The 60,948-nt window shown below is 37.8% G+C and overlaps 1 protein-coding gene and 1 non-coding gene across 2 annotated transcripts; one reads left to right on the forward strand and one right to left on the reverse strand.

Moving 5' to 3' along the window:
• Positions 1-15,585: 15,585 nt before the first annotated feature.
• trnag-ccc (transfer RNA glycine (anticodon CCC)) lies at positions 15,586-15,656 on the reverse strand. Its single transcript has one exon. It is a non-coding gene; the product is annotated as a tRNA-Gly (tRNA).
• Positions 15,657-16,493: 837 nt separating this feature from the next.
• acsl3b (acyl-CoA synthetase long chain family member 3b) lies at positions 16,494-49,887 on the forward strand. Its single transcript, XM_067452667.1, has 17 exons — positions 16,494-16,685; positions 31,090-31,304; positions 32,079-32,229; positions 33,017-33,217; positions 35,829-36,006; positions 37,122-37,231; positions 37,323-37,461; positions 39,375-39,525; positions 40,486-40,609; positions 40,814-40,885; positions 43,011-43,150; positions 43,267-43,439; positions 44,644-44,718; positions 44,810-45,001; positions 46,009-46,123; positions 46,237-46,394; positions 47,171-49,887. The coding sequence occupies exons 3-17, from the start codon at positions 32,080-32,082 to the stop codon at positions 47,326-47,328; spliced, it is 2,136 nt and encodes a 711-aa protein (XP_067308768.1). The 5' UTR covers positions 16,494-16,685; positions 31,090-31,304; position 32,079; the 3' UTR covers positions 47,329-49,887.
• The last annotated feature ends 11,061 nt before the right edge of the window (positions 49,888-60,948 follow it).

Genomic DNA, 60,948 nt, shown 5'->3' on the forward strand with positions numbered 1-60,948 from the left:
CACAAAACCAGACATAAGGGTATTTTTTGAAATTAAGATTTATAGATTGAGATGTATTATCTGAAAGCATCTGGAAGAATAAATAAGCTTTCAATTGATTTTGTAGTATGTTAGGATAAGATAATATTTGGCAGAGATACAAGCGCCTTTAAAGATGTCCAAAGGAAGTCCTTAGCAACGCATATTACTACTACTAATAATAATACAAGTAATACATTTTTGGTATATATACAGTAGGAATTTTCCAAAATATCTTCATGGAACATGATCTGTACTTAATAGCCTAATGCTTGTTGGCATAAAAAAAAAAGAAAAATCAATAATTTTGACCCACACAATGTATTTTTGACTATTGCCACAAATATACAGATGCAACTTATGACTGGTTTTGTGGTCCAGGTGATGCTGATTTGCTGCTCTATACACATTTCTTATTAGTATAAATGATAAAAGCAACTTTTCTGCTTAATTTAGCAATGTAAGAGTCTTCCTTCTGTCTCTTTTGACTAATTTAAAGCTTACTTGCTAAATAAAACCGATCATTTATACCTGACTTAACTGACTAAAGTCCATTGAGAGCATTCCGTTTAAAATAATTGCAAATGGGGAAAGTGGCGAAGTAAAATTCTTGCTGGTTTCAAGAAAATTGCTTACATTTTCATTTAAAATAAACAAGAATGGAAAAAGTAACCAATCAACTCTCATCTGAAAACAGTCATCACCTAAATAAGAGACATCAATACTTGACATACAAAACACAACAATGGTGACAATCGACAAATTCAGGCAAATAAGTAAAAATAAAATAAAAAGATAAACAAAAAACACAAAGTGCTAAAAGTGAACCAAAAATAAGTTCAGCAGCACAGATAAAACCAACAAGAATGAAGAAACTCCACAGCATATTCATGATGCACTGCATGCTGGGTACCTTCATTGTACAAATACACTGTAAAAATACAGTATGACATTGTTTTAGTCGGTTTTTTAAAAGTTGTATACAGTTTTTGTTTTAAAACATGATATGTAGATGACAGATTTTTTCATTTTTGGGTGACCTATCCCTTTAAAGATGTGCACCGAAAATGTGTACTGTGTTGTAGAGGTGAACTGTTCTCTGCTACGGAGATCTGTATGCATGCATGTATACGCATTGGAATGACAAAATTAAGACAGCCATGTTAAGGTAAGCTTTAGTGTTTGTGTTTGTGTATCTGTATGTGTCTCAGACTGAGTGGAGATAATTAGCGACCTGTGTGTGATTTCAGCACCTCTGCTGTCGGACAGCTCCAGCGCTCTCCACACGGGAGACACCCGTCACACCTCCTGACTGCCACCCTGACCCTGCCCTCACATGGCCGATGAGATCGCTCAGATTGCCCTGCCTGCGTTCGTTTAATCAGAATAGTCTTGAGGCCAAGCCACATATTCCATTCATTAGGTACTGTATTGAATTGAAAGAAAACAGAGTATAGGCATACTTAAAAGAAATGGTAATACCGGTATGCATTGGTTTATTTCAGCATACACGAAACCAGTTTTTTAACAATTTTCGTTAACAATACATCGCCACCTTGCGGTATAAAAAAGTAATAACAAGTATGTTACCGCTTCTCAGATGGCAATGTGGGGTGTGTGTGGGCATGTTTTTGTGTAATATCAGGACACAAATGTGTATAATGACATGGGTATGACATAGGTATTACAGGAGAGGGTGAAATATGAGGACATTACCCATGTCTCCACTTTTTAAAATGCTTATAAATCATACAGGATGAGTTTTTTTGAGAAAGAAAAAATGTGACGGATAGGTTAAGGGGCAGGGCCAGTGTAAGGGGATAGAAAATACGGTTTCTACGGTATGAAAACCATTACACCTAAATAATGTCCCCACATTTCACGTGTGTGTGTGTGTGTGTGATTTCATGTTTTTCAAATCTGGTGAGGACTTGCAAAGAGAATGAGACCATTTAAAATGCAGAAAGTTCTGTGTAATGGATAGCCGGTTTAGGGTTAGTGTACATGGAGAGAATATACAGTTTGTACAGTATAAAAATAATTTTGGAGAGTCTACGGAGAGTCCCCACAAAGATAGTGAACCAGTGTTTATGGCCCGGTAAACCCTACATTATGGGTCGTTGTGTGGACATTTTGTTTTGGTTCCCCTTTATGAAAATAGCTTATAAATTATACTAAGTGATGTATTTTGAAAATGTGAAAATGCAGAACGTTTTCTGTGATGGGTAGGTTTAGGTTAGTGTAAGTAGATATAATGTACAGGTCCTTCTCAAAAAAATAGCATATTGTGATAAAATTCATTATTTTCCATAATGTAATGATAAAAATTAAACTTTCATATATTTTAGATTCATTGCACACCAACTGAAATATTTCAGGTCTTTTATTTTTTTAATACTGATGATTTTGGCATACAGCTCATGAAAACCCAAAATCTCAAAAAATTTGCATATTTCATCCGACCAATAAAAGAAAAGTGTTTTTAATACAAAAAAAGTAAACCTTCAAATAATTATGTTCAGTTATGCACTCAAGATTTGGTCGGGAATCCTTTTGCAGAAATGACTGCTTCAATGCGGCGAGGCATGGAGGCGATCAGCCTGTGGCCCTGCTGAGGTGTTCTGGAGGCCCAGGATGCTTCGATAGCGGCCTTAAGCTCATCCAGAGTGTTGGGTCTTGAGTGTCTCAACTTTCTCTTCACAATATCCCACAGATTCTCTATGGGGTTCAGGTCAGGAGAGTTGGCAGGCCAATTGAGCACAGTAATACCGTGGTCAGTAAACCATTTACCAGTGGTTTTGGCACTGTGAGCAGGTGCCAGGTCGTGCTGAAAAACCAAATCTTCCTCTCCATAAAGCTTTTCAGCAGATGGAAGCATGAAGTGCTCCAAAATCTCCTGATAGCTAGCTGCATTGACCCTACCCTTGATAAAACACAGTGGACCAACACCAGCAGCTGACATGGCACCCCAGACCATCACTGACTGTTGGTGCTTGACACTGGACTTCAGGCATTTTGGCATTTCATTCTCCCCAGTCTTCCTCCAGACTCTGGCACCTTGATTTGCGAATGACATGCAAAATTTGAGAAACAGTCCAGTGCTGCTTCTCTTTAGCCCAAAAGTGTCTTGACCTGGGGAATGCGGCACCTGTAGCCCATTTCCTGCACACGCCTGTGCACGGTGGCTCTGGATGTTTCTACTCCAGACTCAGTCCACTGCTTCCACAGGTCCCCCAAGGTCTGGAATCGGTCCTTCTCCACAATCTTCCTCAGGGTCCGGTCACCTCTTCTCGTTATGTAGCGTTTTTTGCCACACTTTTTCCTTCCCACAGACTTCCCACTGAGGCGCCTTGATACAGCACTTTGGGAACAGCCTATTCGTTCAGAAATGTCTTTCTGTGTCTTACCCTCTCGCCTGAGGGTGTCAATGATGGCCTTCTGGACAGCAGTCAGGTCGGCAGTCTTACCCATGATTGCCGTTTTGAGTTTTTAAAAGCCTCAGGAATCTTTTGCAGGTGTTTAGAGTTCATTAGTTGATTCTGATGATTAGGTTAATAGCTCGTTTAGAGAACCTTTTCATGATATGCTAATTTTTTGAGACACGGATTTTGGGTTTTCATGAGCTGTATGCCAAAATCATCAGTATCAAAACAATAAAAGACCTGAAATATTTCAGTTGGTGTGCAATGAATCTCAAATATATGAAAGTTTAATTTTTATCATTACATTATGGAAAATAATGAACTTGATCACAATATGCTAATTTTTTTGAGAAGGACCTGTATGGTTTATACAGTAAAATCATTATGTCTGTGGAAAGTTCCCATAAAACATGAAAACAAACAATGTGTGTTGGCCAATAAAGACTCTTTCTTAAGCTAATTCTTTGCTTAATTACCAAATGACGAAAAACAAAAAAAAAAAAGACTTATCCGTCTAAATACATTTGTCTTTTCCAGACCAAACCATTTCAGGCAAAATTCCCCTCAGTAAGCACAAATGCATCCGTTTTGTGTCTTAATGTCTGGATCTTATTATATTCTCAATCTCTGTGTCCTGTGTTTTACCCCTAAAGTGCTCCTTCACAAGGGTAGAGAAAGGCGTTCTTTGGGACAATTGGTTTTATAGAGAGCCTCAGGTTGAGATGATCTCACTGCAAACATCTCACACACCTCCAATGCTTGGCTTAGACATCTAGAACATATCGCAGTTAATTGTAAACATACTGAAGCTGCTGTGCCATACAACTACATACGCCAGAAGTTAACATATTCAGCTTCAACTGATACAGAACAAAATACGCATAGCCAGTTCTTGTTGTTTAACCAGTAATCATCAAATTTGACATGCAAAAACAGAAGTTGTTCTCTGCAGTCAACCAGTTTTACACACACACACACACACACACACACACACACACACACACACACACACACACACACACACACACACACACACACGCACATGCACGCGCACACTCGCGCACACACACACACACACACCATTAAGAAGTGCTTGCTCTGAGGTCCTCACAAGGTCAATGGGAGGGGGCCGTTCCTGTCAACATCACAAGTTGTTGTGTGCTTTTCAAGTGTCTAATGGATTATATTGATTTAAGCTCAAATTTTGCATGGGGGATATACAGCACTTTGACGTGAAATCCGTTTTCAGTAATGATGCATGCAAGTAATTTCCCCGTCAGCCATTAGCATGTACATGATAGTGAAAATATACTAAATTATAAAATAAAAAATAAGTTGTCTTTGTACAGAACACCTCAAAATGTACAGAAAATGTTTAAGAAAACAGCCACATAGCGGAAGCTTTTCTTCCAAGTAGATCAGTACTATAGACACAATCCGCATGGAGCAACCTGGGGTTAAGTGTCTTGCTCAAGGGTACAGTGCTGATGGGCCGTGACCAGCGAATATCCCGCTACAAGTCCTGAAAGTTGGCCTAATGGTGTATCCCAAGACACGTAACATTACAAAGTGGCGATTCACATAAATTGGCATGATGTAAATCATGTGAAATTGTACCATTTAAAAAAAAAAAAAAAGTAGGCATGAAGGTCCTGCCTTAAACCTAACCATCACTGAGGCATAAGCAGATCATACAAAAATTATACAAATATGATCCTGGAACACAAAACCAGTCACAAGTCGCATCAGTATATTTGTGGCAATAGCCAAAAAGCATTGTATTTTGATTTTTGGGTCAAAATTATCATTTTTTATTTTATGCCAAATCTCATTAGGATATTAAGTAAAGATCATGTTCCATGAAGATATTTTGTACATTGTGGGCAATTTTCTCAACATTATTTTGCACACTCAGATTTGCAGATTTTCAAATAGTTGTATCTTGGCCCAAATCCTTTTTATTTATTCAGCTTTCAGATGATGTATTATTATTTTATATATATATATATATAGCACATCATCTGAAAGCTCGTCTGATTGATTTTGTGTGTGTGCGTGCGTGCATTTTGTGGTCCAGGGTCACAAATGACATCATTCCAATTCACACAAATTAGCCTTTAACACTGAGTTAAAGTACAAAAAAAAAAGCTGTCACTGGGATACCCCAAAGTACAAAAGCTAAAAAGATCATTATATGTACATTTAGGTACTATTATGTACCATTTAAGATGTACCTTTTTGCTTTTGTACCTCCAGTGACAACTTTGTACCTTTTTTTTATCTGAGAGAACTTGCCAAAGTGTAAAATAGTTACGAATTGCCATGATATTGTGTCGTGAATCCTGATAATCCATGTTTTTATTGCATGGCAAACTAAACTGATGTCATCTAATTAATGTTTCAATTATGTAAAGCAGGACATGATGCATATTTAGGAAAAATTACAGCTCATTTAGATATATACAGCTGAGCTGAGTGCAATAAAACCATTTTAAAGGCCAATAACCTAGCTGGACTGCGGTGTGACCCTCACCATCATTTTACATCATTTATTTTTCAATGTAATACTTTTCATGTACAGTATTTCTTTTTCAGTATTTAAATTATTTATCATCATTAGATTTTAAAACTCTTGCATAAAGATAGATATCTGGGTATGATTTTTATGTTGCGGGTCAAATTGTCCCTAATTTGATTCAATACAGTTCATGGAAGAAAAAATAAATAAATAAATAAATAAATAAATAAATAAATAAATCACACTATGAAAATAATATATATGAATCAAGTGAAAAAAGTAAACCTTTAAAGGGGTGATGAACTAAGAAATTAACTTTCCCTTGAGCTTTTAATATATAAAAGGTCATGGTAATATAAGATTATCCTGTAAGTTTCAGAGCTGAAAACTTCCTTATTAGTCAAAGAAAAGCATTTATAGACACCAGGCACAGAAAACGCTCTCAAATCAATGACGTATTAGAAGGGGAAAACGCCTGCTTCTGTAGCCCCGCCCACCGACTCGTGGAGCTACAAGAGCAATGAACATGCAGAAGATAAGAAGATAGCAAGATAATAGTTTGTAAATAAGACACAGATCGACACTGGATTTGCAGACATATTGAGATTTTAAATAATAAAACAACGCTGTACCTTCTATATTGGATCCGACAGGAATGGTGCAACACACTTATGTGAGTAGAACATGTTTTTTATTTATTTATATGTGATTGTATTGCATTGTTACAGATTGATTATGTGTTTGTGTCTAGCAGATCATACCCAAGCAAGCTGTCACAGGCTGGAGAATCCCTTATTTGTTGGTTCATTGCAATTTGGGATAAGAACAGATCAGATCGGACATGTAATGTTATGGCTCAGGGGGCTCGCAAAACCTAACATCCCAGGGCTATTTCCAGATGGCTACCAAAACAAGCACGTCCGCAGGCCGGTGAGTTTTTAATAGTGAAATAACACATTTCTTGATCTGTTGTTCAACAAGTCTTGACTTGATATTTGAAGCATCTGCGCTTATATCCACCAATCGAGAGAGCCAAGTAATAAAAAAATAAAATCAATCGCAGGTGGATGAGAGATAAGTCATTGTGTTGGTTTGATATATACATTTTGAGAGGATTTCCCTGGTTAAATAAAGGTTAAATAAAATAAAAAAAAAGAGAGCCCTGTCAGAGAATAATTCCAGTTGCCGCTTTCAAAACCTCCCATGAACTGACAAAAGTTAAAGCTCATCAAATATGCAAATCTTCTCCAATCCTAGCCGTGGGCGTTTACTTCGAAGTCTTCAGTCTGGCACGCCCATCAAAACCCAGCATTCAGGAGAGAGCCTCAAAAACAGTGTCGAAAAATAGCCTATTTAATAACCTATTATTAGTTATGATGTTTTTGAATGTAAAAACCATGTGATATATATAAAACTCGTGCATTTGGATTGTGATTTATTCACGCCACAGTGGAGGGGAGAGTTTTGTGATCGGAAACGTGCTGCTCACGTTGTCCGTAACATGATAGTATGCTGTAAAAAAACGTCATGCTTGGTATGATAATAAATGCTGCTATAAATAATGGACCAATTCAATTGTTTACGTGCTTTTATTTTAATTTGTTTGAGCAGTGATGAAATATATTGCTTTTGTAAATACTTGCCAACATTTTAAAGAAATACAAGTCTAGAAATGCATCCAAATAACAGCAAAGCGCAACCGTATGGTGCTCTGCATTGGTCAAAAGGATATAAACAGTGAATTTTGAAGTGATATATTCTTGAAAACTCAGAGATGTGGATTCGGACAGATATTACATCACCACACGACCTTGGTGTGTGTCACAGGTCATTCAGCCGGAGATTTTTACGCAGGTGGTGGGAAACACACAGCGATAAAATAACTGACTAGCCCCTGTAAATGATGGCAATACCTTCCGACCCCACGAGAAACAATTAGCGTCCGCATAGGGCTTCAGCCAACTCCTTCACTACTAACGGAGCGAGCTGGAAAATCAAACTTTTCTGAATTCACCCTGTTGGGGAGGAGGGCCACCAACAAACCCCAGCAAAGATTGTTCTTGCTCCGGCTTTAACTTCGGGATATTCGGCAGCGATACCACAACGGAGAGAATTGTTTTGTTTGCATCATTCTCCGCCGCCATTACTGAACTACAACTCAAACTAGCGCACGACATCAACGTCATCATCCTCAGCTCCCTCTGTTTTTGATGATTGGACCAGTAAAAATTTGTTCAGAGAAAACCTAAGAATACACAGCAGTCCCAGACGGAATATTGAAGGAAAATGAAAATTGAGCGGAAGTATATAGGAGGGCGGAGCCAAGGCTAAGTTCATGACAACTTTACTTGAAACACTTCTCACAATTTTTTTTAAAGGGTTACGTCAGCGATTAACATATGGCTTTGTATCAGTAAAAAACGCTTGGTTATGCCTCCGCATCTTGTACAAAAGCTAACAATCAACAATCCAGGCTTCAAAAGACATTGTCCCATGTCGACCGAGGGAGTTTAATCAAACAAAGTGTGTGTGGACTTTCAGACAAGATCATCTACATACTCCAGCACAAGCCATATCTGTTTTGGGATCATGTCGGTTGACCACAGTGGCCGCTCTCTCCTGAACTGCCCTCTTTTTGTGTTAATAGCCTGCCTGCCGCGGCCCTGAAAGAGCCGCCGGAACAAAGCAGGTATTTGTTTCAAGGGAGTGTTGTTTTAGGAAGAGACTTAGCGGTCTCGAGTTAAAGTCGCCCCCTTTCGAGGTCATGCAAAATCCTCCTCTCCTCCACTCGGCCCGGCCATGAATACAGCCACTTCAGTGCCCTCGGAACAAAAGGGCAGGAAGAATGCAGGCGACTAGGAGAGCGGAGAGCCCAATGGGAGGGATGGACAGCATGCTGGCTCAGACTGGGAGGAGGGAGTCTGTTTCAGCCAGTCTGCCAGGCTTAGAGTTAAAGATTACCTTTGAAATTTGCACCCCTCCTCTCTCTCTTACACTCCTTCTCTCTCGACATCGCTCAGACCTGCGGGCAGGCATGGAGAGCAGTTAGATGAGTCCTGGAGAAGATCCTCTTTGATGACAGAGAAGGATCTTTTTGTTCTCTAATCCTTCTCTGGTCTTAAACATTTTAAGCCCAACTGGACCTCAAAGAGAGGCTGTGCAGAAGCTCAGGTCTCAATAGAGGCATTCTTCCCCACCCGCGCTCGTCCCGAACGAAGAGGAATCTGCCCTTGCACGTTTCAAACCGCTTGTTCGGTTACAAAGTTCAGCGCCCCTCGCAAACTGGACGTCAATATGCTTGACTTTCACTGCAGGTTAACCTCGAACAATAAGAAACAAGTTTAAAGACAAGGCAGGTGAATAGTGTCACATTTTTAACTAATAGATATCAGCATACTTTCTCTGTTGATTAAACACTCTACAGTAAGACAACTGTTTTGTTTTTTCAAGTTTTTCCTATGTATGTTAAAATATGCACATGTACGGAGCCCGTAAACGGACAAAAATATGAGATGGAGGACAAGTTATTTGTCAATGCTCTTGCGTTCTCTCACAAAAAGACCAAACAGTTTTGTGAGGGAACGCAAAGTTTTTCGGGCAAGCAAATTTTTAGCAAATAAACGGAAAGTTTCTCAGGCAAACACACAGATTTTTCAGAGCGAAAGCAAAGTTTCTTGAGGGGATGCAAGGGTTTTGCGAGCAAACAATTTTTTTGCAAATGAGCGCAAGGGTTTTGCAAATGAATGCAAAGTTTCTCAGGGAAATGCAAAGTATCTTGGGGGAACACAAGGGTTTTGCGAGCGAATGCAAAGTTTCTCGGAGAAATGCAAAGTTACTTGAGGGAATGCAAGGGTTTTGCAAGCAAACGCAAAGTTTTTCAGGCAAATGCAAAGGTTTAGCAAATAATTACATTTTCTCAGGCAAACACAAAGGTTTTGCAAGCGAAATAAAAGTTTCCTGGGGGAACGCAAGGGTTTTTGCGAGTGAACGCAAAGTTTCTTGGGGGAACTCAAGTGTTTTGCGAGCAAACACAATGTTTTTTTGTAAATGAACGCAAACTTTCTCAGAGACATGCAAAGTATCAGAGGGTTTTGCGAGCGAATGCAAGGTTGAGCGAACGCAAAGTTTCTTAAAGGAACGCAAATATTTTGCGAGCGAACGCAAATTTTCTTGGAAGAACAAAAAGGTTTTGCGTGTGAACAAGGGGTTTGCGAGAGAACGCAAAGTTTCTCTGGAAAACAAACTTTTTGCGAGCAAATACAAAGTTTCTCAGGGGTACACAAAGGTTTTGCAAGCGAACACAACGTTTCTCTGGCCAACGCAAAGGTTTTGTGATAAAGCCAGGTACAAAACTCTTGCTTAATTTGGCTGACAGAGTTAAATGTTTTAAACTGGATTTTTTATCTCTTTTTACCACATCAATAAGAAAATACTGTCAATAACTGTCAACATTTTTATTTTAGGGAGACTTTTTTTTTTTTTTAAATCAAGCAAATTATAAATAGAAAGAAAAATTAACTTGGAGAAAATGGCCTTTAAAAGATATGCATTGTAATGGACATCTTAAATGTTTATTCCGGCTTAATGTTTATTCTTTCTAATAGCCTGAAAGAAGGCATGTTATGGAAGGTCAAAATAGCCCAAAATCACAAATTTGAGCAGTACATGAATGAAAGGTAAAAAAAAGTTTTGCAGTAGTTTCTTTTCTTAATGAGTGAGTAGAGTAACAAAACTATGCTTAGGAATACTCTATAATACGGTTTACCTCATCATAAATGTATAACTCCACTAATTTGTCAAGCAGTTACTGTTTTGGCTATGATTTTAAGGACTGGTGGACAATAAAATATCACATAGACATAGACTGTAGCAGAGGCCTGAATCATGTAATTAACATCCTAGCAACACCTTTGCAACCACACAACATTCTAGAAACAAGTTTTACACATAGCCTCTCAAATGTTCTTCAAAAATGTATAAATCTAGCCATTTGCATAATCTGATCAACACTAATAAATTCAATTCTCATTAGGATAAGTGTGATTGATGTTGTGGACAAGCTTACATGCTATGTGAAGTGAATTCATGTTATGGCTGATTTTCCTTTACTATCAATTTAAAAAATAAATCAACTATAGTTTTGTGAATAAATTAATATCCACAAAATAATTTTATAACACAAGGTTTTTAAGATCATGAGAGCATATATTCAGCCAAGTGTGTCCAACATTTTTGATTGGTATAGTGCACATATCCAACTTATATAAAAACACAAACACCTTTGCATATTGCAAAAAGGATGCCAAATTATGGACCCACAATGGTGAATGTGATTTCACCAAGTACAACATATTCCTGGATCACCATCTTTGTTGATCCTGGAACAAACCAAAAAGATTTGAGAGACAAGTTTACAGTTTGTCAAGTTTAGTCTTACAACCAGGGTTAGCTGCTTCTCTACATCAAGGATAAGTTATGGGAAGAGTTAGGTTTAGGGATCTGGATAGGACTACATTTTCCGACAAGAACATTGTGCCAGGATCAACAAACTTTTTGTTTGGCAAAATCATGGTGACCGTACAGGAATATGCACATGACTGTGATACAAATTGATAGACACACACCAAAACCAATACAGCTTCAGGCTGCTGATTGAAGAACATAAGGTTTGTTCCCATGCATCATTCAGCCAGTAATCGGCACATTTGACACACACATGACATGACAAGATGAAAAGAAAAGATGAAAGAGTAAAAAAAAAAAAAAAAAAAGATTTAATCTGCCCTCTAGCATCACACACACTAACCGTCTCACACTGATGACCTCAAAGACACCGGTAAGAAAAATGATGCATAATGCATGTTGTACATAACAGCTTTTTCAGTGTTCTTTGATGAATAGAAAGTTATAAAGAAAAACTTACATTTATTTCAGTTTAATATAAATCTTTTGTAATAATATGACTGCTAATTTTTATCAATTTAATGCATACTTGCTAAATAGAAATATTAATTTCTTACTGAGCCCAAAGTTTTGAATGGTAATATTTAAATTGTAAAATTATTACATGTAATACAACTATAAAAGTAATAATTTTAAACATCCTAGTGGGCCACACTGATAATCATATTGAGTTGACAATCATACAGAGCCACGGGAAAACAATAAATGGTATGTGCAAAGCGGAAAGGTTCACTTACATGTGTTCAGGCTTGAGTGTGTGTAATCAGACACCACTGAACATACGGTGAGAGCACTCAAGGTTAAGTGGCCATGAGAGGTGAAGTGGCTCAGAATACACACACAAACTCGTACACACAGGGAGTACTCCTATGGACCGCAATTGTTCTTAAAGTAAACAAATTACTACACACCATACCTACCCCCACTGTTCTTTCTCTTTTTTTATACAATTCATATTTCTACCATATGCATTAATAGAGTTGTGAAATGAAATGCCTGGATGATCAAACATGTCACAAATGCTCCGAGTTTGCCCTCTGATATTTTGATTGTTTTAATTGAAATTGCATAATAAAACTAGACTAGTGCTTATAAGGCTATAAATATCCTTTCTTTAGTATGGAAAAGCCACATCATATTCTTCTGCTCCTCTTATGCATAAAGCAAATACTTTTTCTGATTGCATGTAGATTCTGATTAAAATAATTAGGCTTTTAATGCAATAGGGCTACACTTGCTTTAGTATTCATTTTAATATAAATATAGTTTAATTTAATAATTAAAAAAAACAGTTTGAAGAACACAGACAAACCAAACACCAAATGTATAGGCTTAGTGTTTCACTTCATGTAATTCATTCATTTATTTGAAAGATTTCTTCCTTGCTTATCTGTAATGAAAACACATATCACTTTCCATGTGGCACTCTGAGGACAAATGCGTCATTATATATCTCGTCGTCAAAACAGCTCGGAGTGTTTATATCATATTATTATCAATTCTGTGCAACAACACTTTGTCAATAGGCTACTAGAACCAACACTATTCAATGGAGTCCAGTCCAGTGAGTCGGATGTTGATTAATTCAGTCACTGATTTACAGATTCACGGAGCTCATTTTCCTCAGAAATGGTAACTAGGTCATTCATAAGCCTTTCTGAAAGCTTAATTAAAATTACTCGCTCATAAAGGTTATGAATTTGAAATAAAAATGAATCCGATACACTATCGCGGGGTAGGCTGTTTTTGCGCGGAACTCACGATAAAGACGTTTCTTGTCGTTATTTTACCATAAGTGTTTTTTGTTTTTTTTAAATCTCATCATAATCAAATGAAATGAAATGCTTGCCTTTATTCTTGGCTTGTCCCCAGAAGTGGCTTCATCTTTGAAGTAAATAGAATGTGTTATGCAAACTAAATTAAATATATTCACAATTATTTTACAACATGCAGTAAGCTAAATGTCAACCAACACACCTGAAATCAGTGAATCATGCGCGCCAACAGGTGCATTTCCAAACCATGGCCAGAAAGTGAGCGACCTCTATGGGCTCAAATCAATCCATACATCCCACAGCAGGAAGGCCTATGGCCCAAAAGACTCGGGCGCCACCTATAGGATCTGATAAAGGAGACAACGCTTCACTACTGTTACTTTACATTCAATGGCTTCAGCGAGGCATAATTTGACTTTTTGGGGACATTTTTGGCTCTTTGTTTTGAATATGGGGGTGGGCTATCAAGGGTCAAGATTTTTTTATATGACTTTTGTGATTTTTTTTAATCTAGTTCGTATCCAAAACTTTCACATTTCACAGTCAGTCAATCCATTGGAAAATCACAAAAGTGTGGGGAACTTTCTGATGAAGTAAGCACTGTTCTGCTTGCAGATTCCTTGTAATTTTGTCCTATGAGGTATGTTTCAGACTTTATAATGATATCTGATGGAGAGAGGACAGAGGCATTAATTGCTTTTTGTAAACTAGACCTGAATTGGCACAACCTGGGGCCTATTGCACAAAACTAGGATAAGGAATTAAGACGGGATATCTTGGTGATCATTGCTCAATTTATCCGCTAATATACAGTTATCTTTCGTTATCGCTACCGTTCTTGGTGTGAGTGTGCCTTCAGAGTATGTTTACACGACAGCGTTGTACTACATTTTGCATACAGATGACAATATCACCAAGATATCCCACCTTAATTCCTTATCCTAGTTTTGTGCAATAGGCCCCTGTTATATAAATGGGAGCCAAAAGATGCCCAAGAATTTTAATATGTGAATACAATTTTAAAAAATTACAACAAATAAATCGTATGACGTAAAAATGAAAAATATTATGAAGGTGTGCTGTGGTAAAATAACATCCACATGGATGTCAGGACCCAAGGTTTCCCAGCAGAACATTGCCCAATGCATCACACTGCCACTGCCGACTTGCCTTCTTCCCAAAGTGCATCCTGGTGCCATGTGTTCCCCATATAAGCAACGTACACGCACCTGGCCATCCATGTGATGTAAAAGGAAACATGATTCATCAGATCAGGCCACTTTCTTCCATTGCTCTGTGGTCAAGTTCTTATGCTCACGTGACCACCGTTGGCGCTTTCGGTAGTGGACAGGGGTCAGCATGAGCACCCTGACTGGTCTATGCAACAAACTGATGCTCTGTGTATTCTGACACCTTTCTATCAGAAGCAGCATTAACTTCTTGAGCAATTTGAGCTAGCTCTTCTGATTTATCGGACCACACGGGCCAGCCTTTGCTCCCCATGTGCATCAATGAACCTTGGCCACCCATTACCATGTTGCCGGTTCACCACTGATCCTTCCTTGGGCCACTTTTGATAGATAATGACCACTGCAAACCGGGAACACCCCACAAGAGCTGCAGTTTTGGAGATGCTCTGACCCAGTCGTCTAGCCATCACAAATTGGCCCTTGTCAAACCTGCTTCAAATCCTTACACTTGCCCATTTTTTCTGCTTCTAACACATCAACTTTGAGGACAAAATGTTCACTTTCTGCCTAATATATCACACCCAATAACAGGTGCTGTGATGAAGAGACAATCAGTGTTAATCACTTCACCTGCCAGTGTTCATAATGTTATGCCTGATCAGTGTATAGGCTGTATAGGCAGTGTATCATTTTTATCATTTTTTATTTATTTTATGCAGTGTGTTTTACATTGTTCTGGGTTGATTGTGTCGGAGAGCCAGAGCACCAGACTTCTCCACATATTTATTTAATGGTTTATATACACAAAAACTATATACTTATTTCATTATCGTATTGCTGTATCCTGAGTTTTTGCATACTTGATAAGTAAAAACTGACTTAACATTTGATTCTGCAAGACAATAGGGTAGTTGACATGAAATTATTTTTGTTGGCATGTCTTATGTTGTGTTGTGATGTGATGTACCACACTCTACTCTACTATACACATCTACAGCCCATCTAAAACAGTTAATTATCGTGCATGCAATTTTAGGAAAATTAATCAAAAGACTACATGGTATATTTATACTTAAAATAAAACATTTACCCAGCAATGACAATGCAAACTAATGAGGACACACACGGACGAGGTGTGGTTTTGTTGTTGTTGTTGTTTATTAAAATACGCATCAAACTCCCTATTTCAAAAAAAACAGTGCGCCGCCCGGGAATCGAACCCGGGTCGCAAGAATGGGAATCTTGCATGATACCACTACACCAGCGGCGCCTACGGAAATAGAGAAAATCCCACTCATCCCAATTTCCTTATTTGTACTTGAATGACGTAAATTTATCGTTTCAAAACGTTCAACTTTAAAACATATAGGATATATTTCAATTTGCATGAGGGAATATTTAAAATGTACATTCCCAGAACCGGTAAACGAGACTCTGATATAGCGATATCACTTTTGTGAATGGCTCATTGTTTTGAGTCAGATGGTGGGTCGTCTGAACAATTCGTTCACGGGTCGAACCGAATCGGTTCTCAATTGAACAACTCACTGATCCATTAAACCGAGAACCTTCTATTTTAAGCATGTCAAACGATAAGAAAGCAAAACAGCGTTGATTTCAACAAACAGCGTTTATTAAAACATGCTCAATCTTTTTCAGCAATGATTTTAGTATGACTTTTATTAATGGAACTTAAATTAGGGGCTCGCTTGGATGTAAGGCGACGAACTGACGTAAGGAATAACTGAATCATTTTTTGAACCAGTTCTTTGAACTGTTCGAAAGAATCGATTCGCTGAATTATAGCAAGCCGCCTGCCAGCTGTTCGGGGCGCTGCAGCACTGCTCTCATCGAGCTGACAACAGAATCGACGACACTATCCACTTTTACACATCACCATTTCCCTCTACCGCTAAAAGTCACTTAAAAAGAAGGGTTTGGCTGCAAAATTAAAACATCTAAAAAAATAGCAATGCAAATTGATAAATAAATCAATTAAATCGATAATGACCGCTGGTAACCCGAGAGTGATGTCACATCAGCCTCCAACACGCGCCACCCGGCGTTAGCCAATGGGAAGCGGCGAGAAGCCGGCCCCTGCCATGACAACGTTTCCATCACTTCCGGGCTGAGAGCTACGGCGGCGCGAGTCAGCGACCGCAACATACAACGACCAGAAGGGGGAAAAAACTATTAATCGCTATATATCTGCGTATAGCTTTCCTATAACACATTTGCGCAATTTAAATGGGATGTTGCGAGTCTGACTGAAGCAGCTGCGTCAGCGTGAAAGAATAAGGTGAGTGTTTATTGTCTCTATGGTTCGTGTGGTGCCAATGCGCGCGGAGAAGGTTGATTTACATATTAAAGACTCGCATGTAAGTAGTAAAGGGTCAGAAGCGCGTTATTAATTTGGTATGAGAAGGTTTGCATGCTCTGACAGCTCTCAGCCGGAGGAATGTAGGATATGGATGGTATCGCATTCCACTATTGATACTGATGATCATCTATCAGGCCTCTGTTCCCAGACTGCAATGGCACATAAACACATATATAACGTTACATACAAACATTTCTGTGTGATCATGCACATCTCTCATTCTCCTTGCACTTGCATGCACACTCAGGCGATGACCACACACTAGTCTCTCGCACACAAACAAACACGATGTCACATCAGCAAACAGGACATTTACACATTTCACACGCCATTATCTTAGATTCTCTGTGTGATGGCGAGCCAGACGAGCATATTTCGTCATGAATAAGATTTCTTGAATTATGGCACAGATCAGGGTGCTGGTGGCATGGGACTGCAGTTTGTTATGGGTGATTGGGACGATAGTGGGTTGACATGCTTTGAGATAATCCTGTGGATTATGTGCTATCAGTTGAAGGCCAGCACTAAGAATAAGCAGTGCGTTTGAATGGTGACCATGCAAGTTAGTTTACTAGATAATCGGACTTAAAGTTGGCTGTAGAAATAGTTTGATAATGAGGAGCTTTTTTATGATGTTAGCCTTTAGGGCATTAGAATGTGTGTGTGGTTCAGGAATAGCCTTTTGAGACAGAATTTCACCACAAAAAGCAATATCCACAATGTTCGTCCTTGTAGAGACATTTTTTGGTGCCTATTAGGAAAACAGCTTTTAAATCATGCAGTGATGTTTTTTTGGAAATGCATAGTTTTCTCTGATGGGTAGGTTTAGGGTTAGCGGATAGAATATATTACCAATTGTACAGTAAAAAAAACCTCATGTCTATGGAAAGTCACTGTAAAACATGAAACGTGCATTTTTCTGCAGGTGGCTCTGATATACAGTATGCAAGATGAAAAGAAAATGTTAGCTTTTGTCACCACAAGACATTTTATACATTGTTGAAAAGATGATATCATATCGACTCATATATCTGATCTCTTGAACTGCAGATGTCTGTGTATCTAAGGATTTGCACATTTAATAGGCACACTGGATTATGATACATGTACTTGTTTGATTCTTAAGCATAGCATATTTAGGATTTTTTTTTTATAGTAGCCTCCTTGTTTTTAGTTTTTTTTTTTGTATGTACGTCAAATCTTCATTTTACTTGGTTGTTCCAAACCTGTATGAGTTTCTTTCTTCTGTTGAACACAAAAGAAGATATTTTAAAGAATGTTGCTAACCAGACAGTTGACGTATCCAGAAAAATACTATAGAAGTTAACTGTGGTTGCTAACATTCTTCAAAATGTCTTTTGTGTTCAACAGTAGAAAGAAACTCGTACAGGTTTGTTACAACTTGAGTGTGAGTAAATGATGACAGACATTTTGGTTGAACTATCCCTTTAATAACAGGATCACACAGCTCATTATCCACCATGATATTTAAATAAATGCATCAGCTAAATTCTAGTATTTAAGTTCGTCTTTGTCAAGATATCCAAACACATAAGACTTCTGTTACTATTTAAAACACAAAATAAGTTTTTAATAAAACCTGATATGTTTCTGTACCTTCAATGTAACCAAAACATAAAAGATCCAAAAAGCCGCTGCAAAATGAATCCATATCAACAGATTTAATTTAGGCTCTCTCAGGTATCACTTAAATTAATTTAATTAAAAATATTTTGTTTCAAAGTGAGTTTGGAATGACAGAATTAAATTTTTTGGGTTAACTATCCCTTTAACGCTATAAATAGACCTAAGCATGATGCTGCATCTTTTAAAGAGTGATCAGTGCTGTAGGGTATATTCAGTGACATTCATTTCAAAAACTCATTTAGAAAAAAGAAAAAAAAGGCACCAAGCAAGATCTTTATATTTGATCATGTGATCTTTAGATTTTATTCTAGTATGCAGTGTACCACCACATGGTTTAGACGCATAAAATGCACCATATTGTGACAAAATATCATACTATTGTAGCGGTTCAGACAGAGTGTCAGAGTATGAATTGATTTCCTCCTTTCCATTGGGGTGGATTTCTTCACAATTGTCCCACTACAGGAGAGTATGACTAATGTGTCTTTTTTCCCACACCTTGAGCACGAGGTGATGGACCAGCTGAACAAGTCTGATCACATCCAAGCTCTTCTAGTGGTGTATAATGGGGATTATGGGTAGTAAGGCCATCCTTAAAAATATTCTTGTTTGCCGTAACCCGACCGACCCTGTCAATTTAGGGCCGACTCAATTTTTTATTTTTTTTTCCTTTTAGTCCGACCGACTTGCCGGTTGTAAATTGGCTTTAAGACCGACCAATTTCTTTTTTTACTTTTCAAACAACTAATACAACAGTAATAAAATAATATGAATTATATTTTAGTAAGTATAATATAAATGTATAAATTGCCTGGGCCATACAAACGAAGGCTACGTTCTTTCGTTTATAGAAAAACCCGTGACGTCACCTATGTTTACACTATGGCCTGAACGTGCGTTCGTTTCGGCTCGGCTCATACTCTCATTCTTTGTAACGTTAGACTGTTAAAGCCCTGTCGGAGATTTCGCCGTGTGACAGGAGTCAGGACCATGGACACGTTACACACACTGGGCAAGTGCACTGCAAAAGGGAGGGCTTAGTTTGAGCCCCTGCCCTTTTTGAAAATGAATCAAAAGTGCCGCTCTCAACATTTATCATTACTATATTGTGGCGAATAAAACAGATTTTGAATTATAATTAATATAACAACGTGTACTAAAGAGTAACAAATGGCGGAAAAGCCGTTTATCTTGTCTCTGTCAGTCTGAAATGTCGTTATCATAACGCGTTGCTATGAGTAGCGTCACTAGCGTGTGTTCTGCTTGACCACAGCGCGTGGTGGGAGCGGCGGCACTGGTTGTAACTTGAAAAATAATGCTTTATGTATGGTTCTGTCGATGGATACACGTGGACTACAACAGCGATAATAAAAGAAAACATGGGCAAAACGGTCTATATTTGTAAACTGTGTTCAATGCATGCGAGTGCTGCAGTATGACCAGTCATTTTCGCCATCATCACTCAGTATATTCGCCAGAAGACGCGAATGAGAACTCTGCAGTGAGAGAAGATCTGTCTCTGTGCGCAGCGCGCGCACGTCTCACAGCGCGCAAATATTGAGTTCTTTCAAGTCTTGCGTTTGAACGGATAAACTCACACAAAAAGTATGTCAACATGTCGATGTTGATGAGTATCCATCAGACAGTCTATATCCCTTAAGAGAACTTTATACAGTTGAGAAAGACGATGTATATCTCTGTATTAGGTCTTAAAGGGGCAGTAGCCTTTACTGCTGTCTGTCAAACAAAAGATAAGGACTCACTCACTGCTCTTGATTGAATAGCTGGTTATAGCTACTTAATTAATTGAATTCATAAAAACAACTTTTTGCTTTTTAATATTCAAATGCACTAGTCTATATCACCAGATGCGTTGGTCTGGCAAGAAGTCCAAGCCACTTCAGAGACACAGATAGTTGCATGTTATGAGTTAACACAATCGAGCATAAAAATAAGAAACATATCACGGGAAAATACTAAAACGGGAAGACAGCAGGAAAAGAGCTAAAATACGTGAGAAACCCGGGAAAAAAGGGAGGGTTGACAGCTTTGAGTCAATGACAGCTAGCTGGTGGTTGGACCCTTTTCTTAAAGAATGCACCTGAAATTTATGCAATAAACATGTTTTTGACAAATATTTCAATTTGTTTGTTGTCTATATAGCCTGCAATTAGCCTACACGCCCGAAGGCACGGCTTGAAGACCCAGTCAGTGATGTCACGATATGCCAATTTGTTTAAATTCATACCTACGTAATCACCATCACCAAAAATGTAAAAAAATTTTGTATTAAAATTTGAAAAAAAAAAATATAGACCTACCTACCGACCCTTTTTTTTTTAAATTTTACTGTTACTGCAAACCAAAATATTTTTAAGGATGGCCTAAATGATGGGGCTCTGATCAGTAATCTCTGTAGGCGTGTCTTAAAGATTCGCCTGCTCCTTCACTTCTGCAAGCGCCGTCTGCTTTTTTGTACGGGGGAGTTCGACTTCGATCACAAGAGGAAAAGGGAAGAGAACACTTTCCAAACTCGTTTAGTTCAACTGTCTGAAATTAATGGTTATTTAGCTGGTTCCTCCTCTTCATGTTAAAGATTTGTCACTTGCCTTTAGTGTTACCAGATTTTCACACACAAAACGTGTTGGTGCTTGACGTGCAAATCTCACAGTCACAATGCTAGTGTGTTGCGAGTGGGTACCAGAATGTTGCTATTTGGTTGTTAAGTTGTTCTAGCACATTGTTTTGTAGCATTTTCCGCATGGTTGATATTTCTTGGGTACGTCCTTCAATGTAAAGCCAGTTTCAAGGTGTAGCCACCTGAGACAAATGTCGAGAATCCTAAAAGATTCCTCAGATCCTAGGACGAAATCTGAAGTCTGGCAATGTTTGCACCTTGTATTAAGATGAGTTTTGTTCGATCGGATTGCAAGTAGACGAGGGAGACACATTCCCGTTTACACCTGGCGTTTTAATTAATCTCTTTTGCCCACTTTCAACCACTTCTGTCCTGATTTCAATAGGTGGGTAAATGTATGTGTTTTTTCCCAGATCTGACGGACAAAATAATCTTGTGTGGTTTACATATAAACGCACCCGGAGACAGCAGAAAAGCATACGGAGAGCAGCAGCAGCTTTTGTTTCTGCTCTGATAGCCACAAGTTCACGCCGTATGCTGTGAGTGCGTGTAAGAAACCAGGAATGATCAGAGAACAATGTGCTTGGTACGTTTTTAGTTTTCAAACCAAACTTTGGTCTCCAGCCAACAAAGTTTAAATCCTGTGCGGCTAGCATGTTTACACATTAAGTCACTAGGCTAGAGTAGGTGGTCTTCTGTGGCTGTTTGAACTTATTCGATCACATAAGCATTTACACTACGAAAGCAATCCAGGTGAATGGGTTTTTGAAGTGGGTTTTTGGAAGTGGACTAAAGTGGACAAGCTCAGAACTTTTTAGACCCTGTTTACACCTGCACTTAAAGGGTTAGTTCACCCAAAAATGAAAATTCTGTCATTAATTACTTACCCTAATGTCGTTCGACACCTGTAAGACCTCTGTTCGTCTTCGGAACACAAATTGAGATATTGTTGAAATCCAATGGCTCAGAAAAGCCTTCATTGACACCAATGTCTTTTTCTTTCTCAAGACCCATAAAGGCCATTAAAGACGTCGTTACAAAGCCCATTGCACTACAGTGGTTCTACAATAATTTTATAATGGGACGAGAATAGTTTTTGTGTGGAAAAAAACTGATTCAGACTTTGGGTATCTGAATCTTGAATTGATGCACTGATTCATAACAGTTTGAAGCTTTGTTTTGAAATCGGCCCATCACTATATAAGTCGTCGTTATTTAGGTTTTCTCGTCGCTTCATAAAATTATTGTTGAACCACTGTAATGAGATGGACTTTTTAATGACTTCTTTAGTGCCTTTTATGGGTCTTGTGAGAGGAAATGACATTGGTGTCAATGAAGGCCTGTCTGAGCCATCGGATTCCAACAAAAATATCTTTTACGGAGGTCTTACGGGTGTCGAACGACGTTAAGGTAAGTAATTATTGACAGAATTTTCATTTTTGGGTGAACTAACCCTTTAAAGGGGTGATGAATTGAGAAATCAACTTTCCCTTGAACATTTGACATATAAAAGGTCATGGTAATATAAGAATATCCTCTAAGTTTTAGAGCTGAAAAATTCCTTGTTAGTCAAAGAAAAGCTTTTATAGACACCAGGCCCAGCAAACGATTTTGTGCTTCATTCTTACGTTATAGCGCTACGAAACACGCCTCTACAGCACGTCTAATCCAGTACCCCTGCCCACCGACTCATGGAGGGCTCGTGCTAGCTGGTCAACAACAATAAACGTGTGGAGGAAGATAGCAAGATATTGCGCTATTCCTGGTTGTGGAAGAACACAGTCGCTGCATAACTTCCTTCGGATCCTAATATTAGGAATGTGTGGTTGAACTTTATTTTTAATTTTATTTAAATTTCCGTTCGTTACTGGATTTGGATCTGACAGGATTTTATATGTAATAGCATTGCATTGTTATAGATTATTTTGATTATGTGGGTCTAACAGAAACATACCTTTAGCACACTGGAGTCAGACACGTATGGGCCAGGGCTCACAAAGCCCGGCAGGCCGATGAATCTCATAATATTCCGTTCTTGATCTGTGCTGTGGTCTCTCTTGACTTGACATTTGAAGGGCGGCACATGCACGTGTGTGTGTTTGTGCGCATATATCAATCGATCGTGTGGGCTATGTGTAATATAAAAATAATAGTCTAATCAATCGCGGGTGGATGAGAAATAAATCATTGTTTGTGTTTGATAAAGACGCTTAAGAGCCCTGTGATCGAGAAAATCATTCCAGTTGCCGCTTTTCCCTAAATCTCTCCTCTCCCTCATGTGAACTGACAGGGGAGCTTAAGCTCATTAAATATGCAAATCTTATCCAATCCTAGCCGTGGGCGTTTACTTCCAAGTCTCCAGTGCGCCACGCCCATCAAAACCCAGCGTTTTGGAGAGAGCCTCAAAACCAGAGTAGAAAATAGCCTATTACTTATTGGTTATGATGTTTTTGAATGTAAAAACCACACAAACATCATTAGTTGACCTCAGACAACAGTATAAAAAAAAATAAAAAGCCAGTTCATGACACCTTTAATGTCATCCACTTGTGATCTGATTGGCCAAAACACTTCTTAATACCAGGTGTAAACAGGGCCTTGGATCGCTAGTTTGACATGCCACTGTCATAAAATTTGACCTCGGATACAATTCTGGCAATGTCAGAAGATTTGACGTACAGTCCTGCAATTGGGCTTCTACGACAACCATCAAATCAAAAACCAATAGGAGCGCAGAATCTGGTGATGCAATTAGTGAGACAACAAACCACCACTTGCTCCACATATATATTGTCTGTGGAAGGCGTAAGACAATTAAATGTTTGTACGATACAATGTCCTACCTGCCTGTCAACATGTGTATTTCCATACCTTGGAGCACCTACTCGCGCAGACACACAGATGCTATGTTGTGGCAGTGCTGATGAGTTTGGCTCTGTTGCTATATTTGATACCTGAGTTTTGCTGATGATCTTCACTAGACTGACCACTTATCAGGTGACCATCTAGTAATCAGCTACTGTGCCTCAAGAGCACTAGTCTTTCACAGTTAGATGCGCTTAACTGGACTTGGTTATAAAATTGTGATTTAAAAGCGTGTATAATTAAGTAAAAGGGACAGAAGATGATTGCACATTTGTTAATCATATTTTAATGGTAGCTGTAGTTTGACATCACCTGGTTATGCCCCATCTAGCACTTTTGAATTGTAAATTTGGTGTTAACCAAAATACTTGACATCAAAGAAAAAATAAGTCATTTAAGAAGGGTTGATTGGTTGTTAAATGATTACTGATAAAGAAAGAGGATGTTTATCTTTCCTTGGCTTTAGTGTCCACTTGTCCAAAAGAATTTTGGGACCTCTGTTTGGACCATCTTTTTAAAAGAGGCCATGTTCTGCATGTTTTCCCCCTGAATTGGCCATTTTGCATTCTACACCAAACGTGTTTGGCACAGGGTCACAACCTGACAAAATTAAATCCCTCCAAGTCTCATTATAGTAAGCAATTATAAAAAGAAATAACTAGACAGCTAAAGGCCTTAAGTTAATAAGCCTATTTTAATGTTCAGGACATCTTCTTCAGCAGCGTCATTCCTTTTCCCCATCCACCTGGAAAGGATTTTATTAAGAAATGTTGTTTTTGTAATTTTAATAGCCATTTTCAGAATTGATATTTTACCTTATACCCATTGAAATCATGATTTCATAAGGTTACTGTTAAAACTACTGTTCCAAAGTTTGTGGCCATTCAGTAAGAAATTAAAGAAACCATACTTTTAGTCAACAAGGACACATTCAATTGATCATAAATGACAGTGAAGACATTTATAATGTAACAAAAGGAATGTTACATATAATTATGTCTTGAGCAACAAATCAGCATATAAAGAATGATTTCTGAAGGATCATGTGACTCTGAAATGATGCTGAAAATTCAGCTTGGCATCACAAGAATAAATTACATTTTAAAATGTATACAAATTAAAAACATTTATTTTAATTTGTAATAATATTTCACAATTACTGTTCTTTTACTATTTTCAAATTAACCAAAAATGCATCCTTGTTGAGCATTTTTCAAAGGCATATAATACAATTGTACTGATACTGGATAAAGCATCTGCTAAATGAATAATTGCTTAAGCTTATTTTTCCTGAAAATCCCTACTTTGTTCAGCCTTTTTTTTGCAGTGCCATTAATTCCTTCTCTTTAAAATAGGCCTTAAAATATTGGTCAAACTTGCCCTATGCTAATGTACTCATGGTTATGACATCACTGATTTCTGAACGACCTAGTTTTTGCAGCTTACTTTCTATAAATGGTCTGTGTGGACTAGAGAGGGAGTTGTGAACATCACAAGTCTCCCTAGTCTGTGACATTCCTCTGGAAGGAAAGATTTTCTCGTCCAGTTGCTAACGATCTCTAGGCGAACAAATCTGGGATTTAATGAGAGTTAAGGAATGTGCTGTCTGTTATTGCTGCACCTTACTCCCTCTCACAGCGCTTGAGGGCAACGACTACCACATGATGTTTATCACAGCAACATTCTGCCTACAATCTACAATCTTACAATCCACAAGTAGTTTAAGAAGTCAGTTTTTCCTCACATGATGGAGAAGGTGTATCCAACCCTGCTCCTGGAGGGATACCTTCCTGCAGACTTCAGTTCCATTCTAGTCTCACGTAGCCAGACCTCCAGACTGACAGCAGAAGGTCTGGACTCTATCGCAGCTTAGAGGACTGCCCAAGAGGACATTTGACTGTCATGTAACGCAACCAATCACGTTTTTTTGTTTTGTTCCACATCATGTTTAGGGGAGTGAAAATTAGAGGTCGACCGATTCATCGGATTCAAATACGCTTTTGACACTTAATGGCAAACATTGCACTGGTCTGCTGGACTGAAATAAATAAACAATATTTTGTTGTTTAAATGGCAACAATGTGCTAAAAACGGTTAAGTATTTATTTAGGTGTATAGACAATTATCCCCATTCGCAAGGATCCACGAAAACAACTAAATGCAGTATTATTCATGCCAGGCCATTGGTCACTTTGTAAAGATACACTACACACCTATAGACTGAATGTAATATCCATGCACATGACATCACTGTTTCACACATTTGCATTTTTGTTGTTGTTTACAAAGAGACAAAAACAGTATCATTTTTCAAAAAAAACGTGCACTTTAAATCCCGATTTCAAAAATGTGTTGTTGTGTAAATGAATGGCCAAAACGCATACGTTTCTGTTTCATGTAAACGGTTCAAGTCTTAAAAAGAATCTAAAAATCATTTACTCACCCTTGTTGTTCCAAACCTGTATAACCTTTCTTCTGTGGAACACAAAAGAAGGTATTTTAAGAAATGTCTCCGTGCTTTTTCCCCCCACACAATTAAAGTCCCAATGAGCATATCTACTTTTGTGAACATTTTTCAGAAATACGAGGTGAACCTTAAATATATGTTCTGTAAAATGGTCATTTAATCATTTCAGTATTATACTTCATATATTGCCATTTTGTAGGCCACCTGACTCCATAGGAGAGAATGAATTTGTGCTGATATTTGAGAGTCTTAACCATGGATTGTTTGACCTTCCTCTAAAAGTAAGAAAAAGAAAAAGACTGCCGTTTGTTTTTCCCAGAAGGAAAATGGGAAAGAGGCTGTCTCCTTATTTGTTTTGCTATTGTGCAAGAGTGTTGTGTTTATCTCTGGCTGTAAAACATGCATCTACCCCAGGGGGTTTTAGGGGGGGGGGTTGCACTTTGAAATCATTGACCTATTTCAAACTTCATTTTTAAGTTCAAGAGGGCTGCTAGATTATCAGGTCATTATTTATTTGAAATTAATTTTGCGAAATAACCCAAATGTCAAAAGTTCAGCATTTGTATTTCATGTTATGGATATGCTCGTCCACACCCCCACCCCCACCTATCTCTTTCCCTCAACACCCACATGCATTCATGAACGCATCCTCCTCTCGAACAGAACACTTGTTTTAGTGTGAGCTTCATCCTTTTAGAGCGACAAAGCCTGTCTTGTTTGTCCTCTGAGCTCAGAGTGTACACGGTCTACCAGCCATCCCAAGTTAAATCACAATGAGCCTGTCAGACTCTTGGCATAGTGCTTAACGCACATGCTCATACGGGAAGAGTAAGGCTGTCTGAAATCACCCCAATAGCCTCAATCACTATTCCCACTTGAGCGAGTGAAATAAAAATGAGTAAATTTGGACAATTGAGTGTGCAAGAAGGGCTGCGGCTTTTGCAGAGTTTGTGGTGGCTGTTTAATAATCATTTGAAACGTAGCAAACTGGCCGCTCCAGTAGGATGAAGAAAAGATTTATCTTGAACTCTGTCATGGAAACTATGTATAAACCATAATTAAACAATTTAATAATCAATTAAAAAGGAATTTATACCTGTATGTTATTATGCTGCTGGAGCCACATTGGACCAGCGGTTTGGAAGAGGGATGGACAGCTGGGGGTGCCATCTTCTGGTCAGATGTGGAAACTAATTCGGCATGTGACTCTCACAGTGGATTATAGGTGTCCTCTTAGCCGTTAAAGCTACACTGTGTAACTTTTTTAGTTTATTCTTAGCTAAAATCACTTAGTTCTTTCAAAAATATATGTGCTCATTAATGTATATTTACTTCTTTCAAGTAATAATGCATTCTCATAATTTTATAATATACCATTGAAAATACATAAGTGTTGAGGGTTCGGATGGCGGTCGCTATGTTGCTCCTCCATCTTGAAAGTACATTTGCCAAAGAGGGACATACCCGTAAATTCAAGCTTCGCTTTTCGCGTTTTTACACTCGATGGCACTGTGTCGAATGTGAAGAGGGGGATTGCTTGAGGCTGCTTTATGATGATGGAGGATCATCACTCTTAAGCCCCTTTCACACTGCACGTCGGACCCGCAATATTCCCGGAACATTGCCAGGTCGCCTTCTGTGTAAAAGCAACCACGTCCCGGGATTGATTACCGAATTCGACCCGGGTCGGGGACCTAGTAACATTGCGGGATATGTATCAGAGTCGCCAAGGAAGCGGAAAAGAAAATTAAGACGGCAACGCGACAGGCAAATCAACAAGACAAAAGTAAATATTGGAGTGGCCTTTCCAAGATGGAAAGAGCTCATGAGGAGCAACGATTTTAAAAAGAACGCCGACGTTGCCTGCGTTCTTCTCGACAGGTAATATTAATTCAGCCTATTTGTGTATTAGAAGTTTTATTGTTGCTTGGCTAATTATATCATGGTGTGCTGTGCATAACACTAGAACGACGTCTAGGATAGTTTTCCTCGCGTCAATGATGAAAAAGTATTGTTTACCTTATAACATAAATCCGTGTTCTATGATGGATAACATGAGATTAATATTTTAATTGCATTATAATTTGTTTGCCTTACGCTAGTGGTGTGGTACAATATACAGAATAATGATAGCACTGATAAAAGTTACTTTACTAAGAGCTTGCATTCGTCTGGGAACCTGATAGCTGATGTTAGCAATGAACTGGTTATTATTCAGTTCTATTATTCATTTTATATAGATTAACTTGATCATAGATCATTTGGTAAATTAAATAACTGCAAATTATAATAGTTTTCAAAAATTACCTCATCACTTGAGCTGAAGCAACACTCACCGAAGAGGTCGAACTGAAAGCCATGACTAAATCGGCCACCGTAGGAGTTGAAACGAAATCGAAATTGAGACGAGCAGAAACAATTATTCACTGGATGGTCATATACCTTTTTACCACTAGATGGGAGAAAATATCACACAGTGTAGCTTTAAGTGTACAGCGGTTGTACACTCGTTACTGCGGTGCATTGGGGGATTGAATAAGCGTACTCTATAATGTCCACTATGATTTCAGACACCACTACAAATGGCTGTCACCTCAAATAGTGCCATATTCAAGGGTATTTAGGACACAGCCTAAGTTTGGGTCCCGCTATCATCATTCCATGATCCTTTTCATGCCTTTTTTGAAGCCATCTGCCAACATTATTTCCACAATAGTGTATAACAGTGAACATACTGGTGAAAACTATTACTAATTACCCATTATTCTGCAATAAAACTATCAAAGCGAAACAACTCTTGCTTACCCAGCCAGGCCACTAAGTGTCCGGCCACCCGTCTCCGTGGGTGTTCATAATGTACAGGGACTCAGGGAGTGCAGAATTATTAGGCAAATGAGTATTTTGAGCACATCATCCTTGTTATGCATGTTGTCTTACTCCAAGCTGTATAGGCTGGAAAGCCTACTACCAATTAAGAATATTAGGTGATGTGCATCTCTGTAATGAGAAGGGGTGTGGTCTAATGACATCAACACCCTATATCAGGTGTGCATAATTATTAGGCAACTTCCTTTCCTTTGGCAAAATGGGTCAAAAGAAGGACTTGACAGGCTCAGAAAAGTCAAAAGTAGTGAGATATATTGCAGAGGGATGCAGCAGTCTTAAAATAGCCAAGCTTCTGAAGCGTGATCATCGAACAATCAAGCGTTTCATTCAAAATAGTCAACAGGGTCGCAAGAAGCGTGTGGAAAAACCAAGGTGCAAAATAACTGCTTGTGAACTGAGAAAAGTCAAGCGTGCAGCTGCCAAGATGCCACTTGCCACCAGTTTGACCATATTTCAGAGCTGCAACATCACTGGAGTGCTCAAAAGCACAAGGTGTGCAATACTCAGAGACATGGCCAAGGTAAGAAAGGCAGAAAGTTGACCACCACTGAACAAGACACACAAGCTGAAACGTCAAAACTGGGCCAAGAAATATCTCAAGACTGATTTTTCTAAGGTTTTATGGACTGATGAAATGAGAGTGAGTCTTGATGGGCCAGATGGATGGGCCCGTGGCTGGATTGGTAAAGAGCAGAGAGCTCCAGTCCGACTCGGACGCCAGCAAGGTGGAGGTGGAGTACTGGTTTGGACTGGTATCATCAAAGATGAGCTTGTGGGGCCTTTTCGGGTTGAGGATGGAGTCAAGCTCAACTCCCAGTCCTACTGCCAGTTTCTGGAAGACACCTTCTTCAAGCAGTGGTACAGGAAGAAGTCTGCATCCTTCAAGAAAAACATGATTTTCATGCAGGACAATGCTCCATCACACGCGTCCAAGTACTCCACAGCGTGGCTGGCAAGAAAGGGTATAAAATAAGAAAATCTAATGATATGGCCTCCTTGTTCACCTGATCTGAACCCCATTGAGAACCTGTGGTCCATCATCAAATGTGCGATTTACAAGGAGGGAAAACAGTACACCTCTCTGAACAGTGTCTGGGAGGCTGTGGTTGCTGCTGCACGCAATGTTGATGGTGAACAGATCAAAACACTGACAGAATCCATGGATGGCAGGCTTTTGGGTGTCCTTGCAAAGAAAGGTGGCTATATTGGTCACTGATTTGTTTTTGTTTGGTTTTTGAATGTCAGAAATGTATATTTGTTAATGTTGAGATGTTATATTGGTTTCACTGGTAAAAATAAATAATTGAAATGGGTATAAATTAGTTTTTTGTTAAGTTACCTAATAATTATGCACAGTAATAGTCACCTGCACACACAGATATCCCCCTAAAATAGCTAAAACTAAAAACTAAAACTTCCAAAAATATTCAGCTTTGATATTAATGAGTTTTTTGTGTTCATTGAGAACATGGTTGTTGTTCAATAATAAAATTAATCCTCAAAAATACAACTTGCCTAATAATTCTGCACTCCCTGTAAATTGCGTAATCTTATTTTGTCCATTAGATCTAAAGACCTGAGGGGGAAAAAACAAATGTACCCACCCATAGACCTTCCCCTCGAAGAAATCAGGACAGAAATGGTTGAAAGTAGACAAAAGAAGAGGGATAAAACCAGTTGTAAATGGGAATGTCTCCCTCGTGCTCTTTTGGTCTGTTAATACCAGGTGTTAACAGGGCCATAGATGCGTCTCAAACAGATCTATGATTGAACAATTTTTTTTAGCATATTGACCACATTTTGCTTGTGTTTCCCCGTAGGGAGAGCCCGTCATAGCAGGAAGCTGGAGTGGGAAAAGGAAATGGAACAGGAAATTGCCCTCTCAGCCAGCAGGTTTGAATTAAGGCAGTAGAAAGGTCAAGAAGTACTATCTATACCATAAAGCACTTCAAGAAGAACCAGGAAAAGTCAGCAAGACCTTCAGAAAAAGAGAAATACTAACAAGTACTTGGAGGAAAATAAAGAACAACGCAAAGTGAGTGGAAGACAAACATTAAAGGGTTAGTGCACCCAAAGATTAAATTGATGTCATTAGTGACTCCCTAATGTCATTCCACACCAGTAAGACCTCCGTTCATCTTCAGGACACAGTTTAAGATATTTTATATTTAGTCAAATAGCATATCTAAGTGTATAGTCCATATGTGACATCATTTAGTTAATTAGAATCTCTTGAATCATCGAAAATACAATTTGGTCCTCATTCAGCATTGTCTTCTCTTCCGGGTTGGTTTTCAAACCTCAAACAAAGATTCAAACGGTCATAAATCAGCGTATTGATTCATGATTCAGATCGCCAATGTCACGTGATTTCAGCAGTTTGACACGCGATCTAAATCATGAATCAATCAGTCAACAAACCCGGAAGAGAAGACAATGCTAAATGAAGTCGTAGTTTTTGTTATTTTTGGACCAAAATGTATTTTCGATGCTTCAAGAGATTCTAATTAACCAACTGATGTCACATATGGACTACTTTGATGATGTTTTTATTCCCTTCCTGGACATGGACAGCATAGTGTGCATACACTTACGCTGTCGGACTAAATCTAAAATATCTTAAACTGTGTTCTGAAGATGAACGGAGGTCTTACGGGTGTGGAACGACATTAGGGTGAGTCATTAATGACGTCAATTTCATTTTTGGGTGAACTAACCCATTAAAGATAAAGCGAGTGTGGTTCAAAGGCAGTAATCATTAACTTCTCTTTTTTTGTGTGTTCTCGTCATCTGATTTCCTGTTCCTCAGGATGAAGTTGAAGGAGGACATGTCTCCTCTCCTGCTGCAGGTCTTTCGATCGGTCGTCTGGGTTTATTCTGTCATCACGTTCCTGCCGTGGTACTTGCTGTCCGGAGCCAGTGGGAACCAGGCCCGTGCTAAAAGGGTCAAAGCGCGTACAGTAAGTAGAGCATAGGATGAACAGGCCCAAAACATCAGATTTATTCAAACCCTGGGCATGATGTTCGCAACTGTTCAAAAGTTTGGGGTCGGTTAGATTTGTAGTCTCTTCTGCTCACCGAGGCTGCATTTATTTAATCAAAAAATCAGTAAAGCGGTAATATTGTAAAGTATTATTTTACGCTTTAAAATAAATAAAATGTTGCGTGATGGCAAAGCTGAATTACTCCAGCGGTTCTTCAGAATTAATTCCAATATGCTAATTTGCTTCTAAAGAAATATCTCTTCTTTTTTTATAAATGATTAACTTTTGTGGGAACTGTGATATTTTTCTCCTCAGGATTATTTGATTAATAGAGCGTTCAAAAGAACTGCATTTATTTGAAATAGAGTTATTTTCTAATATTCTAAATGTCAATCTTTTGATCAATTTAATGCATTCTTGTGGAATAAAAATATTAGTTTTATTTAAAAAAATCGTACTGTCCCCAAACTTGTAAACAGTAGTGTACCTGTTATAAATAGAGATTATCACATTTCATCTTAGATTAATGGAGGGATTTGAGTCACTTTCATTACTGAATAACGTCACTTTATTAAATTGCTAGTTTTAAAAAAAGAAAAAGAAAAAAGTAATATTTTAGAGAAACTAAAATGTGATGATTTATGACACAAGTGGTTTTTGATTTTTTTTGTCCAGCTTACAATAATGTTCCCTGCCACATTTGACACCCTGTGCTTGTCCTACATATTCCCCATGATTTCAATCTAATTTCCTGTCTCATCAGGTAAGCGGGAATCCAGCAGGGCCCTACAGGGCCGTGAACAGCCAGCAGAGGTTGGCGTCCCTGTTGCACGAGGGTGTGGATACTTTGGATAAAGTATTTGAATATGCTGTAGTACACTTTCCTGAAAGAGACTGCCTCGGCACAAGAGAGCTGCTGAGCGAGGAGGATGAGCTACAGCCTAACGGCAAACTCTTTAAGAAGGTAAGACACACATGCCCCCGTGTTGGCCACACACTCTCTATGGCTTTGGAACTTCAGTCACATTTCCACCATCGGGCAGAGCGGCTCTAAGAACCGTTTTAGTTGTATTTCCACTTGAGCCCGGTTCAGCACGATTACAAACCATTCCGCTACTCAGGATTGGTGACTTGTCTGTTAACTGGCTACCAGTTTCTCTGCAGCTGGCTAAGCATACTATTTGAGTGACATAAATACAAATTAATAATAAAATTATAAGAAATATCAGATCATCCTCCATAAGTCACATCTCAAAACATGTGTAAACTCCTGGATTATCAAAGCAACAACCTGATACATTTGTATTACATTCCAAAGAGCTCCGTTATCAGCTCCACTGTGGAAACAATATCCAAAACAATATTTAAGGCCCTGTGATTTCCGTGATGCAGAAAGCGGGGACAGAATTGCAAAATCCAGTCATAAAAATGGAATTTACTGTATAGCGCAGAATTTTTACGCAATTTGTCAAACTTTTTGATAAATAAATAAAGGCAGGTCAGTAGTTAAATCAAATCGTGATTTGACACTTTGAATATTAAACCGCTAAAAAGGCTATTTATACAAATCCTGCATGCTCTGCGTGGATGAATGGTGCAGACACGTGGTTTCATTTCCCCCCCCCTAAACACACACACGCACAGAAGCGCATGTTTTTATCCTCTGCTGCCTCACTATTATGAGGACATGAATGCATGAATTTCAGAGCCGCTCTGAGAGTCACTTCATCAGCATTTTACGGTTTCATTTGAGAAAAAACTATCGTCATATCAAACGAGACAAAGGTGATGGTCTTCAGCAACCCGTCAAAATTAAATGGACAGAACTTGACAGAAATATGTTACTGTTGCACAGTAGAATTTAGATACGTCTCAATTTTATAATAATTCTAACACTAATAATAATAATAATAATAATAAATTATCAAAACTTAAAGCAGTTTTAAAAAAATTCATTTAATTTTAACAGTAAAGCTTATTATACAGCACATTGTTTTACAAAAAAAGTTCAATTTAATATGATTAAAAGATTAATAACAATGTATGTTTTATGTCTTTATTTGATCACCAGAAAATACATAACACAGAAAAAAAATCCTTTAAAAAAAAAGAATTGTATTAATTAAACATGATTTTTAATCATTACAATTAAATTAAATTAATAAAATGGAATGCAGAAAAAAGAAAACCAGGATTTGGTAAGAATAAAAATGGGAATTGGATGGGGAAAAAACGTATTTCATTGGGGCCTAAATGTCATTTTTGTTAAACTTTTAATAAATTGTTGTTAAGTTATTCGATTTCATTATTAGACATGCTTTTTGATTACCAAAAATTCTAATGGAATTAGAAAAAAATTTTTTATTTAATTTGGGAAAAAATAAAACTATTTCATAGGGCCCTACATATTCATATCGGCACGGAATGAAACTGTTAAGCAAAGAAAACGGTTTGGCCTGACAGTGGAAAAGTGCCTTTTGTTCACACCGTAAATATTCAAATTGCAGTAAATTCTCATTGGTTCCTACCTTGTCATTGTGCTTTTGCTTGCATGTAAAATAGAAAGCTGGAAGTTTTGATAGAGGATGGAAAAAATGTTGCTTGTGCACATGTATGTTATGACATCTCATTGTGATATTGAACTGTTGAGGCACCTCAGAAAATACATTTTTGTATTTCTAAGTATAAAAATATCTAAGTACTAAATGCACTTGAGTTTTGATCACACTATTTAAACTGAAAGAAATCTACTTTTTGTCCAAACAGCAAAAAGATTTGAGTTTCAAGTTTTTAAAAAAGTTTCTTATCGTCTCTCTCCAAGGCTACATTTAAATAAAAAATTGAGTAATATTGTTAAAATTTATGTTGGCTGGAGAAAGCCAGAAACTTTGAAATAGTATTAAACGCTTGAAGTTTGAAATTGTTTGTTAGATCGATAGATAGACAGACAGACAGACAGACAGACAGACAGACAGACAGTATTTAGGGGGGTTGCTAGGGTGTTGCTATGTGGTTCATACTATATATATGGTTCATGCTTAACATGTTTGTGAAATGCATGATCGATTGTTTTTTTCAGGATTCTGAACTCTACAATAAGGTCTCATTTGTTAACACTAGTTGTTAATGTATCAACTAACATGAACTAACAATTAGCTATCAAATTTGTTACAGTATTTATTTATCTTTGTTAACATTAGTTCACTGAATAAAAGTAGTAAAAAGTTATGTAAAGTATCTCACTGACCCCAAACTTTTGGACGATGTTTAGGCTGTCAGTGTGAACATAGCTCTTTTCAAGAGAAATGGTTTAAACACTCTTCTAAACATATACTTACACAATATTAAAGTAGATCGAGATTGAGTCCAAGGTTAAGAACTCGCTGACGAATCTCTTGAGCTCTACAGGAAGACATTCAGTGTCTGTCTCTCTCTCTGTAAACAGAGTTTATCTCTGGCCTGTTGTTGTCCAGAACATTTGTTTATATGAAATTGAAAAGAAGTCACATGCTGCTGTGAACGCCACTAAGAATTTCAATACAGTGTATCTCTAACTCATCTCTGCTTTTCTCTAGGTGATTTTGGGTGATTATAACTGGTTGTCGTATGAAGAAACTTTCCATCTGTCTCAGAGGTTTGGTAGCGGGCTGGCCGCTCTGGGTCAGAAGCCTCTTTGTAACATCGCCATTTTCTGCGAGACTCGTGCTGAATGGATCATAGCAGCGCAGGCATGCTTCATGTACAACTTCCCCTGTGAGCATTCGAATCACGCACACACAGTCCAATCTCCAATATCTGCAGTATTGTGCTGACCAGGACAAAATATCAGGTCAAAAATAGCCGCACTGCTGTAGTACTAGATGCAAAAGCACACCATACTGAAAACGGATTTTATTCACTATTCAAGCACACCCACGTGCATTCTGCAGCAAATCTGATTCTCATTAATCAGATTTGGTTTCATTCTAATTCACATGCTACACAATGCTATACATACTAAAAGTATGCAAGATTATAGATGCACTATGATGTTTGGATGGACTTTCAAAATGTCCATCTGTTCATGTTTTTTTAGATTAATATTACCCACAACCCTTGTCTTGGCTGTTACAGAAGAGAAATTTGCACGTTTCAGGTTTCATTCAAAACATTGCAGAAATATAGGAGCTTAATAGAGTGGGCAGGGATGTTGTGAGAATCTGGAAGAATAATTCGCCATTGGCTCCCTTGAAATTTTCCTATGGGGTTTTTCAATTTATGAGTAAAATAAAACCTGTGGTAAACATAACTTCATGATATAAATGGATTGAATAGATTTAAAACTATATAAATGGATAAAAGATAATTTGATTTGAACAACAGATTTGAATCCAAAATGAACATTCCCCAAGTGCCAATTGTAAAAATTTGAGAGTATACTTTAGGAAGCTAATTAATATAAAATTAATATTCTGTCATGAATTACTCACCAGGCACCTACTACTTTGACGCTTCAACTGATGTGCGAGTTGATGAATGTTTATGTCAATAAAAGCCTAAATTCAATCTGTTTGTTATATAAAGCAATCGAGTCTCTTCAGAAAATTTTGACTAAACTGCTCAATTCTTATGGATTCGTTTTACAATCTCTTTATGAACTTTTTGAAGCGTCATAGTGGTAGTCGAGTAGCTGTCAATGGTTGGACACAAAGCTGTCAGATTTCATCAAACAGATCTTCATTTGTGTTTCTGAAGATGAAGGAAGGTCTTACGGTTTTGGAACGACATGAGGGAGAGTAATTTATGACAGAATTCTCATTTGTGGGTGAACTATCTGTCTAAAAGCACTAATTCATTATCTAAATGATTTTCTTTTCTCTTCGTCTCAGTGGTGACTCTATACTCTACATTGGGAGGAGCAGCTATAGCTCATGGTCTAAATGAGACTGAGGTCACACACATCATCACAAGTAAAGACCTGCTGCAGAGCCGCCTCAAGGTGAGAACGAGACAGACGGCACACCAGTGGGCTTATGAATTATCAAAGTTGCTGACACTTATTGCTCTGAATGATTATCTCACTCTCTCAGGCCATTCTGATGGATGTCCCCAGATTGAAGCACATTATATTGGTTGATATAAAGACCAGCAGTTGGCCTGATCTCCCCAGAGGTATCATGGTCCACAACATGGGGGCAGTGCAAGAACTGGGGGCCAAAACTGAAAATGGTACGTGCCTAAAGTAGCAGTCGCAGACAACGTTGTTTGAAATGTTTCCATTAGTGGATGATGGCCAAGGCCGGTATTATTGGCCGATAGTTGGCACTGGACACAAATGAACAAGCAAATATTAATCCCTGATTTTTAAACCATGCTGAACTATATACAGTTTACTGCATTTCATATTCACTGTGTAGTGTATTCAAAATTAGCATTACCTGGTCTTTGAGAAAATGATTCTCAGACCACCAGAGTCCTGAATGTACTGTAGGTTAAAGTGTTTACTTGGCAACTTTTTTTTATATTTGAAAAATACTATAGGATTATAGGCCATATTTAAAGTATAAATCTTTTTTTTTTTTTAAAGGGATTTGTTTTAAGTTTAATTGATTCATTTCATATTATTTTAGTAAATATCTGTACAATCAATATACATTTTATTGCAGAAATTATGCAGGTGTTATTTACCATCTTTAATATTATGTAGGTCTATATTATATATCATCCACCCTGCTCTCTCATCCTGCTCAAGATACATCATAGGCCAACACAAAATCTCTATCGTTCAAACACTAGTTTATATGCATATGGCATACTGTTATTTGCATGGCACATGTTGGTTCACATACTTCTTTAAGTATATAGTATATACTGCACAGTCTAAAAATAGCCTTGGGTTTCCAAAAACAGATTAAGCATGAGAGAAATTCACTGAAGCCTTGCTGGTGATAAAAACACTACTTTTCTGTCAATTTTTGAAGTGTACTGACACAATAAACAGACTAAGGACCAAAAGAGCTGTAAACATAGATTTTGTTTCCTGAAGAAAGACAGTGGGATCTTCCTGTCAGATGAAAAGAAGACTTGAGGGCATGTGGACTGGTGTTAAGAGCCCACACGCTCAGCCTTTGTGTCAGATAAGAGCAACTGTTTAGAAAACCCCTATGGAGATAAGAGAGAGATGTTATCCTTATTAGAGCAGGTTTTCTCTGAGGTTTAGACATTTCACTGGAGTGTTACTGTACGAGAGCGGCGCAGCATGGGCAATTTGGGCGTAGAGGAGAGTTGTAATCAGCTCAACTTTATGGTAATGAGCTATGACTAATTTGACTAATTTGAATGTAGAAGTGCTCCGCTTGAGAGAAATCCAGAGAACGCAGGCCTGTAAACTTTGGTTCTGACCACATTAGTTCTCAAGCAAAATAGAGAAGTGTAATTTGTTAAGAAGGCACTCAACACAATTTTATAGGCGCTAGAACGCTTGTATTTCGGCGGGAATGCAATACATTCTTACTTTCACACTTGTGAAATCGTTTAAATGTGAAAGTAAGAATGAATTGCATTCCTGCCAAAATACAAGCGTTCTAGCTTGTGGTCAGTCTGCCAATCAACATGCTTGTTTCTTTTTGGCCCCTTTAAATACAGTTTAAAAAAACACAAGCATTCGATCTACGTCAGAGCGCCAGCGCGTCCACAAATCTTTCTATAGCGTCGTTGGAAGGGTGGCCAGAGCAAATTTTGACGCTTTCGTGTGTGTGTGTGTGTGTGTGTCTGTGTGTATACATATATATATATTTCAATGTATATACAAAATACATACAACTTGTGGTTTTAAACAAAAAGGTTTTAAATGTTTTTAGTAACTCAACAGAGATGAAGGGCTTCACAGCTTTTTGTTTATTAAACTAGAGTGCATTAACTGATGCCAGAGGTTTAATTTACATTACCATAAGCAGATTTATGACATCTGTTTTGATTCAGATAATGTGCAAGAAATCTTTGCAGCAAAGTGGCCTGGTCACCAGCTTCACATTTAAAGTAAACTTAGCTTTTTCTCCTTCAAAGTAGTTATTTTAGAGCACTTTTGTCTGAAATGGCACTATAACATGAGTGCCACTAATGAAGTGTCTTTCTGTGTGCAGTAATGGTGTCCCGCAGGCAGCCTGTCCCGTCTGATATCGCAGTGATCATGTACACCAGCGGCTCTACAGGCATTCCTAAAGGAGTCATGATCTCCCATAGCAACATCATCGCTGGCATCACGGGCATGGCTGAACGCATTCCCAACCTGGAGTATGTTTCTCTGACTCCTCTATCAAGCGTGATTCTGTCTGTCCGTTGATATTTAGCTGTTTAAAAGCTAACCTTCATTGCTTTATTCATTGGCAGTGCTTCATTTTGTCTGTATAATAAATGAGGTCATATATTAATGTCGTTTTAATTAGGGTGTTAAAGAAAAGAAAGAAAGCTGATCACAGTGATCCCATGATTAAAGACACTGATGATTAAAAAAATGTTACCTGGCAAGCAAATCCATGATGTTGGCGGTACTAGCAGTGCTTTATAAATTGTGTTTTCATTTTAAGGTAATTTAACCATAATCCTGACCGTATGGTTACTGTACACTACCGTTCACTAATGTTTGGGGTCAGTAAGATGTTTGTTTTTTTACAGAAATTAATACTTTTATTAAAAATGATCCATTAAATTGATCAAAAGTGACAGTAAATACATATATAATGCTTTTTTTACTTTCTAGTCTTAAAAAAATCCACAAAAAATGTTAAGCTGCATAAATTAATTTTTTATAAAAAAAATCATATTAGAATGATTTCTGAAGGATTATGTTACCCTGAAGACTGAGTAATGATGCTGAAAATTTAGCTTTGTCATTACAGGAATAAATTAATTAAAATAAGAGACTAGAGACCAAAAATATTAACACATCTTACCGACCCCAAACTTTTGAGCGATATTTTAAATCGAAATATATAAAATCTTTATTTATTCTTTATTAAAAATTGTATTTATTGATGCTTTAATGTATTACTGGACAGTTTATTTAATTTTTTTAATGTGACACTAGAAGAGACACTTTTGAAGCTGTACTTAAACTATTCAAGCAATTTTGATGTTTTCTGTATCTGCGTGACTGAAAACTGGCCTGCCAAATTGTCTGAAATGTAGTAGCTTGTTTAGATATTGGTGGTATAGGATTTTCTGTTAACAACGTGTCTTTTTTTATTGTGACAGTGAGAATGACACCTACATTGGCTACCTGCCACTTGCTCATGTCCTGGAGCTCAGTGCTGAACTGGTGTGTGTGTCACATGGCTGCCGGATTGGATATTCGTCACCTCAGACTCTTGCTGACCAGGTACAAACGCACACATACACAAAAAACTTTAGTCATGCTATTGTGTCATCATCACATTGTCAAGCATTTTTACAATCTTAGAATACTTTTGATTGCATTTGCACCGTAACTGTTACACAATAATGATGATAATAATAATGCAAAAACTAAAAATGTAGCATCTAGTTTGAAAAATCTTCACTTGTTTTGTCCTTTCTCCCACAGTCATCTAAAATTAAAAAGGGCAGTAAAGGAGACACCAGTATGCTCAGACCAACACTGATGGCAGCTGTACCTGTAAGAACTCACATTCATATAAACGCACACAGTGGTCATAATTAGGGCAGGGTTGATATATTGATATTTTTCATTTCAATCGATTCTTAAAGGGTTAGTTCACCCAAAAATGGAAATGCTCTCATTAATTACTCACCCTTATGCCATTCAAAACCCTTAAGAACACAAATTAAGGTATTTTTGATGATCTGGCCTCTCCGAGCTCTCTTTATAGCCTGACAAGCCAGACCCACATCAAGATGTTTGGTCTGGAAACTCACCATTGACAGGGCTCAATCCGAGGGGCGGGATAAACGGTTGTCTTTCAAACTCCCTCTGCACGGGATAGGATAGCGCTACAACCAACCAGAGCAACGAAGGTGAAACAGAGCTTGTTGAACATTTAAACATTCGCCGTATCCGGTCGGCTAAACTCCGAACACATCTTCCCTTTTTAAGAATGACTTCAGTGCAGTTCTTTGTTCTTTTCTCAGAGAAAAGCTTAACTCCAAGTCTTCCAGAATCGCGGTCAAAGCTGATTCGAAAGACCGCCGCCGTTCGCCAGTTTCTGTGTTTACTAGAAGCACGCAAACGCAACTCGGCCGTCGTCATTATGGCCCCGCCCGCCGACTCTATACACGATGTGATTGGCCCGTCCAAAGTGAGAGGAATACAGCTCAGAAGGGTATTGAGAGTTGCTAGACGACACTCGCGGGCAGATTAAATTTGCTGCTGCTAGGGTGCGTCTAGATTTCTAGGCTACTCTCTTTAGGAAGTAAATGTCAATAAAACAGTTTGTAATCGTTGTCATGTAATATTACATTTACTTCAGAAAAGCCATTCAATGACCATAGCTTGATAGTTATCTAGAAATATCAACTCTAGTGAAGAGCATTTTGCTATATATTATACATTATATTCAATATTCAATATATTTTTACTTAAAGGGATAGTTTGCCAAAAAATGAAAATTAGCCCATGGTTTACTCGCCATCAAGTAATCCTAGGTGTATATGACCTTCTTTCAGACGAATACAGTCAGCGTTGTATTAAGCTGGCTCTTCCAATAATTATAATGGCAGTGAATGGCAGCCCAAAATTTGAAGCCCAAAAAGTGCATCCGTCCATTATAAAAGTAATCCACAAAGCTCTGGAGGGTTACTAAAGGCCTTCTGAAGCAAATCAATGGGTTTTTGTAAGAAAAATACGTTTAACAACGTATAAAGTAAAATATAGCTTCCATATTGAATTATCCCTTCAACCTGTTCTTCGATATTTAATGTATATTTGAATAAATCTATCATGAAAACAAATTATGAAAGCCACCATTTAAATGTTTATATTTCAAATACGAATTGGAGTAGAAACCTAATTGTCATTAAAGTCCCCCTGTGGTGAAAATCGTGTTTTTAAAGTTGTTTATATGACTATGTGGTGTTTTTAATATGCTCTAAGACAAAAAAATTGCAAATTCATCAATCAACACCATTGCTGAGTTTTTTTGTCCTTAAAACTGCAGTTTACCATAGACAGTCTCAAAATGAGGCTTGACATTGGCCATCGTTAGGGATATTTTTCTGCTGATCTGAAAAATCAGGTACATTTAGCCAAAAAGCAGGTGAATTATGTATATGTATATAGAAATGTTATGATAAACTATATGCCTTTCTCCACTGCCGTTTTGATGTTCAAAGCGTTTCTAAGGATGCTGATTTCTAGAAGGCAGCAGTCTGACTCTGATATGGCAAACAAGAACATGTTTTGTGTAATATTAGCAACACGTTATTATAGCTAATCATATTAGTTCCTGTTATGTGTCCAATATAAAGAGTGATGCATAAAACACATTACCATTCTGATACATTGACTTGTATTATTCAGTTTTCCCTTCTTCTAAATCATATATGAGTTTACTATAGTAAAGTTGACCGAGTTGAGCAGGTATTCTGAGCCGGTGTGGAGGCGGGGTCTAATCTGCATATTCATGGCTCCACATACACTAAATGAAGCAAGGTTGTAGTGTTATTAAAGCTATTTTAAGGCATGAAGAAATTATTTTCACCGGGGAAAAGGTTTAAATATGTAATTTTAATGATCAAATATGAGTTTTAATAGATGAATTGTTTCTCTCATTTTGTCTGTGTAGGAGATTATGGACCGGATCTACAAGAATGTGATGACTAAAGTTGACGAGATGAGCAGTGTGCAGAAAACTCTCTTTGTTCTGGCGTACAACTACAAGATGGAGCAGATCTCTAAAGGATACAACACACCTCTCTGTGACAGGTATAATATAATAATAATGTGATTTCTTCCAACACTGCTGGGTTTGTTCAGATGCAGTTACTTTTCTCCTGTTATTTTTTTAATGTCCAATTGCATCTTGTTTTTGTGTTCTGCAGGCTTGTGTTCAAGAAGGTTCGATCGTTGCTTGGCGGTAAGATGCGTGTGCTGTTGTCTGGCGGAGCTCCTTTATCCGCAGCTACTCAGCGTTTTATGAACATCTGTTTCTGCTGTCCTGTGGGACAGGGTTATGGCCTCACTGAGACCTGCGGAGCCGGGACCATCAGCGAGTGTAAGCATGGGATTCACTAAGTAGTGAAGCTAGGACTCCGGACTGGAGTACTGGGACTAAACTCAGGCCTCACAGAACTCATAGTATGCTAATAAAATTAGAGACTGGACCAGTAAGGTGCAGTAAAGCCAATAGTGTGAGCTCTAGAAGGTGTGTCAGTACTTCAAATCAAGGATGTAGGAGGTTCTAGTATTAATGATATAAAAAATAAAAGCTTGAGTTGATTCAAAAAAGATTTTATTGGATGGTTATGGTTTGCTATAGGTTGATTTCATGTGAGTCACAGGTTGTCCCGCCCTCGCAGCAGTAAACACGTCATCATGTGTCAATGAACTTTATATAGCGCTTTTACAATGATGATTGTTTCAAAGCAGCTTCACTGTGTTAAACAGGACAATATTGCAACAAATTTTTGTTGCAAAAAGAAGGGTAGTTAATTTGGTTAAATATTATGATGGCACATGATTTTTAAAAAAATACAATGTGCATGGATAAATAATTTATAACAAATGTTTCATAAATTAATAATTGTTAACTGTGTTTTGAAGAACCAATGAGGTTCATTCTTGTTACACAGCACATTTGAGCTTCTCCAAAAACCAATGAGGTTCATTCTCATGTTACGCAGCACATTTGAGCTTCCTCAAGAACCAATGAGGTTCATTTTCGCGCTATGAGATTTAAAAAATATATTTTTTGCTGTGTAATCAGAAGATTGTTCCCCAATTTATAGTGGTTAAGAGCAGAGGTATTAAACTTTTAGTAAAAATGAATTTAAAAGTAGTGGAAAATTCATTTTTTTTCCTAGACAGTTACATTTAGAGAACACATTGATGATTCCCTTCAATTTTATTCCTTGAATTTTCTTTAAAGAATAACCCCTGCTTTTGTGTTATGTTTAGCTCTAAAATATTTAATTGTCTAGAAATAATTGCTCTTTGACTGCAGTCTCTTTGGAATTAAAAATCATTATCCAGCAATCACAAATGACTAGGAAAAAGGTCATAGGAATTTATAGTTCAAAAAGTGTGAGATTTAATACTTTTAAATCAATAAAAACCTGGGTTAATCTACTGGGTTAATGGAACTATTTGTTAGATTACAGGAACCTATTGCTTTTATAAAAATATGATAGCAAACCTTCAATGCAGTTTACATTGAATCAAATCTGAGTAAATGGATGTGTGTTTGTGTGTTTGTTTAGTTGCTGATTACAGCACCGGACGTGTTGGAGCTCCTCTGGTGTGCTCCGAGATTATGTTGAAGGACTGGGAGGAAGGCAAGTTCTGCTTTTTAACAATTAAAATACTGAGATTTGAAATCTTTTTAAATGTTGACCCTTTTCAATGTCTTTTTCTTTCTGTGTATAGGTGGTTATTTCAGCACGGATAAACCAAACCCACGAGGAGAGATTGTTGTTGGTGGTCCCAACGTCACCATGGGTTACTATAAAAACGATCAGAAGAACCGAGAGGACTTCTTTGTGGATGCGAATGGCCAGCGTTGGTTCTGCACTGGAGACATTGGAGAGTTTCACCCTGACGGCTGCCTCAAGATTATCGGTGTGGAGAGACGCACATACACACAAACCTTCTTTCAGACATAGGCCCGGTTTCACAGACAAGGCTTATATTGAGCCAGGATTAGGCCTTAGTTCAATGAGGACATTTAAGTAGCTTTTATAAACGTTCCTATTTATGCCCGTGCAAATTGCTTTGAGTTAAAACAACACAAACATGCATTTTAGTCTTGGCTTAACTAGGGTTAAGCCTTGTCTGTGAAACCGTGCTTTTAAAATCTCAGTGCAATTTCTGTTTCTCTAAATCAGTGGTTCCCAAACTGGAGTACGTGAGGTGACAGAGGGGGTGGTACGAAAATAAACTGTTACTGACTTTCATTTAATTCTACCCCCACTGAGCATGTAATTCTAGCAGGCAAAATGTTGAACATGCATGACATCCAATAAAATTACCTCATCTTAACCTGAATCCACACAAGCAGCATGCATACGATTGTCTTGCCTTAGCAAATCATGCTACATTACTGCCATTCTGAACGATGAACCTTTGTTAAAGTGGGTTTTTGGCACTACTCACACAGGGTATGGTTTTGTAGAGTTTATGCAAGCAAGAAAATGCACCAAAAAAAAAAATTTTCTTCAAATATCCAAATTTTATACAATAGTTCAACATTGACTTGTGAGAGTCAATGATTCAAAGGCCTATTCATAAATACAGCCACTTGATTTATTACTGAATTAATGAACGAATTACTCACTCATTATGATACTGAGTTAATGGCGGTTCAATATTTGAAAGTATTACTTCTGTTTTTACCATCATTGCATATTTCTCTATTGAGCATTTTTTTATTTTAAATGTGATGCACTGAAAATGCATTGGAAAATCTATTTAAGGGGGCAAATATTGTCCCTTAAAAGGAAGGTGTGACTGCAGTCTAAATGGAATAGAGGGGGTATGCTGAAGGATTGTAAATGCCTCAGGGGGTACGCCACTCAAAAAAGTTTAGGAACCAAGTCTCTAAATGGTTTTGGCATGTGTGTGTGTAGATCGTAAGAAGGACCTGGTGAAGTTGCAAGCTGGTGAATATGTGTCTTTGGGAAAAGTGGAGGCTGTGCTCAAAAACTGCTCATTCATTGACAACATCTGTGCTTATGCCAACAGGTGAGTGCAAACGTGCACATATACACTGTGAAAATTCTGCACTCACACATGCTTCATAAATGTTGTGTGGTGTTTTAGATGAGATGTATAAATCTTTCCCTCTCTTTACACAGTGATGAGTCTTATGTGATTGGGTTTGTGGTGCCCAATCAGAAGCAGTTAACCACCCTTGCTGCGCAGAGGGGCATTAGAGGATCATGGGAAGAGATCTGCAACCATCCAGAGATGGAGAAAGAAGTTCTACGTATCATCACAGATGCGGCTATATCAGGTCTGTCAATAAATGGGGCAAAATGACAATTGTGAAGATAAAATGTATAGATTCTGGTTTAAAAAGGAATAAATACTTTTATTCAGCAAGGATACATTAAATTGATCTAAAATGACAGTAAAGACATTTATAATACCACACAGGTTTAGTTTTTAGTTTCCTCAAAAATAAGCAGATGTTTTCAAATCTTCAAATAGTGCAAAACTTTAATTGTAAAATGAAAATGCGGCCAATGGAAATGAGTAAATTGTGAAAAAAACTAGGTATGAGGGAGAGACATCCACAAACACCTATCTTTGGCCGCTCCCAAGTATAACGTGCTTTCCTTGTCATTAATACTTCGATAACATGTTTACATCTCCTTCAATTAAAAATAATGGCTAGTGCAGTGACTGGGATGTACATTAACATGCCAACATGCATGGCATAATTTTCGCGAGAGGAAAAAAATGTTTTAGTCACTTAACATCGTTATTAGAAAGGCACAATCATTTTTTTTATTGACATTTAGAAAATATCTCAAAAGTTTTCCACAAATCTGTAATGAAAACACGGCTACTGATATAAGGAATGTTTCTTGAGCACCGAATCCGCATTTTACAATGATTTCTGAAGACTGGAGGAATTTCCAATAAAAACAATTAACTTAATAAATGTCACTCCACTTTTGACAAAGACTATCCACAGTATTTTGTTGTCATCTTGCTGTTTATTACTATGTTTTATGTTTTTAAGTCTTTGAATTTGATATATAATCTCTTTGTTCTGATTCACAGATAAGCTTGAGCGCTTTGAGATCCCAAAGAAAATCCGTCTGAGTGCCGAACCCTGGACGCCAGAGACTGGCCTGGTTACCGACGCCTTCAAACTCAAACGCAAGGAACTAAAAACGCACTATCAGGACGATATTGAGAGGATGTACGGCGGCAAGTGAATGAAACCTGGGGTCAGTCGGTGGTGTGATGTGGGGGAAGGGGTTTAGGACACACCATGCCACAATGCCTATATACAAAACAAAAAAAACCCACAATCCTCTGCCTTCCTGCTTCCTGTGATGTTCTGCGATCAAAACAGGGACACACTTGAATTTTGGTTATGGTTCGATGAGAGGGAACAGAGCGAAAAGTGAACGCCACCTGCTGAGGCAGGTACCAAATGACGCACTTTTCTCAGATGATTCACGAGAGTGACTCCTGGAAAAGGCACAATACAACCTACAGACTGTGAGACTTTTGGACCCCACCCATTTCTGTTCCTTTTCTCTCATTGGCTCTCTTTGGTAGACACCCCACCCTCACATTAATCTGTAGGCAGATGCGCTTGATGATTCCACCTGCAAAGCGCTCACACTGAATTCTCATCTCGAGTCTATGCAGGGAAACGTTTTACAATTTGGTGGTATTTTTGTTGCTTATTTCTTTGTTAGCTTTGACCCATTTGTTTTTTTCAAGGACTGATTAATTGGAATGAAACAGCTTTGTGAGCCGTGTGAGATTTGGATATGTATGGAATGTTTCTCTAAATGTATCTGTTACAGTGTATGGAATCTTGGCGTGTGTACTTGACATTTTGTTACTCTACTTCTGTTGTTTACCTGTATCCAAAGGCTGTTGTCGTCACCCTGCATTAAATTAATGTAGTTCAAGTGCTAGCGCACACTGAGGACTGTGTACCTAGAAAGAACTGCAGGAAATCCAAACAATCCAGACCAGGAGAGACTAGTATTAGACCAGATAGCTGTTCTAATGTGAAAAAAGCAACTCTAATTCTACACAAAATGCAGAGCTTTAATGGAGAGCAGTCTTAAGCCAGAGATGTGCTCTTATACTTTACAGAAGCTGAACATTAATCCAATTTCACTCGCATACATAACCTAAATGTTGTGTTTCTATGTCAGTGAGTTGGCGTCCACCCAAGTGTATGCCTTGCATTTAATATCTGATCTGCATCTGAACAATTTACTCCTCCCACTGCTCTCCCACGTTCCTTTACTCATGTCTACAGGGTTTGCTCACAAAATGTATAACTCCATACTTTCAGCGTATATTCTTTTGAACTCATTTTTTTTTTTGTCTGAATTTGTAAAGCCTTTGACCTTATTCCTTTTTAAAATGTCATGTACAGTATGATGTCAGCCATTGTGTTGCATGGATGTTTTGCAAGGAAGCCAAGTGTTGCGGTGGAGTAGTTTGGGTGCCCTTTTTGTTTTCGTAAATAGCCATTTTTTTATTATATTGCGATATTGTCATCGTATGAAATGATTAGTGACTTCAGCAAAAAGGAGACGTATGAATTTGAATGTGCAATAGACAAATGATACGCACAGTCCGTCCCCAAGAGCATGAATGTCTCCAGCCTCTTCGATTCTGCTACAGACTGTGCAGATCACTAACATGATTGGACAACGGATGCATTATGATGCGCATTTGACTTTGCATGATTCAGGAGATGTAAACCAAACAAGCTTCGAACATATTGTATCTCGGACATTGACAAATGTGGCATTTGCGAATATGGGGCAAATGTTTCTAAATCTGTACATTTATTCATTATTTATGTTTTTGTTGCTTTTCAGCACTTAACATTTTCAAGTCATAGTTTAACATTGTTTCGTTTTTTTTACGATATGTTTTCTGGATTCCTTTAGATGCAGTTTTGATTTCATCTTTGGTTGTAGAAACACTCCAGCTTTACAGTCACAAAATGATGCTCTTTGTTATATTATTGTTATTATTTCTGTTTGTCCTAAAAGGAACTGAAGGCAAATGGTGTTCCTGAACTAGACACGTCTGCCTTTCCTGAGCTCGATGGAAGATGTTGATTGCCTTTTTTTACACAGTGGAAATTAAAAGTGGTTTATAGGAATTTATAGTTTTTTTATTTATTTTTGTCTTCAAATTCAGGGAGTGACTCATCCCCTCTTAGAGCTGCTATTCTGCTCACCTTGATTGTGCTTCATTTACATTCTGCAATATCATTGGTTCCAGCCACAAGCAGCTGGCCAATCAGCTGTTAGTCTAGAGAGCAGGGAACGTAATCCAATTGGTGTGTTTGCCTGTCAGTCGTGTCCTTAGCAACAACTAACCCGAATGACTCACAGTTCAGCCTGTTAGACGCTGATGCCGTCAACATGTCTCTTTAACCGCATTCTAGCTTACGTTCTTGACGTAATTGATCCAGAATGATGCTTAATGTCTGCACACAGACCTACTGAGCATTTTAGACAAACAAAAAGGATGTTAGGTGGATTCATTCTCTCTCCTTCTGTTGCTCGCTCCGTAAATATGACGTTTAGATCAGAAATTGAATTTAGACGGTTATAAACTCCTTTCAATTTGTTTAGTCTTTGTTACTGACCGGGTTTGGGACCTTTTCTCCTCTGTGTGGGTGGTTACTGTCTTACGACAAGCAGGTCACAGCCAACATCTCCATTATTTATTTGTAATTTGGCCTTGAAACTATGTTATATGGAATAAAGTTTTGTGAATTATGAGGGGATTTTTGAGTATTATTAATGTGCCATTATTTTTCAGAAAATGAATGGTTCATATTTATGATTTTTTTTTTTTTTTTTACAGATTTGTCAGTTACACTTTATTTAAATGTCTTTGTTAAACTAATTATACATTTAAGTACTGAATATTATTAAGTAACTACATCTACTTATGGTTACGTTTGGTTTAGTGTCAGTTGCCTGTAATATGCATAATTTAGTTATTATTATAGTATAACTACACTGTTACTAAACTATAACTACATGTATAACTATTACTATACTATATCGAACAATGGCACTGTAAAATAAGGTGTTACTGATTTGTCTATACTTTTATACACAAGTAATTTAATTTGAGTACATTTAGGTGGATCTCTTGTTATTCGCCAGTAGATGTCAGCATCAGATAATTTACCCTAGAGAGAATCACTCTGAAATCCATATCTACTGTACCCTTTTGCCTAATAATATCAAATAATACAAATTATGATAATATGCTGGAATGGTCCTTATGATTATTATTATATTGTTCATGTAAACTTTTCTATTAAAAAATGTATTTGATATGCCATATTCCAAAGCAAGTAAACATGAAATAAAAATTGACTCGATTTACTTCATGGACACACATTCCAAGATCTAGATGCACAATGAAAAATGCTGTTACATTACAAAAGGAAAATGGGTCGCAAAAGTCAATCTAGATTTACTTCAATCCAAGTCTAATTAAACTAAAGAATGTAAAATACATTTCCCAATACAACTACAAGTAAAGCTCCCTTTTTAAAAAAGTGATCCAACGGACGAGACGTTAAACCGAGGTCCTGACTCTGTGGTCATTAAAAATCCCAGGATGTCCTTTGAAAAACAGAAGTTTAACCCTGACATCCAGACCAAATTTCCATCATCATGGCCTCATAATCATCCTCATATATACTGATATTATTCTGGCGCACTATGGCTGCCGTCGCATCATCCAGGTGGAAGCTGCACATTAGCGGTGGTTGAGGAGATTTCCCCCTTCGATGTAAGCTTTGAGTGCAGAGAAAAGCGCTATATAAATGTAAATGTAATGAATAAGTGTGTCAGAATTGTGCAAGCTCAAAAGTGGGATGCATATTTTAAATTTATTGTACGCATTTGTATAAATCCCGTCTCTCTGTGACCTTGCTCATTTGACGTCAGACTATTTAATACTCTTTAAACATCCGGGGCTTGAATCCTCATATGGTGTGCAGCACTCAATGCTCGGCAGATTTCTGCTTCAAAGCGCGCCTATACAACACTACAGTCAACTAAACAAGTCAGTCCTTAGAACAAGTATCAGTGTCCATGGAAACCAAGGCCATACGCCGACAGCGACTGTCTTTTGTGAACATCAGGAGGTGGAGATGGAAGGAGACAAAGAAATTCTTAGAAACTTGGTGACAGTGAGCATAGCATTGTGAAAAAAGTCAGTAAATGGCTTTATAGAAGATGTGTTGAAAACATCAAATCAAGCATAGTTCTTTTAATTAAATAGAATGAGTCAAGCGCTGCACACAGCTGCGGATCGGGAACAGATAAATGACTCAGCCGTGTGTCGGTCATGCTACAGTAAACCCAAAACATGGTGTCTGTTTTATGTTTTGGTAAATTGGTGGCTAACTCGTATGAAGTTTTAGTATTGTTAACCCCTAACAGTTTTGGATCTGCTTACACTCCACTGGCAGGTGTGTTTAGGGCTGGGGTAAAGGGAGGACCTTCATGCTTACTTTCTTCACCTCAAACAAATTCATACTAAATCACCACCTCATAAAATGGTAATGTTTTAATATGATATTGGGTTGTCAAAACTCATTTCATGCTGTCACCTATAAACACTGCAGAAAATGCTGGATGGATGGATGGATGGAATGATTTTGCATCATTCCAACAAATTTTGCATCATTCCATTGGAATCAAATGTGGATGGATGGATGGATGGGTGGATGGAAGATAGAAACAAATGTGGATGGATGGATGGATGGATGATATTAAGTATGAGTGATGGGTAGATGAATTGATTGATGTTAGTATAATGTATGGTTAGATGTATGGATAAATGGAAAATAGAAACAAAGATGGATAGATATGATGGATGGATGGATGGATGGATGGGTGGGTGGATGGGTGGATGGAAGATAGAAACAAATGTGGATGGATGGATGGATGGATGGATGGATGGATGGATGGATGGATGATATTAAGTATGAGTGATGGGTAGATGAATTGATTGATATTAGTATGATGTATGGATGTATGGTTAGATGTATGGATAAATGGAAAATAGAAACAAAGATGGATGGATGGATGGATGGATGGATGGATGGATGGATGGATGGATGGATGGATGGATGGATGGATGGATGGATGGATGGATGGATGGATGGATGGATGGATGGATGGATGGATGGATAGATAGATAGATAGATAGATAGTTCTCCATTATTGTAGTGCAAAATATGAAAATCACATTTCTACTCTTACATGGATATATTTAGGTACATTTCAGGCTCTTTGACTCGATTCACAGGCTGTAAATCAGCCGACGAGCAAGAGAAGGGATTTCTATCCGAGGATCCACTGGGAGCTTGTGGTAAACATGCATCTCTGCCAAACGCATCATGATTCTCCCAGTTTCCATTTATGACTAATTCTCAGAAGCCGCTCACCCTGTCTAACAGCATGTATTATTTTGTATTTATGACGTGCACCTCCTGTTCCAATCAGACCTTAATGAATATTGTGGTATCCACAAATCATTTACTGTTCAATAAAACCCCATTATTAAAAAATCATATGCATCAAACACAGCAAGTCAATAGTATAGACCACAGTCACAGTCCTCCTCTCACTCGCCATAAACACACACACACAAATGTATGTGTATGTACCTTTATTAACATGATATTTAATAACTGTTATTTTTTACAATTGGATTATCAACATAAATGTAGTGACAAGTTGAGTTACAGTAGAATGAATATGAGAATGTCTTAGTATTTGTCCTCTTTTATTTTAATAACAAATTTCATTTGCATTTTCAATTATTGTTATCAAAAAAAAGAAGCTATAGTTTTACATCTGAAAATACTGTATTACTGACTACACTGTTATATTTAGAACATGGCTAAGCAGTTTGACTATCTTCTTTGTATACAATGACACAATGACTTGTAATTATGATGACTGATCTTTTCATTTATATAATTACTTGCTTTTGAGAGCTTAGTTGAGGATTTTGAGCGCGTTACAGGCTCTTGCAAGTAGTCCACTGTGTGGTGCTGTTTGTACGAATTGTTTCGAGAAATAAACTCACTATTTTGCAAATGTTATGGATGATTTGAGAAATATACTGACACAACTGAAAAAAATAAATGTTCTAAAAATGTTCTGTTCATATATAAATTTAAATTTGATTTTAAATTCCAGATGTTGTATCACACACACACACACACGACCAGTTTACGCAAAAGAGAGAGTCCGTACAGACTCCATATCGATGTGTATGTGTTCATGTTTTTCTATCCCATTGGAGACTTCAACCTGAATGCACACATGAGGCTCATAAGGACCAATGTCACCATAGGGACTTAAATTGAGGTCCTAATGAAGAAACAACCTTATACATTAAAAAAAAAAAATGTAAATGTAAAAATGCAACAGAACAAAAAAAAGATGTGTGTGATGGGTAGGTTTAGTGTACGGGGTGTAGTGTAATATACAGTTTGTACAGTATAAAAACCATTATGTCTATTGAGTCCTCACAAAGATAGTAAACCAGACGTGCGTTTGTGTGTGTGAAAGCGAGAGACTACAAAGTGACTGTCAGGATGTGTTTGCTGTTCTCCATCTGAGACACTGACAGTGAAAGATGAAGAATGACAAATTAGAAGAAAAGCAATAAATTAAATAATCATAAAGGAAAGATGAGGGAAAACTTAGATTGACAGTCAGAAAAATGCATCCATATACACCGATCAGGCATAACATCATGACCGGTGAAGTGAATAACAATGATTATCTTTACATTTATGCATTTGGCAGATGCTTTTATCCAAAGTGACTTACATTGCATTTTAAGGTACACATTTTAAATTTTTGTCAGTTCTTGCCTTCCCTGGGAATCGAACCCATGACCTTGGCGTTGCTAATGCCACGCTCTACTGTTTGAGCGACAGGAAAACCTGTAGCAAAAGTATCTCTTCATCACTGCACCTATTAGTGAGTGCAATATTAAGCAGCAAGTGAACATTTTGTCTTCAAAGTTGATGTGCTAGTAGCAGGAAAAATGGGCAAGTGTAAGGATTTAAGCAAGTTTGACAAGGGCCAAATTGTGACGGCTTGACGACTGGGTCAGAGCATCTCCAAAACTGCAGCTCTTGTGGGGTGTTCCCGGCCTGCAGTGGTCAGTATCTATCAAAAGTGGGCCAAGGAAGGAACAGTTGTAAACCAGCGACCGGTCATGGGTGGCCAAGGCTCATTAATGCACTTACAACTTACTGCAACTAATGCAACTTACAGGTCTTAAAGGATCTGCTGCCAACATCTTGGTACCAGATACCACAGCACACCTTCAGGAGTCCATGCCTTGACGGGTCAGGGCTGTTTTGGCAGTAAAAGGGGGACCAACACAATTTTAGGAAGTCATAATATTATACCTGATCGGTGTAAATGCACTATAACAGACAGACAGACAGACAGACAGACAGACAGACAGACAGACAGACAGACAGACAGACCAAAAACAGCATAGAGAAACAATATGGTTGTAATCACTTTCAGAACGTTTTTTTTCCAGCGGATGAATGGCAAAAGCCAATCAGAATCCATCCTGCTATAACAAGCTTTGGCATTTAAAGTGACAGACAAGCACAAGCTTAGAATAAACAAGTTAAGGCCCCTTTATTTATATAGCGCTTTTTACAATGCCAATTATTTCAAAGCAGCTTTACAGTGTTAACAGGAAAAGAATGCAACAGAATTTGATTCAGCTGTACAGCTGCTCTGGTGAAAACGGTGACGTCATCCAGATCATTTCAATTATCATATAGTGCCAATGCGGGAAGATCAGTAATATACTTGAAATTAAAGTGTCCGCAACGGAGCAAGCAAAAAGCCAAAAGATACGATGGCAAGGAACCAAAACTTCTTCGGGTCTAGAATGGAGAAAAAAACCTTGGGAGAAACCAGGCTCAGTCAGGGTGCCAGTTCTCTTCTGGCTGACAAACAAATAGTGTATGATTATGATTCTAGCAATATTACAGGTCAGATGTCAAGTCCTATTAGATCAATATATATTCGTAAGATTATTCGAAAGATTGGAGTCGAGACGGGTTTAATTAGTCACATACACATTACATAAACTTAACAACAACATCCACTGTTGTGGTTACGCTAATACCTTTATAATCATCTTTCTTGGTGTGAAAAGGCCTTAAGACTGTGTGATCTGTTGAGATTAAGTGTATGTGGCTCAGGTATAAACTACATTATGGGGACAAAATGTACCCACAAAGATGGCAATATCTGAAACCCTTGTCCTTGCGGGGATATTTTTGGACTCCCTGAGGAAAACAGCTTATAAATCATACTAAGTGATGTTTCTTGAAAATGTAACTGCAGAATGTTTCCTGTGATGTGTAGGGTTAGTTGTAAGGGGATATAATATACAGTTTGTACATTATTAAAATCATTATGTCTGTGGAAAGTCCCCATAAAACATGGAAACCTAATGTGTGCGTGGTTAGAGATATTGATATGTCTGGTATATGAGTCATCACTGGTATATATTTATAGCCCCTCCACTGAGAGAGAGAGAGAGAGAGAGAGAGAGAGAGAGAGAGAGAGAGAGAGAGAGAGAGAGAGAGAGAGAGAGAGAGAGAGAGAGAGAGAGAGGAAGGGAGGGTGTCAGCGGGCAGCTCTGTGTACATGTGGGAAGGGAGGATCTAATGAGAAACTCACTGTGTGGTCAAACTCTGGCACTTTTAGCACTATGACAGGGCTGTCACCCCTTTCCCTTATGTACAGGCCTACTCTGGCTCTCTCTCCATCTGTGTAGATGTAAAGCTGGATGATTTTAATGAACAGAGAGACTCCAACCGTGCTCGGCTTTGCAACCAAAGGTCATTTTCCTGTGTTTTCTCCTCAGTGTTTTTCTCAGAACTATGATTCATTAAAGGTGTGAAAACTTTCTGTGCTCCTTTTCATTAAAACCCCCGCACGCACACATTTAAGCAGTTGCTTGGCTCATTTTTTGACTGTTTATAATTATAACCATATCTGCGATGTACTGTATGAGGAATCTAATTCGCACAATCTGCCACAATAACAACAGTGTGTTCATGTTGGTTTTGCGTGGGCTAGAGGGAGTGTCACAGATAGAGATTCACAACAAAATCAATACAACAAATACAGTACATTCCTGCTGAAATTACTAACCAATACTGAAATCCCATGCTGGTTTCATTTACAAAAAAAAATGTCAACCTAGAAAAAACCTGCCACCACCTCATTTTGGCTAAACTCCAAAAACATACCAATTCGTACAACTCTCTCCAGTTTCCAACTAAAACGAACACCAACAACATGATTACCGCAGATTATCGTGATTCTTTACACAATACTATGTTATGACCTCAAACACCATAGTGCATGTTTTGTATAATATAACCAGCTCCATATGGCTCTTTTGACAGAAATCTTTGCTCAATAGCTCAACTGAAAAGTTGTGATACAGACTTTCTTTTATTGTGACAAGTCACATAGAAGAGATTGAAGACTTGATGCATCAGCAAATGTTCTCCGTCTCATCGTTAACACTTTCGGTTAGGGTTTAGTGTAGCTGCTATTTTATTGGACCTTTCAGCATAACTCATTACATTGTAAAATCCAAATAAATCTGTTTCTGGCAAAACTGAACACACTTTTTTGCAGCACTCACTGGACATTTCACTTTTCACTACAGGTAGTTTTTCAAACAAGCCAGGTTTATTGTATGGTACGAGTCTTGTTACCATGCTATAACCCAGGCTGGTTGGACACGAGTATACGTTTTGGACAGCTGTGCTGCTTGTGACTAACAACCAACTCTTACTTGTATTATTATTTTGCTCCATTTCAGCTATGATTAAGAGAAATCTTGCATTGTGTGTTTTTGTATTTTAGAGGTGGAGCAATGAAGGGAGGGCTCAGGGCTGTTTGTTTAGGTTGATTTCAAATATCAAAAGTGTTTCTCAGAAATCCCTTACTGGAGTTTTAGTTTAAATGGACCCATTCCATGACCAAGTCAATATGTTGAAACATCAGCTTTTGAAACACAACATGCATATGCTGGTGACCAGCAACACTAATTATTCTCATTATCAGGGAGGCTTACAGAACTCTTAAATACTGTATCATCTGCTAGAATGCTCTGAAGTTTCCTAAATGCTTTAAAATTTTCCAGAATGCTACTCAAAAAGCAAAGCAGATGGTGTTAGGCTTATCACAGCTGGCGAATGTGGCAGCTAACCTAACACATCTGACTAATGAACATGCTGGTAGTTCGACAGAAACACAAGGTCACCATCACATGTGGCCGTTTGGACATATCAATGCTCCAAAGAGTTCTGAAAGGGACCGAGCAGAATTGAGAGTGGAGGAGACTGCAAAAGAAACGGAAAGACTGGGAAAAACTGGCTGACGTCAATGTCCATTTCTCCTCATTAGGAATACTGATGTATTGTTGAGAGATAGAAAAATGAAAAGAGCCTCCGCTCCACACGTAAGAGAATACGTCATCCAGAGCCATGAGTCAGAGAGAGGTGAAGGAGTATGGAGGGAGGGGAGAGAGAAACTGAATGAATGAATGAAGGAGAGATGGTTAATAATAAGACTATAGATGAGTTAGAACAAAATAAACAAGAAAACATTAATGAACGATGGGTTCGGATCTTTATACTGGTGTACATTAATACAGTGTTTCTGAATGGGTGGGACACAACCAAAAAATGGGTTCCAGATCTGTTTTTATTGGGTCGTGAATAGCAGGACAAAAATCTAATAATAATAATACAATTATTAATATGCTTTCATATTTTTTATAAATGCAAATAATAGTATTATAAACTAATATTAATTAAAAAAAACTATTTTGTATAAGTGAAAATACAATTATAAATAAAATGCAAAATAATCAAATAAAATGAATATATTAATATATATAAAAATGTTTTACATTTTTATTTAAGTTAAATCATAATAAAAATATAAAAATATAAAATTATTATTGTTTTAAAATGTATGTTTAAAATTACAATATATAATAATAAAATACAAAAATAACAAAAGTATTAAAATAAGTACAAATAATACACTTATAAATGAAATAGACAATACATCATTTTATACTGTTATGGTGCCTTTGTGGAGATTAAAACCACCTTATCACCATTCTGTTGTGGTGGGACAAAAACATAAAATATCTTTTATGATCAGTGTAAGAAAATCTGAAGAAATCGGTTTGCAACAACCCGAGGGTGATTACCTGACATAAGTTAAAGCATTGCATTAACGCCAAGGTCATGGGTTCAACCCTTCCTGTCCCCTCCTGTTCTCCTCAGGAGCTTGTTTTTTATTTTATTTTTTATTTTTTTGCGCACTTAGGTGAGTGAGAGAACATGAGACGAATAGAAGGGAAGAGAAAGAAATGTCAGATAAATGATAGTCTTCCCGTCCATATTACAACCCACCTGCCACACACATAGCCTCTCACTTCAACACTTACAGAACAAGTGAACAAGAGAGATGAGTGAAAGACGTAAAGATGATCACCATGGAGACAGGGAGTCAAGCCAGATGGAAAAGAAGGAGGGGGAGAGAGAGAGAGATTAAGGGGTAGAACTGGCCTTTGGACAACCAAAGAGACATTATAGAGCCTCCCAAAGACTATCACAAATGAGATCTCCTTAAAGTCAACATGGATCCTACAGACACTATTTGCTTTTTAAAAGCCTATATGTTCAAGGTCTTATGTAATACTTTGTTCCAGCTGAAGCCACAAGTATCCCTTATCTTATTGAGCAATATAAAATGGTCATTCTGCTGTAAAGTGTGGGTACACTAATGCATAAAAACAAACATCTATGATCTATGAGTCATTCCCACACACTTTAGTACCTGTTATATTCACTCCATGACACAGAGACTGTTGGGCATCGAGGGCCACTGGAGAGCCTGTTGGTTTCTGTTGACTCTGGAATTACAAGCCTTGATTGAGATTCCAGGAACCGCACAACGCCGCTGTCAATCTCCTCAGCAACCTCAGATAAGGGGAGATGGGATGGGGAAAAGACAGAGGAAACATAAAAAAGAGACAAGGAGCAGCATAGGGGACACAGAAAGTACAATAATTAATTGACTGATAGATTTCATTGCTTGTATTTATGAGAATGACAGCAGTGAGACGATGCAGTCCTCCCATTCTATTCTCATTGACATTCATCCTCTTCTCCCTCCCTCCCTCCCTCCCTCCCTCCCTCCCTCCGCCGCGCTGTCAGCCCATCCCAGCATACTGAACACAGCTCTGGGTAACTGATGCTTTCATTGAGCCGAATCAAATCAACAGCCTTCAGAACAGACCAAGCATATAATCTCAACTCAAACTGTCAGTTTACAGAACAGAAAAAATCTGCTGTGTTCTCAAAGCGCTGCGCTGCTTCAGTTTAGCTACATTAATAGAATGAATTGTTTTATTATAGATAAAAGATAGCACAGGTTTTAGTGATTTGAGCTAACGACAAGTAACAAATAACCTGCATTGTTTTTGCTAAGAACATGATAGCTCAAATCATGAGACTTGTTGAAGAGAAATGCGCTATTAATTCTGTAAATGAACAAAATCATGCTTGGAATGATAAAATAGGACCAAAATTATGATTTCTTGACTTTGGGTGCATCTCAAACTGCTCCGTAGCTTCTGAGGTCATCATATTCTGGCACTGGTAGAGAGTAATGACCCTGGCTCACTACACATTGGGACACAGATGACTATTTCCAGCGACGTGAGAACGTCCTCATTGTACAACATCACTACTGGCATATGAACAATAGCATAACTGATATCTTTCAGACATTATTAGTTAATGTTATTTAAAGTACATCATGATAAATAATTGCTGTTTATGTATACATGCAACATTAGGCCAGAAGTAAATTATAAATGTTAGCTAGATTATGTTCACTACCTGTCAAGCGATGTATGTTTATGCTGAAATAGAATTAAATAATGGTTTGTATTCAGGGCTTGACATTATTTTTTTGCTCATCAGCCACTGTGGTTAGTGGTTTTAGTTACTACAAACCACTCTTCATTTTCACTGGCCACAATTTTGACATGAATACCTTGGGGAAAACCTGCCATTTAGATATTTTTTGTATTATTTCATAATTTGGCCACAGGCACGTTATGCTGCTGTCACTTTAAGACCTGATGCACGGATCCATTATAGTTACACATGCATTTCTCCCCCCTCAATTTTACGTTCACTTTTGGCATTATTGGATGTGTATTTGATTGTTGAAGCACAATAAACAGTGAAAAAGAACTCAATTTAGAGCTGAGAGGCAGCTTTATGTGTGTACACTTTGGGTGTAAGGTATACGTCACAGTAGGAAAGAAAAGACTATCATAGCGTCTGTGTCATGCCGCTTGAAGGTTTATGCTTAAAAAGTGAAAAAAATCTGCCAATGGAACTAGACAAAAAACATTGGTAACACTTTAGTATGGGGAACACATATTTACTATTAACTACGACTTTTGCCTAAATAAACTCCTAATTTACTGCGTATTAATAGTTAGTAAGGTAGTTATTGTAGCATTTAAGTTTAGGTATTGGGTAGGATTATGGGATGTAGGATAAGGTTATACAGAATAAGGCATTAATATGTGCTTTATAAGTACTAACAAACAGCCAATATCCCAGTAATATGCATGCTAATAAGCAACGATTTAATAGTTAATAACTGAACCTTAAAATAAAGAGTTACCAAAACATT

This window comes from Pseudorasbora parva, chromosome 9 (assembly GCF_024679245.1).
Source record: "Pseudorasbora parva isolate DD20220531a chromosome 9, ASM2467924v1, whole genome shotgun sequence".
NCBI classification, from domain to species: Eukaryota; Metazoa; Chordata; class Actinopteri; order Cypriniformes; family Gobionidae; genus Pseudorasbora; species Pseudorasbora parva.

Coding starts and splice junctions, on each gene's coding strand:
- acsl3b (XM_067452667.1), top strand. CDS start 32,080: ATGAAGTTGAAGGAGGACATGTCTCCTCTCCTGCTGCAGGTCTTTCGA. Junction 43,151..43,266: donor AACACACCTCTCTGTGACAG/GTATAATATAAT, acceptor TGTGTTCTGCAG/GCTTGTGTTCAAGAAGGTTC. Junction 46,124..46,236: donor ATCTGTGCTTATGCCAACAG/GTGAGTGCAAAC, acceptor CTCTTTACACAG/TGATGAGTCTTATGTGATTG.